General features: G+C 39.4%; 1 protein-coding gene across 1 annotated transcript; it reads left to right on the top strand.

Annotated features, from left to right (window-relative positions):
- Nucleotides 1–19,433: 19,433 nt before the first annotated feature.
- sema3d (sema domain, immunoglobulin domain (Ig), short basic domain, secreted, (semaphorin) 3D) lies at nt 19,434–50,592 on the top strand. The gene is made up of 18 exons (XM_004553291.5): nt 19,434–19,769; nt 25,899–26,155; nt 28,769–28,929; nt 30,963–31,025; nt 31,145–31,264; nt 31,360–31,453; nt 31,808–31,936; nt 33,718–33,854; nt 35,665–35,779; nt 36,024–36,093; nt 36,178–36,322; nt 36,829–37,051; nt 37,264–37,352; nt 37,551–37,592; nt 38,981–39,138; nt 43,844–43,908; nt 44,430–44,569; nt 48,608–50,592. Exons 2-18 carry the CDS (start codon nt 25,933–25,935, stop codon nt 49,070–49,072), a joined length of 2,439 nt encoding a protein of 812 aa, XP_004553348.3. The 5' UTR covers nt 19,434–19,769; nt 25,899–25,932; the 3' UTR covers nt 49,073–50,592.
- Nucleotides 50,593–72,089: the final 21,497 nt, after the last annotated feature.

Here is a 72,089-nt window from a genome sequence, read left to right as displayed (position 1 = left end):
ATACCTATCTAAAAAAAGGTTGGGAAGGGACACATCACCATGACAACACAGGGAGGAGTAGAATGTACGCCATTAAAAAATGCCAAGCTATGCCATGCATCTCGCTAGTCAAAACCATGCAGACGAAAAAAAACCCCCAAAAACATATTTGTGTGTACGGATAAATTAAAGCATGCTCACATGCACATGATTCCAAAGCCACACAAAACATAGTTCACTCAAGCACACACACACACACACACACACACACACACACACACACACACACACACACACACACACACACACACACACACACACACACACACACACACACACACACACACACCCATTTCTTGTAATCCATTTATTCAGTCCTTGCCTAATTTGCCACAGCAATGACAAACTGAAGTAATTTCCTGCACATCTTTTTATTCCAGTTCAGTGAACTCTTAAACAATTCAGTTTGAACTTTGATTACTTGCTCCTCATTTGCATACTCTTAGTTTAAGACACTGTGGCCTCACATCAGTGGAAATGAGGTGACCTTAGAAGGCAAAAGTTGCACATTTATCCCCTTCACGCCTACGCTGCTTTGCTTGTGTTCGATAAAGGTGTGTTTCCTAACATGCCACAATAAACAGTTATGCCGTAATTATCGAATCAGTTTATCATTTTGAGACAAGTCTAGTTACACATTCAGGGAACTGTGTTAAAAAGAGCCGTCTACACAGATTTGGCAAGTGTTATCTTTTGAGAGCCAAACAATGTCAGCAAGCAGCATGTCTGAGTGGAATTTGACACAGAGATAATAGTGACATCTAGTGGTCGCTAAGGAGAATTCCGTGCTGATGACAAACAAAGCACTGCTTATTTGTCAGTGTAGCAATTTTTCTCCCAAAGGAAGAAGAGGACTTTCTCTCTGCTGTGTACCATTTCAGCTTTGATTCTTTGTGTGTTTTTAACTTGCAGGCGAAAGAACCTTTTTCTTGTTTTTCAGAATGTTTCTCTCCTGGGTCTTTTATCCCTGCATGCACAGCACACATATGCACCTACAAACACAGACTCACACACACACGCACACATAAATGCACACACCCAAGTGAGATTCTAGATCTAGGAAGGCTGTTTTTTTTCTGTGTGACACCAAATTTATTTAATCAATCCAGCACAGCCCCAGCTGTCCAACATGAAGTGTTTCCCAATTATCTTAATGTGATTTGCTCCCTGCTGTTGGCTGCTACACTACTGATTACGGTGTAATAAGATGCTGAGTCTACACGCGCAGACACACAGAAATATTTTTTTTGTCCTCTGTGTTCTTGTGTCATCAGATAGCCAGTGTGAGTTATGACAAGACAAGCTGCGACAAATAGGGGAAAAATAGACATAAACCCCAGGAGTGGAGGAGTGGTGGGATGGAGGAACAGGATGGATGTAGGGATAAAAAGCAGACAGACACAGAGTCTGTAGGCCCCAGCAGAGCATACACCAGTGGTTCTACTGTCATCAAATCAAAACAGAGCGCCCTGCAAAACGGCAGTGCAGACATCATCCTAACAATGTGGTGACAGGGCAGACGGGATTTTAAATACACATTAGGAGGCACGCCCCAACTCCTACAGGGAACAGACAGACAGTTGGAATATAACAAGACAGAAAGAGATGACAGAACAGTATATCAGTGTTTGGGGCCTCAGAGGTCTCGTGAATCCCAGCGGGCAACTCTGGCTGTCTCGGTCAGACCCTTTGGTTTAATCCTGAGAGGTAGAATACAGAAGAAGCAACAGTTTTGGTGCCAAAGTGACTTAGTGAAGACAGTCAGATAATTAGATCGAATCTGGGAAATAGTGGTTCGGAGGTGTCGAGATGTGAACCTTCTGGCTAGGGGATCACACAACTGACAGTGTGAGCAGTGCAGTGGGTCTGCTGTCAGCAGAGTGGTTCTCTGACAAACGAGGGGAAGGAAGGTTAAAAGAGGCAAAAATTGTGGTTCTCTTGGGGCCTCTTTGAAGACCAAAGCCAGGGAGATGTTCTAAGCCATCTGAGCTGCAACCATGATTTTGACCTAGCTTTTATAACTTGGACAAGAGAGAGAAATAAAAGGAGAGAAGATGAAATTTGTCTTGGTTTTGTTTTTAGAACCTTGAGAATTCACAGAGGATAACATCTCCAAAGGAAACAGGAAACATTTGGAAAAGGAAATATGTTTTATTATGTTTCTATTAGATATTATACATTAATACTAAGTCACAAACAGATTGTCTGTAAACTCTGGCTTAGTATCTAATTTGTGTTTAGTTGTGTTGTCCACAGGGTGTTGAACATCATGAAATATGATGCCACCCTCTGAGTCTTTTGAAATCAATAAGACACTGTTTCACTCTGTTTATTTTGTCAATCTCTGCCCTCGGTACACATGCTTGCACTTCCTCTCTGATTTTGTCAAATCGCTCTTGAGAAAAAAAACAACTTTAGTCTTTTCTCCTTGACTTTAATTATTTGTCTAATTGATTTCATACCCATTTTCCACAACAAAGTTTCATATTTATGAGTAAAACTGTGGCCAAGCAACAGCTGTGTTGCAATTTTATGAACCACTTGAATGCTGGATGTTCTAAGCTGGAGCATTTTAAGGGTAATTACCTCTTTGTTCAAGTATCACTTATTGTATTGCCTAAATGAGTTTGTGCAGTAAGCTTCATTCCAGTGGTTCTAAACATTTCTGTATTTATTGCATTTTAAAGCTGACGATGATGATGAAGAAGAACAAAAAGATCATACTTTACGTCATATCTATGAGGAACGGCACCACGCTGAGTCATTGCTTTGTAGGTGTCAGAGGTCTTTACTTGGGACTAGTTGCCTGTATGGGGACTCTCTGGTCATGCTCTAATAGTATTTGAAAGTAAGAGTACTAACATTATATTATTATCCATGTTTTTCAATTTCACACTCAGCAGCTTCCATGTGGTCAGGCCTAATTGGGGCATCATCAGGGGAGTCTTTTCAATCTGCATACTATATGTGTGTGTGTGTGTGTGTGTGTGTGTGTGTGTGTGTGTGTGTGTGTGTGTGCGCTCGCTTTTATGACTAGGACAAAAGCAGCATTGTTTTTTTCCTTTACTACTGCTTTATCTTTAGCATGTATATTTAGCATGCTCTTAAAAAGAACATCGGGGAGTATCGCCATCCAAAGATGAAAACCTGAAGTCAACATCTGGATGTGAAAACAACAAAGCAGCAGGACTTCAACTCTGGCTTCTGCATTTTTGAGTCCGAGGCTATAAAGTGTAAATGGTAAACTCGTTCTTATTAAAACAACAAATACAGCACTTTAAAATTTGGTAAGTAATTTGACTGTCCTTTGGAATCAAATACAGAAAATATATGAACGTATATGTATTTGTAGAATCCTTTAATAAAATATCTATTTTACAGTGTTCAAAGTGTATCCTTGGAGTTTGACTGCATGCTCTGAGTTTGACCTGACAGGCTCAGTTCAGCTCACCGACATCAAAACACATCAACCTGAAGCTCTATCACTAACCACACATCAAAGGATTCAGTTCTTCCTGGGTCCATCTGTCCTTTCATTCCTTTCAGTCACTCCCCAGGCCCAGAGAAACAATGCCACCTCTTCGGGATAGGCAGTCAATAGACCATTTCCTTTTAAAGGTAAACATAAAATTCATTGGCCTAAGGACGAGACTGAGTCCATGAAAACAGGTTTACAACACTGACATTCATTGACACAGTCTACAAAACTTGTGCAGCTGAAGTCACCAGGGGTGCTGCATAGATATTTTGTCAACAGCCCAAAGACAGCTCTAACACAACAGAGCTCTATAATCCTTGACATGTCCTGCTGGGAAAGGAGATGGGGAATCATTTGTGGACTCCTCCCCAAAGACCTCTGAAAGTTAGTAATGTACCATACCGTGACGGTATTTTCTTTACATTGTACAACTTGGCTAATAAAAAGAGCTTCACGTCATGCAGCGTATCATAACAAATGCTTTACTTTCATGACTTTAAGAAAGCAGTATAGATGTAATATACAGACACTCATAATATGGATAACCCATGTGGTTTTAGGTTTAAATTGTAGCCAGGGCATAGGGTAAACATTTGTTTTTGATAAACTCAAAATTTTATATAGGAGTAAAAATTCTGGGCCGCAACTGCCAAGCTACAGTTACACAAAATCTATAGTTTAGACTGGCTTACAATGGATGCCATTGTTTAAGTGCATGAGTCACGACCACACTTAAATATACTGATCACATTTTTTGTCAGCTTTTTAAGATTCAACCACAAAAATATTAGTGCCAGAGCTAAATACATGAAAATTTTTTATCTAGGCTTTGAAATTATGCCATGAGAGATTTCCTTTTCTTTCTTTCTTTTTTAACCAGCTGATCAATTTAGCTTGACTTTAGAAATAAGGAACATCTATCGTAGCTCTGTTCAAAAGTACTAACAGTTTCTCTCTGTAAATCTTACTAGTTAGCGTATTTTATATTGTTTCTTTAATTAGCTCAAAAAAGATTTATCCATCCATTTATCATGCAGTCCAAAAAGTTTAAACAAGGCAGCTTGTGTGTCATATTTTTAATTTAAAGCGATAGATACGGTTTTCATACTGCAGCAACACATCTTGCAGTCTGGTTTGTGCTTAATTTGGTTTTCAATGGACAATGACCAGAAAACACACCCTGAGGCTATGTAAGGAGATTAAAGAAGTGCTGCATTAGATCCCCTGACCCCCACAATCACCTTACCTAAATCCAGCTGAGATGGTTTAGATGTAGGAAAAAGCAGGCAGCAAGTGCTCAGCATATGTGGAGATAAACTTCTCCAAAGCTGAAGTGCTGCTGGTAACAATCCCCGGAGCTGCTTGAGAGAATGCCAAGAGTGTGCAGAGCTGTAATCAAAGTAAAATGTGGCTGAAATTTAAGACATATATTTGTTTTGTTTACACTTTCTTTACTACTGTTTGACTACTATTTGTGTTATTTCATAATTTTGATGCCTTGAGAATTGTTCTGCAGTACAAGAGTGAAAAATAAATAAAAAACCCTTGAATAACTGGGTGTTTTCCATAATTCTGAATGATACTTCACTATGTGACTCAGTGCAGAAAAAGGATCTGTGTTTTTATTTATTTTTTAACCTTATTTTGGACAAGTGAATTGATGCGTGCTTTCTCAGAACTGCACAAGACCTGACGGTAATGGAGACATTATCAAAACAATCTGCTCCAAAAGCACATAATGTATATATTTTCTGTATAGTAAAGAAGTAGGATGAAAGGAAGGTATGTCACATGCAGTGACACGGTACATTAACCATATCTACCCATTACAAAAGGCTACTCAAAGACAGCTTAAGGGGAAAGAACGAGAGGCAGACAGAGGGTTAGGGCGCTTCGTACACATAGTTAAAAACAGCAGGAGAATATGCATTTGCAGGCCTTCCTCTTTCATTTAGCCGATGTGTCAGTGGAACAGGTGTGGTGTATCAAGCTGCCTATGACTTAACATGAACACTATAATTACTCCCAGAGCCATTCTCTGTGAAAAACAAGCATATTTCCCTGTATTTTGGACCTGTATAGTGTGTGTGAAGGCAGGAAGCTAATCAACTGAAGTGCATTCCATATTATTATGATATATTACCACTGTATAGGCTAAATATGATCTTTCACACCAGTCAGTACAGGGAATTAATCTATTTCAACTCTAAATAATGACACATGCCACAGGGCCTAGGATGGGTTGTTTTCTTCTTTGCTGACAGCCTGTGTTCTTCTGTTTTGCCCTAAGGGATTGTGGGATTGAAGAAATCTGCTCTACTTTTACTGTGAATTCTAAAGGTGAATACTGTCTCTCATGAGACTACAATATGCTTGGGTAATGATTTTAAAGGATTAGATGACAGTATTTTTGCATCTTCATACAACAGCGACCTCATCCAAATTTTAGTCGTAAAATGCAATTAAAAAATGCAAGAAATTACCCCCCAAAAAATGCACGAATCATTGACATTTAAATTGGAAGCAGCCCTTTTGAAAGTAAATCAAAAGTAAGTGAATAAAAGAGTGTGCTGACAAGGGGAAGAAAATATGAAACATTTTTCCCCTAGATTCCCTGTTCTGTCAGAGGAAGAGAATGGTGTGAAGCTGGGAGAATATCAGCTTCCTATAGTGCATCTAGCTGTCAATCAAAACATTGCCACTAATTGGATGGTGCCATGCTGTAACCTTGGAAACAAAGGGTCATATCACATTCACAAATCACAGGAATGAAGGTCATGGAACAATAATAGTTTGAGCAAGAAGTATTTTTCCTGATACTTTATATCTGTCACTATGAGGTCTACTATCAAAATAGGTCCGAATTTCAGTAAGACCAAACCTAACCAGCAGTTACCTGGCAACACAAATGCTCTATGCTACTCATTTTGCTATTTTACAAGGATTTGACAAGATCTTGTAGACGCAATCCTAAAAATTAAGGGATTTAAACAGACCTAGATTCCAAAATAAGCTCAAGCAATGACTGCTTTAAGCATGCACAGACACACATGCAGGTGACCTCACACTAGACACCCAATGATTGATTACTACCCTTGGGCTATCCCTCTATCTGAACTTCCTGGTTTTTAAGTCTTGCTTCCTACAGGGGTCATTGTTTTTTGTGATGTGATTAGCTAACAAGAGTGAGGTCATGATTCATGCTCTGGTCTTCCAAGGGGTTAGACCACAGAGTAGAGACAGTTTCTGAGGTGGTCTGACTGAAGGGGTGAAGGGGGCAAAAGGTGGGGTAGGGTTGGGATAGGTGGAGGAAATTTACCCATGTTTGCAAGGGTTTATGTTTAGGCTATAGGGTGGATTTTTACACGTTTCCAGTTTTATATTCTATCTGTCTTCTGATCTTATTGGTAAATTAGGAGATATAAAACAGCTCATTTAACTCTTAGCAGAAGGTTATTTGTTATTTAAACTAAATAGGTTTATCCTAATCGATAGACATATGCTTAAAGTTACCGTACTTTAAACATATGTGTATACCATACCATACCAGTCCCCTTGCTTTCTAATTTCTTAATATTTTAGAAACAATTAAAGTCACTTAGCTTCTGTCTCCAAATAAACATATAGAACCCAAAGTCTATTGTCCTTCGGTCTTACTCTTTTCTGTCTGCATATCTCACCCTTGAAACCCAGTGCCTTCATGTGACCCTTTTAGCTTTCTAATCGAGTTTCTTCTTTTAACAGCCATATGGTATTGGTTTCAGTTCCGCTGCTCCAATATAATGAGCTATACCCTGTGGAAAAAAATAAAACCCTTTAGATTTATTTAACAGTCTCCTTACGAATTCTAAGAAATGACCCTGTGATTTGAAAGGTTAAAAATTTATTGCAAGCTAGCACAAACTCAGCTAACGACCATTACTGCAGATGAAAAGCAGATAAGGCGTCTCATTTTCCAAACTTTATCACTGTGTTACCCTTTCTCTACTCTCCTCCTACTTCTCTCCTGTCTGTTTATTGCTGGTTTTAGTCTTTATGGGCGTCAAAGTCAGGGAGTGTACTGTCACTGACTGTCAAAGTGTTAGAAAAATTCACAAAGAGGATCCAGTTAAAACAAAAGACATTACAGAATTTGCTAGTGGAATTCAGGTTGAATTCATCCGTTGAAGTGGTAAGGATTTAGCTGTTCAGGTTTATTCACACAAAGTATGTTTTTCCACACAGTACTCCATCTGTGTTCATGCAATGAACCGTTAGAGATTATTGTTGCATGACACAATTTGCTGTTACCAGTCTGTGACGGTGTGAAAGAGGGAGGTGTGCTGACATAGAGCAATAGGGGACTGGTACCAGTGAGTGAAATTCCATATTTGCAGCACTGGGCTGCCACTGTTATCTGTCCCATACGCAGTTATATGCACAGCAGCTCAACGGCTACAAGCTGCTTCCTGTTTCACCACCAACACCCTGCAGGTTAATGAGCACTGCCACCACTCCTAGCATATATCTCTGGCTTGTCCCATTGCCACTTCCAAATCACAGTGAGTCATTGTGCCGATCGCTCCTCATTTCCTCTCCAGTGACGGCGTGAGCTGTGTGGTAGCAGGCAGAGTGCAGGATCCAGCAGCCTTCAACGCTCATAGGCTTAATGAAGGTGAGGGTGTTTTTATGGCACATTCTGACCTGTTCAGTCAGGTGGCACATTAGGCACTCTCTGAGGGCCTTATTACAAATGTCTTTACACAAATGCTTACAGATGCACGCGCGTGCGCGTGCGCACACACACACACACACACACACACAGAAAACCAGTAATTACTCATACGTCTGGCAACCTTCCACCCAACACTTCATGTGCCTCTATGCTGTGCCCCCACTGAACTGCTTTATAAGTGGCTTGACTTTTATTGATACTCCTAACTGCTGAAAATTGTTTCCAATTAGACAAAATTGGTCAGTTAAAATAGTGGAAGTAACTTAGTTACTGAGTCACCCCAGCATAGATTGTGACTGTATTAGAAATGGACTCCTTGGTAATGATAAAGAGGCACCACCATTATCAGAACGTGGTGGTAATTGCTTAACTGCTCCTAATTGCTTTAAATTGTTTTTAGATACTGTAATAGAGTGATTTATGGATGCCAGCAGGCTAGCCAACACCAGTTATTGACACTCGGGTTCCCCAAAATGAATTAAAATCACACCTGAGATACACTTTTGGGAATTGGGAAGTTCACGCTTCACTGGCATACATATTCTCATCAATGAGTTCCTCTGAGACTTAATGAAAGTCGTGTAAATGCATTCCATTGTTATAATGAATAGGTGTGGAACACAAGCATTATAATGACTGTCTAAACAGAGAAGTCAGCCGTGCAGTAAAGAAGATTAGAAATAACAGCAGAGTTGATGGTGTATCGGTAATATGATCATATGGTTAAAGTTGGTGTGAATTATGTTGGCGTGTCTCTTCAAAGTTCCAGTGAAGGGAAGGGAAGGAATTCTGGTTTCTGGCATTTCTTTAAGAGGAGTCAATAAAAGGCATTGCTGATAAAAAAAAAAGATTTTTTAAAAAGAAAAAAGGAGGGAGGAAAGTTGCGTGTGGTAGTTGTTAAAATCAGTGGAAGGTCTGAGGAATGAGGTGAATCCATCTCTGTTTCTGTTTCGTGCTTTTCCTCCTTTGTCTGCCCCTCTCTCATGCTCATCCTGAAGCCATCTCAAGACAAAAACAGTGATTTAAAATGACTCATTTGGGGAATGCAGAGAGCTAACAGGCTGAAAACTGAAAAGTCGCAATGCAACCTCACTTACCACACACCTTATAATAGTGTTTAGTATCATGTTTACTAAACAGGCTACACAAATACAGTAAACATAAAAAAAATGTATTGAGTATGTAGACAGATGACTCTTCCATGGAACCTCCCTAAATTCAAGAAATATTATTTTATTGCATTCCAAATGTTTTCTCTAGGATTTTTACATCCATTTGTAGGGTATTTGTTCACTAAACCCAGGCCTACATCTGTTTACTCTGGCATGTCAAACATCGACTCTATCTTTATAGGGACCCAGTCTCAGTGTTTATGAATGTGGGCCTCAGGGGACAAGGCCCTCACTGAGTGAACTGTGATGTTTGATAAACTGTGAGAACTCTGAAGTAAATCCAGGGCCACAGGCATTGCTGTTTCTCTATCTGCTGCTCCCTCCACCCTCTCCTTCCCCTTGGGGTTTCTGTATCTTTAATTGCCCGAAAGGAGAGATCGGAAATCACATGTGGCAAGAATGGGGAAAATGAATATTAGAGAGAATGATCTAAGAAAACCGCTTTCTACAATAGCCTAACAGGAAGTAAACTTCACATGCTTCCTATCTCCACTTCCCCTTGTCTGCCTGTGCCTGATCCCATCATCTGACTCTTTTTGATAGCTTCTGTAAACTCAGTAAAACAACAGTATTTAATGAGATTACGTTTATTAAGTGAAAGCCTTGCATATTGTATGTTGCCTCTGGTTCTTATTTGATTGATTAACGTTGAGTTTACTGAATATAACAATAACACAAGGGTTTGTCAGTCTTTTAAGTTTGAAAGCTATCTGTTCATTATTATGTGTGTTAAGGTAAGCAGTACTGGGATCAGTAATTTAAACCACTCGTGTGTTTAAACCATTACTGTATGCTTGGGATTTATTTTACAAAATACGAACAGCTGATTGGGGGAGGAGAGGTCTGCCTGATAAAAAGACACAGAACACAGCTGTGCCATATCTCACAGCTGCATACGTCAAGGCTACACTCAAACTACACAGGGGACAACGTTGTTAAGTATGCTTTGTTCAAAGGCTTGCAGACCATCTGAGGCTGCACGTCAGCCTCCTGCCCTGAAGGTGTAATTTACACTATATCCTTCCAAGTCTCTCTCTCTGTCTTCTCCTCCTCCTTAGTGGAGTGTTGTTGTCTGATCAGACGAGTTCTCCAGATGTTTTTTTTCACTAGAAAGGAATGCAAAGGCCTATCAAGATCTCAGACTTCAGCTCGACTATTTAGTCTGGATGCAATGCCAAATAAAAATGACGTCTTTAGAGTTTGGCTCAATTTCACTGAAACGACATGTTAAGGTGACAAAGAAGCATTGTTAGGGTTTTTAAAAACCCCCAAATGTAGCGACTGTTCTGTAGAATATTAAGTTCAAAGTTATTATGCAGAAATCAAGTTGGGACTTTTGTCAAAGTTGATTCTGCTGATGAATTTCCTTTGAATAACATTCATTTTTACAAGTCATTGCAAGATGACAGCCATTCATTTCCTAGGACAGTCACTCCTTTCCTAATCGGTACTTTGCACCTCTCTCCTCCACAGAAGAGATAAATGTTTGGGAGAAAGTGCTGTTGATATTGGCAGCTCTAGAATTTACACTGAACTACACCATTTTTGAAGTACCTGAGCAAGTTGTGGATTCCTTTTGGTTATTTCATGCAAAAATAACCTCAGTTTACTTCTTGTTCACAGTGTAATATCGTGTAATAAAGAAAGAAAGGAAGGAATAAAGCAAATACATTACAATGGTGTACTTTGTACACATTATACATTACCCAATTTAGAAATTAAAGTAACTCATAACACTATTTTATATATTAAAGTATTTATTTTACAACATATAATGTATTTGTATAGCCATAATGTGGAACAAATTGTGCTTCAGTTCTGTCCTTATTTTGAAATATGCTCTTCTGTACTTTTTCTTTAGTAAAATACCTCTCAGTGTCTCAAATGTTCTCCCCCGTGCTCTTCTCCCAGCCGCCATACAGCCCACCTGTTTCTACTTTCAGGTCACTTCACTCCTACTGCAGAGACTGTCGCGCTGTCAACCACAAAGTTGCATGTTCCTGTTAAAAATAAACAAATAATCCCACGCTTAGACACTTGCCAATCACTAACAAATTCAGAACACAAAATAAACAGAGTGCAGACGGGAAAAAACAAACTAATTTCCTCTGTGTACTCACTTTCTGCCTCTGAAGGTATGTTTTTGCTACAGTTTTCAGTCTAATGGGCCTACTTGTTTGTGCGTTTGGAAAACGGTTTTAAATGGACTGTGGGTTTATTGTTTGTTCTACACGCTGATATTTGAAGCTGTGACTGTTTGACTCTTAGCTAGTCAGAAAAATTCATTCTTGTGGTATTTTACTGGGGTGAGTGTGCATATGTGCGTGTGGTCTATGTATTATCTGTGTTGTGAGGACCTAAATCTGTTTACTAATCAAATCACATTATGGTGATTGGACTTCAAAAAGCGAGTCTCCATAACGATGATGTGTCGTAAGTCTTTGTAATGTCGTCTAAAGTCATGGATACATAACTCTGTGTGTGTTCTTGGATTACTCATGATATAGATCCGTTTACACAGTCACACAGTGGGAACAAAGACAAGTTACAAAAAGGAAAAGAAAAACAGTTCCTTTGAAATCTAATGCAGTGAAAACGTTTCCCTGAACTTTTTAAAAATACTATTGAGTTATTCAAAGGAGCTTGCAAAGAAAAGCGTCTGGACTTCTTTAAGTTGCTTGAAGACGTTTCACCTCTCATCCGAGAAGCTTCTTCAGTTCTAAGGTCAAACATCCAGACGCTTTTCTTTGCAAGCTCCTTTGACTACGATGACCTGGATGACTGAGAACCTTCACAGACTATTGAGTTATGATAAACATCTATTAGAGTGAATGGAATATATTTCAGAGAAAATAGTTTATAGGGCCTAAGTTCATGGTCGTGGTAAAAAGAAAGTGCACCGTCTTTTAATTCTTAAGTTTTACATATTAGGACACAGTAAAGAGAAAATAAATTCTGGACTCTACCAGGTCTTATAATGTAAATACAATTTCAAATGAACAACATGATACATGGTGTTACGTGCCAAGAGATGTGGCTTTGCTTTTGTGTTCTTTTTATCTAACAGGTGTCAAGCCTCCACCTATTGGCCAGTTCAAAGTTGATTGGCATGTATCTATTGGCTGGTCTGGGCACAGTTGGCCAATCACACTCCAAGGATCACTACAAATGAGCAGCTTCCTGACCAGCTGGGGGTGGCGGGCTTCTGCTATGACAAACATTTGTGAACAGGCGTCTTTGTATTATGTGTGGTGGGAGGCTGGACAGGTAAGCTGGGGTACCCTATACACTGGTTGCAGGTTTTAAACTGTTAGACACACTAGGTTATGCGGTTGATGCCACTTATGTATGTTTTCACTGACCTTTTGTCGAGCAGCTAGGTAGGCCTTTTGTTTTGCATTTTTCTTTTAGTTAGGCCCTGGGAGCTCTCGACCTCTTTTTGTTTTATTACTTTCTTTGATTTGGTTCAACCGCCCAGTCCTCCTCCCCCACCTTTTTTCTTTTGTTAAGTTTGACTATCAAGGCAAGCAACCAATAAATCCTACCTGATCCTTAACTGTTCTGTTGTCTTCCTCCTTCATTGATTGTGGTTGTCCAGTGTTGCTGTCTCCTTCCTACCTTTGCCTCCACCATGGTGGGGGGGGATGTAACGCATGTTTTTTTAAAATTTTTTTTTATATATATTATTATTTAGCAAAAACTCAGCAAACATGTAGAATCAGTGTGTTAAAACACCCTTACTGCATCCATAGGCATTAAAAGGGTAAGTAACAGCCTCTTGTGCCTCAAATGCACTTGATTACCTGATGATCAGGAAATTATGGCATCTAGGGTTGTGCGACATGATCAAAGTCTCATATCCCGATATAAGACTATTCTCATCCTGATAACAATATATATCACAAAATAGTGCATCTTCTGTAAATGTCAGGCAACTCAACTTGTATGAAGTGTTTTCAGCTGGGCGTCGGGTACCTGGAGTTGAGTGTTTTGAACGATGCATGAAACTATACATTTTTTAGATATAAGTTGTAACGGCCCCCATTTTCTTTGAGTTATTACATGGCGTGCTGCGTGGAAAAGACTGTTCTAAAGTTTGAGTTTAAGGTTTATTTTGCGCATCTGACGGCTTTTTCTTTTGCTTCTCATCCGTAAACTCTCTCCACACACTTTCACGTGATTCTTGCATAGGTGCTCGAAGAGGTTTGTTGTGTTTGAGTCTGTGGTGGGGACTGGTTTGCGGCATAATTTGCATGTTTTCTGGTCTGTGTCAGACATTTCATAACCAAAGTATGTCCAGGCTACAGAGGTAGCCCCTCGTTTAGGAATTTCTTTTGACTGGTCCTTTTTTGAGCTACCTAGTTCTGCCTCATCTTTACTGGCCGTGATTGTATTCTGTTCAATGCATGGTCGCCATCCAAACGATGAAAAAATATTGCCATAAACAGTGTATTTTGCGACACCACAAAACAAACGATAGCGTATAATATGAAACGATAGATGTTTTATTTTCATGATCCAATATATTTTGTCATATGATGAAAAGTAGAAGTTTTGGCAGTGTGTTCATCAACACCAACAAACCATCTTAAAGAAGTACTTGTTGCTGGTCCTCAATCTGGGAAGAATTATAGGGCCATTTCCAAACATTTTGAAGTGAGAAAGATTATTCACATGGCTGTCCTAGTAAATTCCCCCAGAAGTCAGACCGTGCAATATTCAGAGAAACTGCAAAAAAAAAACTCAAGTTGCATCAGGCGTCCGTTAGATTCAACAAGTATGACTTCTCTTTCCAAGAGAAAACCTCTTCTCTCTAAAAAGAACATTCCAGCACAGCTTAGGTTTGCAAAGATGGATCTGAACAAACCGCAAGACTTTTGGAACAATGTCTTCTGGACAGACAAGGCCAAATAGGAGATGTTTAGAGAAAACCAAACACAGCACAAACACCTCATACCAGCTGTCAAGAAAATGGTGGAGGGGCGATGATTTTGGCTTATTTTGCAGCCACAAGACCTGGGCACCTTGCAGTTATCGAGTCGACCCTGAACTCATCAGTATACCATATCAAGTATTCTAGAGTCAAAAATTTGACCCAAACTGGGTCATACAACTCACAGTAATCCCAAGCATACCAGCAAATCTGCAAAAGAATGGCTGAAAAACAAAATCAAAGTGCTATCAAACATGTGAAAAATATTCCTCACCCGAGAAGTGCTTTTTGAATGCAGCATTAACCTTAACTCCTTCTCTAGCGCTCCAATCCAATTTTGATAATAAGTCGCACCTGCACCTCATTGTTCAGGCTCTCTTGGCTTTTTGGATTTATTCTGATTGCAGTGGTTGTTATGGATGTATTGAAATAGATTCTGTATGTTGAAAATAGATTTGGTGTGTTTAGAAAACCTCTTTCTTATCCTAGTGTTTGTTGACTGTTTGATGGCTGTATTTGGCTGCCCAGTGCCTGATGATGGTGATTAGAAACACAGCATTAAGATCGCAGACCAGACTTTGGATAACAACCATAATGTTTTTTCGCTTTGTATTTTAATTCGGTCTTTCTTTAATTTGTTTCTCCTTATTTTTTTTTTCTTTTAGTTGGTGTAGATTCAAGATTCAAAGTGTTTATTGTCATGTGTACAGAAGAAATAGCATTTCTCTGTGCAATGAAATTCTTCCTTTGCTGTCCATACACAAATGCCAAGTTAGGTAGGGTTGAAGGAAAAAGATAAATAAGGATTAAAAATAAGACAAGATATTAAGATAAATAAGGTAAAAATGAGGATTAAAAATAGTGAAAGATAAATAAGTACAAAAATAAGCAAATGAAGACAAGTGACTTGTCAATGTAGGGACATCTTGTTAGGAGGCTTGTTAGGTGAGGTTCTCTCCCCACACTTACACATGTGAATGGAAGAGGTTGGGACACAAGAAAATGCAGTGAGACACATCTGACAAGGACTTAGTGGCACCGTAGTTTGCCTCCCAGATAGTTGTATAGATTTATTTATTGGAGCTGATATTTTATTTAATCTATTTACTTTTTAAAATAAATGTATTCTAGAATAATATCTAATATCTTTTTTTTGGTTTTAACTTGTTTATTTATTTATTTATTTGCAGCTCCAGGCTTGTTTTTAACTTATTGTCAGATAAAGAATTGAAAGTAACGTGTTACACCTGTTCCCTGCCTGTGAGCTTTTACTACCAACTGATTATGTAACAAAGTCATTAGATTAATAATTCCTGAGGTGCAATTCCTCAAGTGGCATTGTCGGTTCTCTTTCTTTTTTTACTGCCCTGGCCACATACTGAATCCTGGAGTGTACTTAGTTTTTCACACAATGTATCAGAATTTTAACTTAGCTTTTGTTTCATAATGACATGGTGTACTACATCATGTCATGAGATTTTGTTTTAATAACTTCAGAATCTGGTGTGGCCCATATTTCTCATTTTTGACTATGTTCTGATATGTGAAACCCCGAGTTAAGAGGGTGTGCTTTCTTTTTAACTACATTGCAGTGATGCAGCTACATAGAAACACCCATGATGAGTAACACACGTTTGTAATGTGATACAGCAGCCGCGATATCTCGATGGATTCCTAACATTGAAGTATCGTGAGCTATCGGAATGCTTGCCATAGTGTTTGTGTCCACCCATCCACAAATCATTGACACAGAAGTAGTAAGTAAGCCTCTTTGTATATGTAGAAGAGTAATAGACGTGAAAAGGAATGATGCAGATTACCATTCACAAACAACTTTATTTAAAGAAGCCTTAGCCTTATATGACCGTCTCTGGGGAAAAGATTGAGTCTGATGTGTTTCTGTATAGTTCAATTTTCTTAGGCTATTCAAATCCTTAAATGGCTTGTTGACATGTCTAGTTGAGATCTAATTAATGATCCTTATCCCTAATCATCAATAAGTAACAATTGTTGACAATTAACTCTGCTCCAGTTGTTTAAGAGCACCACAAGCCTGGTGGCAGTTCTTGTAATCAAGATTAGTTAATCAGTTCAGGTCTATTGGAAGTAAATCTTGGAGGCCTCCGTGTGTGTCCGAAGTAAAATAGGAGCTGCTTGTGTTGACAGGCCTGAATAACTGCCCTATTGCTGTAGATCTTGACGATTAGTGTTAGAAATTACTCACAGACTGCATTACATTCTGACAAACACTGTGTGTGTGACTGTGCACACGACCCTCTCGCCAACGAATACCACAAGTATGCAAGAAAAAGCCATTTCCTTCTCTAAAAACAAGTAAGGATTGTGAATCTAATAATGGAACTTTAATGTCACAGTTTTTAGCACATTCGCCTCATTTGACTTACCAGAGAACTTAGCCTTCAATCTTACACCAGCAGTTTCTTTTTGTGCTTTAGCAAAACCTTTAAGAAAGAATAAAAATATATAACCCACACTAAAATGTGACATATTGGCCATGTACATATCCCAAACACACACTTTTCCAATGAAAGTGTTTCCACTTTTAAAGACTGGTGATTTTGCATTCTTGTAGACACATTTATGCAAATTGTTCTTCAAATAACCACCTTTCTCCTCCATTGCCCACAATCTTCTGTTTACATTTTGGCATTAGATTCTTTTTCAGGATGATGTTCACTGTTCAATGAAGAGATCGGATGAGATGGCTGCAGCTTTCCACCTCATCCAGATTGAACATCTGATGCCCCATTAAGAAGCATCAATTAGAGGTAAAACCTTTATACACAACTTCTTATCCTGTAGACTTAAGTGGACATTCTATAAGCTAGAATATGCTAGCTCCAGCTTGTATAAAGTGCTCTACTCATAATATTAATTGGAACAATGTATAACGCTCTGGGGTGGTTTTTTTTTTTTTTTTTTTTTTTTCTTTCTTTGTTTCTTTTAAATAACTCAGCCAGTTTTTAGGAAACTTTCCCACAATTTGTTAAACTGTCCACTAAAATCATGTTCTGGTACTGAAATCACCGTCAGCATCCCTCAGATTTTTAAATTGTTTGAACATTGTTTAAAATCCCACAAAGGGTCTCGAGTTACTTAACATATGTGCTTCTGTTGCTAATAGGTTAAGCTGCCAATCGTGCACCACAACGTCTCCAATTTGAATCTGAGCAGGTATTATTGTTGTCTCTCTCCTGCAATTTGAGCAATTTCTATACTATGTTTAAATAACAGGATATAATGGTCCAGTACGTGATAAATAAATAAACAAACATTTGGGTGTTTTTGGAGACAAATATATGTGCTTTGAGTTTGTGAAATGTAGTAATGTAAAGCGCTTTGGGTGCCTTGAAAAGCGCTATATAAATCCAATCCATTATTATTATTATTATTAATGTATTCCAGTATGAGGCTAAACTCTTATGTCACTCAACCCAAATCCCAGGGAAAATCCCAAGGAAATCAATCAATTTGTGCAAGTATTTTACTCGATTCCTCACACACGCAGGCACACACAGTTGTTTCAGTCACTTCACACATGAACTTACATTAATTTCCCAATCATTTACCCCAACCATACCATATCGTCTAACCACATACTATCATCTCATCATATAACATATGTTCCAAACATTATCCTGACCTAAAAAACAAAAACAGGTTTACATTACAAGTATACACACACACACACTTTTGACAAAGCTCTCTGGAGAATGGGCAGGGATCAAATGAACATTGGACAGTGTGCAACCTTATGTCGTCAGTACAAGTCATCACTAACTGCTTTCCGCTTGTGTATGTGTATTTGCGTGAGTGTGCGCAAGAGAACGATATCCTGAGGAAGATCACACCCTGACACTAAACCTCCCAACAGTGCGGGCGGATACTCTTTTCACCTGTTGACCTTTAACCTAATCCTCTTGGGTAACTGGGACCCAGTCGAATTTGTTGAAGATACACACCCACCACTGGAAAAGTGATATGATCATCACAACCAAAAATCAATAACAAGCATTTTCATCTAAGTTTATGGGTGGGATATCCTGCAACTCTTTTTTTCTTGGTCCAACATTACAGCTCTGTTCTTGAATAAATTCATTTTTTGTGCATGTTTGGCTCTAACCCTTCCACAACTCACAAGAAGTGCAGATTTGGATTGACTCACGTCTGTGTGTACATGAATAGAGAGTGCCAAAGAAATCCATGTTTACTTCAAAATCAACTCCTCCATTCGTTGCACAGTCTTTTGTGACACACAGCCAAAATCTGCTGCCTGAACCAACATTCAGCTCTTGGTTCTTTCTGCTTGTTAGTAGATCAGGGAAACCCAGAGTACACACAAGTTTACAAAAATGAGCCGCATAGACTTTGACTGGACACAAATGGCTATGTATATCAAAACACGGACAGTTTAACCATTTCCCCAAGGGATTACAACATATTTTCGTGATTAAATCGATGTGAGTTACTCCAATTTACTTGAAAACAATGTAAAATTAAATAATTAAACACAGGTAATCATCTATAAACTGGAATGTCATTGGTTTGATCCCCACCTCCTACTGTACAGCTTGTAGGTGGAAGTGCACTTAGCAAGATACTGAAATCAGGCTTGCCCCCAATGTATTCACTGGTGTGACAGATAAATTGATGCATGCTTAAAGAAAAAACGGGTGAGGGCATTATTGTAGAGTGAAGCACTGAGTGGTCAATAAGAGGAGAAAAGCACCACAGAAAAATGTGAGGCAGTCCTCAGTGGTTAGGTCAGTCCAATGAGCTGACTGCAATAATATTTTCAGCCATAGTTTTGCCACTAATAATTATAAAATACCACATGATCACTAACATGTTTTGCAGTAACACGAGCTGTGACTGGTGAGTCTATTCATGGTTATGAATGCTTTTCAGATCAGTTTTAAGCTGTTTTGATCATGCTATTAGCCGAAATACATAACCGTTAATAAGGCCCATCGTAACTCTAATAGTCGGAGCACTTTCGGAGGGATGAAACTGAAGCTGTGGAGCGTCCAAAAGAACGGCGGTACAGATGCTGAGGGCCCCTCCCCTCCAGCAGCAGCAGCAGCAGCAGCAGCAGCACAACTGGGAGTTTGCCGTCTGTCTTTCCCGGGGCGTACTGCCACAGACTACCCAGCCATCCAAAATACACACACGCAGTGCACGAAGAGTTCAAGAGCGCTTTTCAGTTTAACTAACGTTACAGGGAGTGGAAATATCTGCAGGAAGACCTCATTTTATCCATCCACTTTCCTTTTGGTCGGGTTGAAGTTGTGCCAAGTGTCATACTTTTGGTCGTTTTTTTGTGTGTGTGTTTGCAACGGACAACTTTCTGAGACACTGCTATTCATGTGGTGCACTTGCACGCGAGAAGAGACGAAGTCAGCGAGCGAGCAGGTGAGGAACACGCCATAATAATAACGAGGGTAATAATCTACACCAAGTTATAACCGTGTGTCAGGTGGACCACAGTAGAGTTTAAATTAATAAATTAATACTGCAGAGTTTTAAAGGGGGTTTAACGCTTTATGTGTATCTGTACATTTTATTAAGCTGGATTTACAAACTTAAACGTATTAATCAATATTTAAGTTTCTTTATTGTTTTCTTTTTCTTGATAGATCGTTTAAAGTACAGAGACTGTATATGGATATATGAGAAGTTGGTAAGAGGGAGAATTTTTGTCTTTGCACAGTGTTTGGGGAGGGGGTGGGAATTCTAAATGCCCCCAAACTGAATGTGACTATATGGACTTAAGCCAAGTACATGTCTACTGTCTGAATTAATCATACATACAGTAAAATGTTGACGTGGACACATTTACCTCATTGAGGTCATTTATTTGTATTTGTGCATGTTAGTGGTTTACAGAGCAGAAAAGAAAACAAGTAGTGATGTAGTTCTTTCTCACTGGTCCACTCTCCCCATATATTTTTTTAAAGGTTTACCTAACTTTGGACTGGGATCTGGTGGTTCTGAGAGAGGTAAACAAGGGAGGGAGGGAGGGGAGTTTGTACTTGTGTGGATGCATTGATTTCTCTGGCAGTGTTTCAGGGGTTTCGATCAGCATGACTGAGGTAAATAAATGACTTCTGCCTTGGGCGACAGAAAGACAAGACAGAAAATCTTGTCTGATTTTCTCCTTTAAACAGCGTCCAAACATTGCGTCATTGAGATGCTGTCAGGCATACCTAATACATACACACTGCAGTATACACACACATCCCCATGTTTACTTGGCCGGGAATGGGGAAGGCTCAAGACTGCTGTGGCTGTGATAGGAACCTTCCATGTGAAAAAATAAGTTACTATGTTGGACTGATTAAAGGGGTGTATTCCATTGTTTGCTATGCCAATCAATGCCCTTCCCATGCCATGCTACAGTTGTGCCTCCTGTGTGCACTAATTCATTCCAGTTCTATGTGGCATGTCTGGACCAATCCAACATTTCCCTAAAACAACCACAGCATCAATATTGAGCTGTGTTTTAAATGGCCTACAGCAACACTTCTGAGCTCTGTCAGAAGTCAGTGCAGTCTCATGCTGAGGCTTTTTCCTGGACAGTGATGAAAACTAAAACCTTAAAGGGGTCTTTTGCAAAACTCAACAGGTTTCGGGTGGAAAGTGTTATTAAAACATACTTGTATGCTGCACACTAGTCTAGCCTAATATGGTTATGTTTGCAAAATCCCTCAGTGCTGACAGACAAAGCAACTGAGAAGACACATTTACTGCAGTGATGTTAGTATGTTTAGAGTGTCTACAACAGCTAGGTGCCAGTGACTTGCAGACAGACTGACTGGCTCGGTTTGGCTGTTTTTCTGTGGCCTCTCTGTGTCCCCACTCTGTAAATGAACTGTGCTTAGGCTCATATGGAGATAAACTGCATAACAGAGTCTTTCCAGCACTTACAAAGAACAATACAGTTGCTTCTCAAGTGTGTAGATGACAGTTTGGTCTTGAGAAGAGTTGTTGCGTAGCCTAGATGGGTGTACCCCTATATCCTCAGGCCATGAGGATACAAGTGGGTGCACTTACAAATGTCAGTCACTGTTTTCATGCCCTATATTGCTCCCATCTGCCTCCCTCAGGATGGTATTAGCTTACACGCACACATTTGTTCATACATGCAGGCACTCATACAGATTCTGAGTGGCTTTCCGGCGTCATGACCTGTTCTGTGTGAGTAGAGTTACTGGTTTTGTTGTCAATTATCGGCAAAACTACCTGCATGTTTATCTTCATCCAACCGTCTCAGTTACATGGTCTGTTCTCTCTTTTACATATTCCCTGGCTTTGTTTTCAGCTCATGTTTTTTAATTGCCATTTTCTCTGTTGACGAGTTAAACCATAGATCAAGTATCACTCCTTGCAGCTTCCTCCCAGCTTTCCATTAACCCTTGTGTGTGACAGGAGACCTGAGCTGGCTCTGTGACAACTGCATGTGGTTGTGAGGAGCTGTGAACCTTGTCTTCTATTGTTGAAGACCAACAGTAAACATAAAGTGAGTCTTTAATAACAGGTGCTGGGGCATATTATTTGGCTTTGGTGTATTTGGTTTCCATACCAGCAGCCTCCAGGAGTGTTCCCTTTCCAGTGTTTTGAGATACAGACAAAATGTAGACAGACAGGACCTCAGGGTTGGAATTTAATCCATCTTCTTTGGTATTCCCCACAGACGTACTCTTCACTTCCAGAACGGAAGGAATTCAACTGGAATGTCCTCTTGTCTAGGCATTTCCATTCACAGATTTCATGCATATTGGTTTAGAGCAAAGTGTAATTGTGGGTTTATATTGTTTAAATTAAGACCTGAGTCATTTACTCTGGGAAATCCTCACTTAAATCCATTGACCAGGGCAGTAGAATCAACTGTCTGGAGTCCATAGAGTCTAATTTTGTATAGTTATGAGAGAGATTTGGTAATCAAACATTTTAGAAGTTATATGATATAATTAAAGGTAACAGATTCAGGAAATCCAGGCTGTCCGACTAGTAAGGGATCAACCCTATTCTGTTGCATGGAGAAATATTTGGCATCTTTACCAAGCATGGTTTGCACTGTGTATTCCTTCATTATTTGGGACTAATTTACTGCAGTGTTTTCAACTTCAAAGCCCATCTCTGTCTCCATCGCCATGTTTTGGATGATTAAATGTTGCGTGTAAGGGGATATTTTGGCAATTTATTTTGCATTCAATTTCTGGAGCGATATCTAATTTCCCAGGAGATGCACATGCTGCGCTGTTAGATATTATGTTTCAGTCAGATAATGTGGGATCACGTTAGTGATTAAAATGCTAAATGAATCACAGTTTGTGGCCTTGATGTCTACTTAATAAAATGAGTAAACAAATTACACAAAAAACTTGCACATTTATACTATGAAAGTTCCCCAAAAGCTTTAATTTATAAGCATGTATTGTAGCTTGTGGGGGGGGGGATTGATCTGTATCCAGAATAATACCTCAGGGATCACATGTTTCATATTTACATTTTTTGAACCAGCAGTTAATTCTTAGCATACTTTAAAGCCGCTGATTATGAGCCTTTATATCAGTCTTATTGACAGCTTATCTTATTGACCGCTTTGCTACTGTTATTTTAATGTGGTCATAAAGTCTAACATAAAAATAAAAGACATGACATGTTTAAAACACAAAAAGTAAGGTTGATTCCTGTCTTTATGGAACAGTGACGTGTTTCCTTAATTACTTCCATCTATACCTGGAGTTATAGTTTGTAAACCCACTTTAAAATGTAATGTTTCTTCCATATTCTTTGTAGTTTGTATTTTTAGCATTTTTCCTGTGAGACATTAGCTCACACACAGAGAGTTGCATGCTTGCTTAAATACAAGGCTAAAGAAAAGATGATTGACTCTTGCCAAGAAAAACAATTAATGTCTTGAGAACTAGAAACAATTACCTATGTTGTTCTGCTAGGTCAGTGCCTGTGGTCAGGGAATAAAGACAAATAGCTGTGCTAATGCACTCCGTCCTGTGGAGATGGAGGAGTTAGATAATAGTGTACTCTACAGGGCACCTGGGTGTTGCTAAATGCCTCATTAGGGGTGGTCTTGGTGCAAGCATGCCCATAGCCAGAGCACTTCTTCACCATCTGCTCTTTTCTCATGACTGCTGGCAACTTCTGTTGTGTATTCACTTGAGCTAGTTTCTCTTTACGATTCTTGTACAGCGTGTCGGCTACTAGATTCACTGATAATACTAACTGAGTAGATGTTTTATGGCATGCAAAGACTGTATTGTTTAAACCGAAACAGAAGAGTCAGTATATTTAAAGGTGCTTTGTGTTGGTGAGAGATCAGAAGCCAGGAGCCCTTGGCTGCTAGCTTTAAATCTGTCACCATCTCTATCAGGATTGTTTCTCCTGACACCCTGCACTGTGTGCCGGCCATGCTGCCAAAGACAACAAGGACTCTAGTCACCAGGAAATAGGGGTGTTAGCTTAACTTACATGGCACAAGAAGTTGGTTTCCCCCATTATTCACATCTCTTGTGCACTTTTTCCCTTATTTCTCTTTTCATTTCCGTTATTGACACATTCAAAGTACTGACTCACTGGTACTCTGGTATTCCTCTTCCAGTGTGTGTCATCTATTACTCAAGAATTTTTTTTTTTTTGTTTTTCTTCCAAGACTTGTACTTTTCTTTTCCTGGGGGTCATTCTTCTAGCGGGGTGTTGCACATGTCTGTGCTGCAGATAGATGTGGGCACTCAAGCTGTGAAAAGAGATGCATTACTGAAGTGCTTATCACTTGAGTGAAATTGTGTCACTGCTCTCCTGAAAATACTGTAGGGAGGATAAGCTTCACCATCAGCACTATCAGTATCGCTCACAAAGTGCAAAGACTACAGGGATTTTAGCCTCCTAACTTTCTCACTCTCTTTGCTGATTGCCCATCCATCACGCAGAGCTCTATATCTGTATTTCTAACCCTGAAGGTGTGAACATGTCTCAATTTGTCATCCTAAATAAACACCAGTCTGTTTATCAGAGTCTAATCCTCTTCGTTTTAAAGCTATGGGGCACTTGGAAGGGTGCCGCTCACCCCTGTTTCTGCACAAAGAGCTACAGTTTTAAACATCAGATGACTGAAGAAAGAAATCAAATAAACTTAAGTGAGTTGTAGTCGAACACCTAATATCTGTTTCACATTTTACCTTGCAGTACAAATCAATGGGCAAAGACCCGGGTCAGTATATTTACTCAGGATATCACCTTTTTTTTTAAGGTGCTGCTTACACATTATCAAATGGCTATTCTCTATATGTGGTGGACTTCTAAGGAGCATACATGCTGTCAATATTAGAGATATAGGAGTGTGAATGTCATATCTAATCTAGCTTTAGCTTGACATTGTTTATGTTGTCACTTGACAGGTTGATGTGTGCTTTCTGAAACTGGGTGGAAGGAAAGTAATGATGGTGGCAAAAGGTCTTAAGGGGAGGCATTCTTTCAATGCATTCATTAATTTCTCCATCAATAGTCTGGTTAATTAGTATCCTAATGGCTGTGGGATTTGCAGGAATGCAGGTTAAAGACAGGGACGGTACTCAGTCTGTACTTAGAAGATGCAATGAATGCATCAACGGTGTAATAAAGGGCACAGATTTCATGAAGCTGCAATGTGTGTAAAAAAACATTTTGCATGATTCTGCACCCTGTTTGAGGTGAAGTTAATCTGAATATTATCTTGTATTGTATGAATTGTGCTGACAAGCAACTTTAATTTTAAGAAGGAAAATTAGTATCAGGGTTCACTGACAAATCTTTATATACTAGTTCCACTGCTTCACTTTTTAGGTGTCCAAGTACCACTGAAAAAAATATAAATTTATTAAAACACAGATTTTCAGAATATAACAAGTAAGTAGTTATTTTTTAGTTCTTGTCTTTTTTCCTTCTTACTTCTTCTTCTTTTTTTTTTTAACTTGTAACAGTCTGTGCTCCTGCTACTTATTCTAAACCACACATTTATTCAAAAGCACAGCTTTTCAATCCTAGTCAGACAGCTAACTTTTCAGAATGTGAACTAATGTCTGGGCATTTTTAATTGATTGTGACGTCCTAAACAGGGCATGGCCCATTTTTTACATGGTATAAAGGAGGAAGTGACAGGGTCATCAACCAATCCTTAAGCTACTGGCAAGTATCCTTAAGGCAAAGAATTAAGTTGAGTTATCCATGTGAAAAGGATATGGGAGGAGAGAGAAAAGCGGAGACGTGCCTGATGAAAAGTGGTAGAATGCAACTGTTTTGTTAGTCTGACCTTTGTTTGGGGCAAACAGATTTAAAGGCGAAACAAAAGGAGAGCCGGTGACAAGCAACAGCTGATGTAGGATGGGCAAAGGAAGGGGACATGCCTGTAGGGCTCCATGGCGAAACAGCCACAGAAGTTTGTGTATATTCCCCCTCTCTGGAGTTAGATGAGACTGCTTGCATCCTCATACACTTATGATTGCTCCTCCCTAGCTTGACTCTTTACACTGGTCTCCCTCCAAGGTTGCAGAAAAGCACAAAGTGAAAACACTACAAGATGACTCCACACAGTATGAAGAAAGAGGACTCTGGCAATCAGACCTGGAATGAGGTTGGGGCTATGTTCTGCTTGTCTGGCAGTAATTATGGAGGCAAAGGGAAGAAGTTTATGGCTCTATTCCATCCGGAGGTCACACTGTTTGGACTGATTTTGTTGGCCATCCTCCCTGTTGGAGCAAGCATCAAACAGAGTGTCCCCAGGGTCAAACTCAGCCATAGAGGTAAGAACTAAATATTGCTGATGTTTGTTTTAATTCAAACAATATTGCTGTTTGACATAGGATTTTATCTTTTCATTTTTTTCTTTCTTGTCATACATCTTTCCATCTTTCAGTGTGCATCTTTTTTTTCTTACTTGAATGTGACTTGTGCAACAGGCAGAGGAAATGGTAAGAGGAGAATTTAGTGAAGTTTATGGAGATGATCTGTAGCACTTAAACATGAAGCAAAGTGAAATGTTTCTCACTTACTGATCCATCAGTCTGCTGTGTGGATATCATCTGACCGTATAAATGTGCTCTGTGTCCATGTATGTGGCTTTGCATAAACCAAGTGTGTTTGCTTTGTGCCAGCAAAAGTTAGGAAGTTATATTTTTGCATTCCTCAAACCTGAGTGCAAACTTTACTTCAAAGTCGTCATCCCTAATGCTGTGTATCAGCTACAAGGAACCACACATATTAACTTAACTTTTGTTCCATAAAATTGAATCCCCACTGTGACCTGAAAGTGAACTCACTCTGACTTCAACCTCCAAAAGCTTTTGGTCTTTTGGTCAAGGCTTCTAAAACCAACTATGCCTGGAAATAGATACATATGCATGTCCTACTGTATGTGTCCAACAAAAACATATGCAAGTAGCTGCAGGAATAAAGATTACTGTGGACACTGTTTTTTCAGCAGTTAGCCTAGTATTTAGCTCTACGGTTTGTCTTATTTTATGTTTCTTCCAAGCCAGTAAAGTAAAGTACTTTATCATGTCATGTAGTCTGATTGCCTTTAATTTGGCTACATGCTACTTTAATCTTCACTAAAGTGAATGGCTATTTGACAGCAATATCCATATTTGGTTCTCTCAGTGAGAATCACTGAGGCAAAGACAAATCTGTCAAAAATAACAAAAGCTTAACCAAGTGCATGCATCCTGCTCCTCTTGTCATCATTTCATTAGTGGACACTGTTCAAAAGCAACACCACCCAGCAGTGAATTCGCTTCCAGCATTGCATCAGCTTTACGTAAGCCCAAATACAGATTCAATGACTAAAGGGTGAAATTATAAAAAGTAAAAATCCCTCATTGAGGGAGTACCTCTAAACAAACTGCTTTAAAATAAAAACCCAAGAACTTTAGTTTTCATCTAGTGAACATGTAGCATTAGCTTCTAATCAATATGTCTGTCTGACCTAAAATATAATAGTGTCTGCCATGCTCCTCTGAATATTCTGAAACCAGAGGCATCCTACATTGCATATTTATTCCTGAGACTGTAATTGTTTCACCATAATCAGGTTTTGGTGGAGCTACAAGTGAAAACAGAAATGACCAGATGGATCATTCAATAAATGAACGTGTTACCCTGGTAGCTACAAAGTCTTTGATTACAAATGGGAATTGAGCAGGATAATTGTCTGGATAAATCATAGCAAGCATATGGGTGTGATGTGACCTGCATCCTGCACACCCCTATCCTTCACCATATGAGGTATTTTTAGCAGTGACAATGTGTCTGATGCAGTTGACCTCCTGCCATGTGCTACATGTGAGAAAGGGCAGATTCAGGCATTGCTTACAGCTCTGAAGAGGTCTCTAAGTCTAAAGCTTGATCAAGTCTTACTCCAATAACTGCGTGCATGAAAGCAACATTGAGTTCCAATAACAAAGCTAATCAAGAGGTTTTCATGTTGTTTAGGGCTCTCCTCTTTGAAGAAATGTGTGGAGACTATGCTAAGCTTCAATAGGCTCATAGTGCTGTGTGTTTACAGAACAGATTACTGCACACCACACCAAGGGCTAGCAGGCCTAATCTCTTTGTGAGTTTTGTCTGTTTGGGGCATGATATGTGTGTAGGAGGGAGATACATCAGCACATGGGGGTTCAGTGTAAAGGGGAGGTATTAAGGGAGATTGTGTGGTGAGGAGGGGTCCCAAAAGTTCAAATATTGAAGGTTGGTAACCTCTCCAATCATTCTCACCAAGAGGGTAATCACAGTGTCAATCCTTTCAGAGTGACTCCCACAGGACTCCTCTGCACCGAGCCAGTGTTTACTCAAGGCATGTGGCAAGTGTGGTGCGCTGAAAAGAGCCTCGTGATAGAAGAGAGTTCCTCTAATGGAGATCAAAGACACGATCCTGAGCTAAAAATGTCGAACATATTCAGCTTTCAGAAACCTATGGACCTTACAAGCTGCGAGTCCAGGTCTAAAGCAAGCAAACTGTATATATAATTTCATATAAAAACAGTACGTGTTCTGCATAAAAATGTACAAGTGAGTAGCAAAATCGTACTATTGTGTAATGGATGAACAACAGGTATTCCTGTCTAAAAGTCTACTTACTGAGATACTATGCTATCTAAATTGAAAAAAAAAATCGTATTTATGAGCATGTGTAGCTAAACAGGATTATGCAACTTTAAGTCGAGACTTTTTTCATCTCAGTGACTGTCTTTGGGATTATACTGGTTTTAAACTGCTGAGAATAAATTGCGCCCCACAGTGTAGTCCTACCAAAATATGTTTTTTCACTTTAGTTTAATTTGACTCACAATACTGCATTTTACATGGCAGTGGGGATATTTGTTAATGTGTTTGTCTGTGTCTTTCTCATACTGGGACAGAACTGCTGAAGGTGGGCAGTGTATCTCTGTTTTTGAGCCCCTCCAATGGCCTTCATTCGCAGTCGCTGTTGTTGGATGAAGAGAGGGGTCGTCTTCTGTTGGGAGCCAGGGACCACATCTACTTGCTTGACCCTGACAATCTGGCTGAATCCCCTACAAAGGTATGCTATATATATGCATGTGTAAAATCAATATAGCATAAAGAATAATCCAGGTTCAGACGTAAAAAGACAAGACACTGTACTAAGTAAAGAGCAGTGCTTATTTTTGCATTTGTTCATGTCATTTGTTATAATGTAGACATTTTTTCAGGTACACGTCAATATATTTACAGGAGTGTAAAGTAGAGCCAGAATGATATATCAGGAGGGTCAATATATTTATAGATATTAGCTGTTTGCTGATATAGCTGTATTAGCATTTATAATGGACAATAAATGAAAATTATAAAAATAAAGAAGAAACCAGGTGCACAACCTTATGAGTGTTGATGTTTTTCCACCAGAAGGCACTCTCCAACTTCCTGTTTGAAATGCCACAAACAAACAACAAAACAAGCTGAGTTGGGTAGAGTATAAATGAGTAAAATATCGAGGACCACTTGTAAAACTAAAACAAGAATACCTCAGTATTGGTTTAAAAACCTTATATTACTTGAAGAAATTTAAGTTTAAAGCTTTCACACACATTAACTGACCTGTTAGTTAATGTGAACAATGCATTATGGAACATTTAGCTGCTACCTGTTTGGCAATTAAGTAGGGCGATAAGAATCGTTTTTTCCATTAGAATTTTCCTGAAATGCACTCAGCTATGTATTGTTTTAGGGAAACACTGATCTTTCAGTCAATAGCAGTCTGAAGTTATCTGTCTAGTAAGGTCAGGGTCATCAACTTAGAGAGTCCTTGCCCCCACCCACACGCATGGAGCACACACACAATTACATACATCAGGTATGTACACGTTTGATGGAGTGTGCATGCTCAGACTTTACACAAACACACAAATGCATTTGGATGGATGCCATATGTTAACATTTGTAGATGTTAGTGTGTTTATGCAGCTGAGGTTGATCCACTGGTGGGAAGACGGTGTGTTTATTTGATCTTTATCTGGTTGTTTTAACTCTTAGTCTTGCTCTTAAAGTGTTGCATTTCTGTTGCCTTTAGGGGTCATTGATATAGATGCCAGAGAGATATGAACAGAAAGTCTGACCCTCTGAGCCCTGTGAGATCAGCCTTGACAGTGAATGTGATCTTCCCCTGCAAACTCAGTGTTTATCAATTACTGAACACGCATACCTGGACTGGGACTAAAAGCCCCTGAAAGTCAAGGCTTTATGATGCTCACAAGCATTCCAGGTGTTTTTACCTTTTATTATAAAGAAGTCCACATAATTTAAGTCTTTAAATAACTATATATGCTAAAGTAAATTACTCATTTTTACTAGGTGAAACAAGGTCAGCGATCACATGAAACTCTATCCAAAACTAATTAAAACACTAACACAGGCACACTGTTCTCGCTCAGCACATCGTATTGTAACGCTGCTTTTCTGTATGATAATTCAGCCATGAATAAGTTTGGGGATAGCACTCCATGGTAGGATTTAGTGGAGGTAACACACTAAGCACATAAGCCTGTTATAACACATGTATGAGTATGGTGGCATACATTAAAGGGAGGCTGGATGTTATACCTCAGCTAATCTCTTACCACAACACCTACAGGTGTTTAAATACTGTAAAAATGCCATTTGTTATTTAGATATGGATAGAGATGAAAGGGAAAACATTGTGTAGTTATTATTCGTTTCATTTTACGTTTAGCATATTTCGGTGTAAAAATAGAATGAAATAAAATACTATTTAAAGCAAAGGAAAAAAAGTTTGAGCGTTCAGGGGCCTGCTCTTGTTTTTAACTTTTTAACTTAAATGATTCATTAAAAAAGAATCAGGTTAAAGGATCTAAAAGAAATCCAGAAAATCTTGTATCCTACTCTATATTCTCAAAAGTAACAGCTATTCATGGAATGTTTGTCACAACTAAAAATTTTAATCTTTAGAACTTAAATATTTTAGCATAGCATGCAAACTATAAAGAACTGCAACAGGTCTTCTGTAAATTGAAGCTGAATGCTCACATTCTGGTTATATTGTAAGAAGTGAAATATTTCTGATTTATCGGTTATTAGATTCACTGGCCTGCTCTGAAGGAAAACGTGGAAATGTGCAAACTGGCTGGCAAAAATGAAAATGTAAGTGTTTCTAAAGAAATCTATAGAGTTTAAGTTTCTGTGATTACTAAATGTATGTGTTCAATCAGTCCTTCCAGTGTACCTCATACATGTTCTTTTTCTGTCCCTGCTTGTTCCAGCTGGAATGTGCAAATTTTATCAGGGTCCTTCACAATTACAACCGAACACATGTCTATGCCTGTGGGACAGGGGCCTTCCACCCCACTTGTGCATTCATTGAAATCACTGGCCACAAAAAGGTAAAGTGGGCATGAGTGGATCTTAACAGGAAACATTTTGACTAGAGTTGATAAATAGGCTTACGTTTGTGAATCCTCTTAATTTTGTCTCTCAGGATGGCGTTTTGAAGCTGCTGTCTAATACAGAGGAGTCTGGCAGGTTGAAATGTCCTTTTGATCCCTTGCAGCCATTTACATCAGTCCTCACAGGTAAGATAACATAGGTGACATTGTACAAAGCAGTCCTCTACCTGCCTTATCTTTTATTGAGCGAGAATTTTATAGCTGCAGAGCGCCACGCTTCACTTCACTCAGTTATTTGCAATGAATTTGTATTCACGTCTTTGTTTGTCAGCCCTCTTCTCCCATTTTTGGGGGCCAAGAAAGACACAAGCTTACGTGTCTCTGCAGCAACAACAAAGTTACTTGGCAGACAAATGCAAAACAATTGTGTCTCTTGCATGTGCTTGTTTCAGTATGTTAATTGAAATCTTACTCACTCTGTATATATTTTAAAAAAAAGCTGTAAGATTTGTTTTCTAAGTCTACTGTGCTTCTATTTAGATCAGTACCTGTATGCGGGCACATCTTCAGACTTCCTGGGCAAAGATACAACGTTCACACGCTCCCTAGGCCCTCCTCCTGACCAACACTACATACGCACAGACATCTCTGAAGACTACTGGATCAATGGTACACACATGCTTGCACACATCCACGTTAACAGGCTAACTGCACTCCAAACTTGTTATTGCTTTTTCGCATAACTTCTGGCCTCTCTACTGATACAAAGAGCCTCTCTGTGCCCTCAGGATGGTTATTGGCATTCCAGAGGGAAGGAAACAGCCCACTTATTCATTTAGCTGGAACTTTTATATGATTGCCATAGCTGAGCCAGGACCACGCCTATGGGGGAATTTACAGTGTGCCACAAAGTTCACAGTCCTAGTCACACCGCATGTTAGCCAGGGGTATGCACAGTCATCACTTAGGACTGAGGAGTGACCTTCTCTGCATCATCTCCTGTTTGCAGTGTTTTATAGCCACTGATGGACTGTCATGTATCAACAGTTGTCACTAGAACCTAAATCCTTACACATGGTCTCCACATTTCACAACTACACAGTCAGAGATTTTTGGAGTAATGCGCGCTCTCTCTCTCCCTCTCCCTCTCTGTCGGTGTGTGTAAACAGTGAGTGTCGACACAGGGCGGCCGTCTCGTTTTCCCATTTCTTGGAGTGTTTCGGTGTTTCAGTGGAACATCTTTTCATGACTAGCAATGACCTTCTGTCCCATGTGTTAGCTATAATGCATTAAGCCGTTCCAGTTGGTGAATCACCCTCTAGTGGTTGGCTTGGCTTCTAGGTGTCGAGCTAATGTTGATGTAATGTCACTGTAACGTTTAAACTTTTGGGCCTGTTCCCTCCTGATGGCAACATGCTGTTGTTTCTCCTCACTGCTATTTTCCTACATCATATGTAGCACTTGTTGTTTTAATACAGTGTCCAGTGCCGTAAATGCAGTTGAAAATTGTGCTTACTAATAATTCTTAGTAGCTTGAACAGTTAAAATCAATCCAAAAATAACCTATTTGCCCTCCAGTAATTTTCAGAGGCAAACATGCTTTGTGCAGTTTAACTGTATTGTAAGTATTAATTATCCATTTGATAATTAGCAAGTGTACAGATTAAATTTTGCACATACACACAGGATCATCACATAAAACATAATATATTCTTATTCATAGGCCCGTGACAGTTTTATTTTTTAATTTTTTCACAATCAAAAACATTTTAGACATAGAATTATCTCTCAACTCTTTTGTTCCATTCAGATGTCTGGACTGTTTGAAGTTTTTTCTGCTGTATCTTCTTTTGCAATTGTTGCATTCACAGCTGTCCTGCTTTACTGTCACCTTTGCATCAGCATTGTGTCTAACCACAGCAGGTACTTCCCTTTGCATTATTCAGTTTTTAAATGTTTGCTAAAACATCCAGAAGTATCGTGTCAGTTTCATGTTGATAGATTGCTTTCACGTCCCAAAGAGGCCAAAAAAACCAGTAACAAAGATTTTAAGTACAGGACATATACACTTGTCATAGATGCTCACATATAAATCAGATGTTTAACCCAGGGTGTGTAAGAGTATCTTTATGCTGCACTGATGCATAATTGATACTGCCTGACATACTGAAAATCATGTAAATTTAAACAAAACTGCTTTTAAAGTCAATTAAATCTTCTTTTACAATTGCTGCATGTACCTAAGTGCAGTTTATGTTCAGCCCATTTCAGCTTTACACTTAGTAAAGAGAGAGTAATACATCAAATCTCTCTGCAGAAATAGAAGACGACTGTAAATAAACACATGCTAAGTGTAGTTTTAATGCTACCTTAAGACTGCAGTTCATGCCAAAACCATTATGACTCATTTTAATGCTATTTCCTCTGTCTTCTCCATTCTGTGTCTTCAGAGGCCAGGTTTATAGCTGCCCATCCCATTGCAGACACCTACAATCCAGATGATGATAAAGTATACTTTTTCTTCCGCGAGGTGTCCTGGGAAGGCAACGACAAAAGCATCCTCTCCCGAGTGGCTCGTGTGTGCAAGGTGAGATATTACAGGAGAGAGGTGTGGAAAGTAGGAGATATATGGTGGAGGGGTGAAGGGGCTGGTACAATATAACTAATGAGCAACAGCAAAGCCAATGAAAGACAGTATGATGCTGTACATGGATGCTGAGGCCCAGGTAGTGATGTGGTAGTAGCAGAGAACTGGTGCTTGAAAAGACAGCCTAAAGTAGATAGGACCTTGTAAAATAAGAGATGGTGTCCTGATCGGGTGTGAATCTTTGGCTGGGAGGAACCGTTCCCAATTTTATCCCAATTCTTTTGTGGTCATCCAACTCTGTCTGGAGCAGTAAATCATGGTTAGAATTCTTATTTTTGCTGTGTTTTTACTACCTAGTCAGTCACTGAGGTCAATATAGGTAATTTCTTTTCTGAAAGACCTTTGATGATAATGTGTCACTGCCACTTAGGTTCTGTTTGACAGCACGTCAAAACAACTATAAGTTTAGCTGCACCGCTGACTGTGGGCATAAGCAGTGCAGTTGCATGATCTGAGGCTCTCTGTGCACCACGCCGTGTGTCGCAAGAGGCAGACTAAACACAACAAAAAGCAAGCCATTTATTATGGCTGATGAAAAGTCCATAAATACAAAGTGCATAAGAAAAATAACAAAATAGAGACTATAGAAGTGGAGACAGCTGGGGCAAACTAGACGGATATAGGCAATCAAGAGAGGGAGACAAGATCAAGTTCAAGGGGGCCAAATACTTTTACAAGCCACTGTAAATCACCTTTTCAAAGATGCTTAAACATAACTGTGAGGATGAAAAATGAAATCAAAACAGGAATCAAGCCCTCAACCTATACTTAAAAAAAACAAACAAGCTATAAGACCAAACAGAAAACAGCCAATAAATGACTAAATCCAGAAATCAAAAGATTCAACTCTATGTAACAGACCAGGCATTATAACACAGTGTCCAATTAGTTCTCAGAGTGGAACTAGGTGACATGGCAGTTTAATATTAGCATGCACGATCCAGGACTGCATTCTTAGAAAAAAGCTTTCAGTGTGGTTATGACTTGAGAATAAGCCGTAAAGCAGACTGGAAGGAGATTCGTCTGAATTACGGCCCTTTCTTCTCTGAGCCATGTGTCTCTCATGTACTTTGTACTTTGGTTCATATTCATTATCTGCATTGTGAATGACAGCTCCTTACATCAATCCTCTTTGAAGATTATCACCATTGTGAAAGATCCCCATTAAGTGCTTACATTTTGGGGGGTCTCTTAAGCACAAGTGTGTTTTTTGTGTGTTAAACCATAACAGCCCTTTCTACACCACTTGGCTAAGCTTAACAAGGGGGGTCTTTTAAGTTTTCAATGCGTGACAAGGAGATACACTTGAACCCTCTTACCATACCTCAGTCAAAGGTCTCAATTTAAAACAGCAATTCATATGCTAAAGTAAAACCTGCATTATTAATCAGCATTTGAATTCTCCCCTTCATCACGCTGCACTTCCCCTTCGTTCGTTTTCCTTTTATGTTTTTCACCCTTCTCAGTGTTTTCCTTTCACTTTTCAGTTACTCCTGACTGAAGGTCTTCTTTGTGCAAGTTAAACAAGCAAATGTATTCCAGAGGCATGTGGTTCACTTGTTTATTTTCATAATTAGTGAAGGAAACCTGAGTCAGTCTATGATGCTCTGTGTTGTCTTTCCAACCGCATTGGCTGGATTACAGTGTTTATGCTCAAATGTATATTATTAATTACAGTTCGTGTTCAGCCGCGTTGGACAGCTGCACTCTCCGACGATGGTTTGTTACAGAGCGTGTGGTTGTGTTTCAGAATGATGTGGGTGGGCTGAGGAGTCTGACCAATAAATGGACAACCTTCCTCAAAGCCAGACTTGTGTGTTCCATCCCTGGGCCAGATGGCGTGGACACACACTTTGATCAGCTCCGTAAGTGACTGTAAGATTAAAAACTGAAAATCTGGTCAATAAAGTCAGTTATATGTTCTAAAAACTGTCTTCGGAGAAAATTTCATACAAGGACGGAAATGCATCAACAGTACCACATGGCTAATGGTGCTACCAACTGCAGTTCTTCAATACTGCAATTTATTGTTGGATGCTCACCTAAATCTTTTCTGTTTGGTTATTGATAACAAAAAAAAAACCTTTTTCATTCTTTTTTATTTTGTAGAGGATGTCTTTCTACTCCCAACCAGAGATGACAAAAACCCCATAGTGTATGCAGTCTTCACAACCTCTAGGTATGATTTTTATCAACACAACCTCAGGTCCTTTCCTGTTTCTCCAAGCATTAACCTGACCTGTTCTTTTTACTTTTCCTCCAGTTCCATTTTCCGTGGCTCAGCAGTGTGTGTTTATAGCATGGCAGACATAAGGGCTGTGTTTAATGGACCTTATGCCCACAAGGAGGGGCCTGACCACCGCTGGGTAGAATATGAGGGGAGGATACCATATCCCCGTCCTGGAACGGTATGTTGTATGCCAAAGAGAAGAGCATAAAGGAAAAAAAAGAAAAGAAATCATCTGTACCTTCTGCACTTATCACTGTTAGCTATTCTGTTTCCATATATTGGATAAGGTGTTTAATTTTCCTCCTAATCGAAAAATTATAAACATGGCTTTAATGTAAAGGTTTGCTGGAGGGCATACTTACATCTGCACATGCAGCCTGGTAATGCATGACCTTCACTTATACTTTGATGAGGTTACTTGAGAAGTTAATCAGATTCATGTTTCATTTTGTTTAAAAAAAAAAGATTAATTAAGCGAAGTAATGTGATGGACAATTTGGTGCTGACATCAAGTGTGAAACAGATGTTTCACATATGCTTTGTCTCCTGCTGTTCTTATTTTAGCCTCTAGAAGGAGACACATACCAATAAATTGTTTGAGTGAATCTGCTCCATAGTTGAACTGGTGGAAGGAAATATAGAAAACACGGTCACTAATCAGCTGTGATTTTTTTGTAATTTTAGTGCCCAAGCAAAACATATGATCCAAAGATCAAGACCACTAAAGACTTCCCGGATGAAGTTGTCAGATTTATTCGATTCCACCCTCTGATGTATCACTCTGTCTACCCTCTCACTGGTCGTCCTGTGTTCACACGTGTCAAAGTTGACTACACCTTGACTCACATTGTGGTGGACAGAGTTTTGGCAGATGATGGCCAGTATGAGGTTATGTTCGTGGGAACAGGTGAGTCACACCTCTCCTCCTAGTTTTTGTGAAAGTCAACATTTGACCAGCAGAGGGCAGTATATTACTTGTTGTTTTCGTTGGCATTGGACAGATTTTGTGTAGGGTGAAATGAACATATGCAGTCTATGTTTTATATGCTTCTCAAGCAACTCTCTGAAGATATTCTGGTGGTAATTTCACCCCTCTTTCTTTCTGTCTCACTCTCCTAGATGTTGGCTCCATTCTTAAGGTAGTGAGCATCACTCAAGAAAACTGGTCAACAGAGGAAGTGGTTCTTGAAGAGCTTCAAGTGTTCCAGGTTTAGTTCAAAACACAGTTATTCAAATAAATACACACATATGTTACACACTGATTTGCTGAGTTTTGTTTCCTCATAGTGTAGCTGTCAGTGACTTATAAGACAGTGAAATATTTATATGTAATGAATACATAACTGACCTCCAATAATTTATATCCATTAGCTTTTAAGTTGATGGAGTTTGTTTTCTTTTTGCAGAATCCCTCGCCTATCCTTAGTTTGGAGATCTCGTCTAAACAGGTTTGTTCTGCACACTTTGTGCAATTGTTCATGCAAATTTGCTCTTCGCTTCGATTAAGCCACATGCATTAAGTTATATGCACATGGCTTGTGTGGCACAAATCATATAGTTTTTATCTTGTTATTCATGTTTTGGTTTTCCTCTCTGTCTGTAGTCTTCCCCATTTTCTTGTAGCTCTCTCACCCTTACGCCTCATTATATAAGGGTCAGGAATGTCAGTAGACACTTCAACCCCAATCACAGCTTCCATTAATCACCAACAGTGTTTGACCTGTGTCTGTGTGCTTGCCCGCTAGAGTTTTGAGGCGAGTCAGACTAGATCCAGTTGCAACTGCGAAATTCAGCCTATTCATTTTGCAAGCCAAATGTCAGCCTTCACAGAAACCTAAGAATATCTTGGAGTATTCTTTAAGTTATAACCTGATTTTCAAAAAGTAGTAATCATTTAAGAAACTTAACCATGTGCTTTTAATAAAATAAAAAATATATCAGACTCATATCTATATGCAGCCATTCTTTCAGCAGTATACGCTATCTTAAATTGGTCCTACACCACAAAGGAAACCATATGAAGACTATGCACTAAAGCATACTAGATCAATAGCAACCTTGCAACCGAACTTTTTAGAGCAGCAAAGATTTCTTTAAGTTTCTTGAAGACGTTTCACTTCTTATCCAAGAAGCTTCTTCTTAAATTCCAAGCTTAGAGCTGACGAAGCTGGTGAAACAACTTCAAGAAACTACCAGATCTGTTTTATATGAACTTGTTTCAGTGCCAACTCTGTAATTACATCCCATACTACACTGAAGCAAAAATGCCTTCAAATCACAAGTATCACCTCACATAGTTCACTCAAGGCCTTCCGTCTGTAGTCTACTGTTCTGTGTAGGTGTTTATGTTTTGTTGTCCTAGCAGCCTTGTTTCTGTTGATTAATGCCATCTTCGTTCTGTATTGTAATGTGATTTTTATCTGCAACAGATCAAGAATTTAGTGGAAGCCGGTTTTTACTCACTCAGAGCAGTTTAAATGTAGTGTATTTAATGTTGCGTAGAATCTTTTTCTTTATAAAAATAGTACATAGTGTACAAAGAAAATGTTATGCTAAGAAGGGGAAATCTTTAAATCTCTGTGTGATTCATTTAAAGCAAACATGTTCTGATAGATGAAGAATGCTAATGCGGAAAGAGGAAAACTTTTTAATAAATATAATTTTAATATAGAACAAATATTTTTTCCATAAAAAATAGTTTTAGGTTTAGCAGACTTAACTAATTAACTATTTACGCAACATAGTGATATGTCCTCTGTTGATGATGTACAATTGTTAAAGTTGAAGGTGCTTTGTATGTTTGTATGTCTTGAAGCAATGTTGTGTTTTACCATAGCAACAGCTCTACGTGGGTTCAAGTGAGGGTCTAGCCCAGGTTTCACTCAGCAGATGCCACCTATATGGCCAGGCTTGTGCTGAATGCTGCCTGGCACGAGATCCCTACTGTGCCTGGGATGGACACACATGCGCACGATATATCCCTGCCTCTAAGAGGTATGCACATGACACTTGTAGTACTTTTGTATTTTTGAAATGTCCTCATGCATTAATTCAAAGCAGTAAGCCTGAAACAAGTATCTGAACAAACCCCAAAATAAAAGGAAATCATTAGAGTGCAAATGTGGACCGGTGAACACTGACTCGTTGGTTCCATAGTTTGCCAGGGGGTGTGTCTGTTTGTGTGTGTTTCCAAGGCTAGTTCTTAATGCTGGAACTCTCAGACGTTCATAGCTCTCCCTAAATTTTTTTTCTGTTTTCATTCTCTTCACCTCACAATATTTTCCAAGCCATTAGGTAATTATTTTTCTCAGGCAATGATTAAAGATGTTTCAGCGTGTTTTCGGCTGACACTGTCATTCCACACTTGCAGAGTGTGGTCCTTGAGGTGAAAATCAAATCCTGTTCTGTGTTTTTGTTTGTGAGCTTGCTTGCATGAATCCAAGCTCTGAACAAACTGTGCCCTACAGTTTGGGTTCATAGTGCCATATTATTGCCCAGTAGGGATTTTGTTATGGTTTGTACAATAGTGGAGGCCTCCAGGGCTCTTTGAAAGCAGACCTTCAGAGTGTCAGGGAATGTAGGCTACAGATGTCCCACCACACAGGACTAGCAGGAAGTGGAGGAAGAAATCAATACAAACTGAAGGAGCCCAAGTGAGCAACACAAGTCAGAGGTCAAAGAAACTTGTTTCTTTCTTCTTTAAAAAAAAACCCAAAACTGGTACACTCTAAATGTTTTTGCAGGAAAACAGATAAAAATGCCAACAAGATGATGCCCTCAACTCTGTGTGTATGTGTCTGTGTATATATATATATATATATATATATATATATATATATAAATAAATAAAAACACCCAGCACGCCCCTGCGGGCGGTTTATCCTTCAAGCTCGGGTCCTCTACCAGAGGCCTGGGAGCTTGAGGGTCCTGCGCAGTATCTTAGCTGTTCCCAGGACTGCGCTCTTCTGGACAGAGATCTCCGATGTTATTCCCGGGATCTGCTGGAGCCACTCGCCTAGCTTGGGAGTCACCGCACCTAGTGCTCCGATTACCACGGGGACCACCGTTACCTTCACCCTCCACATCCTCTCGAGCTCTTCTCTGAGCCCTTGGTATTTCTCCAGCTTCTCGTGTTCCTTCTTCCTGATATTGCTGTCATTCGGAACCGCTACATCGATCACTACGGCCGTCTTCTTCTGTTTGTCTACCACCACTATGTCCGGTTGGTTAGCCACCACCATTTTGTCCGTCTGTATCTGGAAGTCCCACAGGATCTTAGATCGGTCATTCTCCACCACCCTTGGGGGCATCTCCCATTTTGACCTTGGGACTTCCAGGTTGTACTCGGCACAGATGTTCCTGTACACTATGCCGGCCACTTGGTTATGGCGTTCCATGTATGCCTTGCCTGCTAGCATCTTGCACCCTGCTGTTATGTGCTGGATTGTCTCTGGGGCATCTTTACACAGCCTGCACCTGGGGTCTTGCCTGGTGTGATAGACCCCAGCCTCTATGGATCTTGTACTCAGAGCTTGTTCTTGTGCTGCCATGATTAGTGCCTCTGTGCTGTCTTTCAGTCCAGCTTTGTCCAGCCACTGGTAGGATTTCTGGATATCAGCCACCTCCTCTATCTGCCGGTGGTACATACCGTGCAGGGGCCTGTCCTTCCATGATGGTTCCTCGTCTCCCTCCTCTTTCTTGGGTTTCTGCTGCCTGAGGTATTCACTGAGCACTCGGTCAGTTGGGGCCATCTTCCCAATGTATTCTTGGATGTTCGTTGTCTCATCCTGGACTGTGGTGCTGACACTCACCAGTCCCCGGCCCCCTTCCTTCCGCTTAGCGTACAGCCTCAGGGTGCTGGACTTGGGGTGAAACCCTCCATGCATGGTAAGGAGCTTTCTTGTCTTTATGTCAGTGGCTTCTATCTCCTCCTTTGGCCAGCCTATTACCCCAGCAGGGTACCTGATCACGGGCAGGGCGTACGTGTTGATGGCCCGGATCTTGTTCTTACCATTCAGCTGACTCCTTAGGACTTGCCTGACCCTCTGCAGGTACTTGGTGGTTGCAGCTTTTCTAGCCTCTTCATGGTTCCCATTCGCCTGCTGGATCCCCAGGTACTTGTAACTGTCCTCTACGTCTGCAATGTTGCCTTCTGGTAGTTCAATCCCCTCAGTTCTGACTACCTTCCCTCTCTTTGTTACCATCCTACTACACTTCTCCAGTCCGAACGACATTCCAGTGTCATTGCTGTATAGCCTGGTAGTGTGGATCAGTGAATCGATGTCTCGCTCACTCTTGGCATACAGCTTGATGTCATCCATGTACAGGAGGTGGCTGACAACTGCTCCGTTCCGTAGTTGGTATCCGTAGCCAGTCTTGTTAATGATCTCACTGAGGGGGTTCAGGCCTATGCAGAACAGCAGTGGGGACAGAGCATCTCCTTGGTAGATCCCGCACTTGATGGTGACTTGTGCTATGGGCTTGGAGTTGGCCTCTAGTGTTGTACGCCACATCCCCATTGAGTTCCTGATGAAGGCTCTTAGGGTCGCATTGATCTTGTACAATTCTAGGCATTCCAGTATCCAGCTGTGGGGCATTGAGTCATAGGCCTTCTTGTAATCAATCCAGGCCGTGCACAGGTTGGTCAGTCTGGTCTTGCAGTCTCGGCTGACTGTTCTGTCTACCAGTAGCTGGTGTTTTGCGCCTCTGGTATTCTTGCCAATTCCTTTCTGTGTCCCGCTCATGTATTGACCCATGTGCCTGTTCAGCTTAGCCGATATGATGCCTGACAGGAGCTTCCATGTAGTACTGAGGCAGGTTATTGGTCGGTAGTTGGAGGGGACCGGTCCCTTCTTGGGGTCCTTGGGGATCAGGACCGTCCGACCTTCAGTTAGCCATTCCGGGTGTCTCTCGTTAACTAGCAGCTGGTTCATTTGTGCTGCCAGACGCTCGTGGAGTGCAGTCAGCTTCTTTAGCCAGTAGGCGTGAACCATGTCGGGCCCTGGTGCTGTCCAACTCTTCATACTGGAGACCCTTTCTTGGATATCTGCCACTGTGATGGTTACTGGACCCTGTTCAGGGAGGTCGCTATGGTCTGCCCTCAGATCCACTAGCCACTGAGCATTGCCGTTATGGGTTGCGTCCTTCTCCCATATGCTCTTCCAGTATTGCTCCGTCTCCAGCCTTGGTGGTGCTGTTCTCTTATTGTTCCCTTGCCACTGAGAGTACACCTTTGCTGGTTCTGTGGAGAACAGCTGGTTTATTCTCCTGCCTTCTATCTCACTGGTGTACCTCCTCAAGCGGCTGGCCAAGGCTGTGAGTCTTTGCTTGGCAGTTTCCAAGGCCTCAGGTATGGACAGCTTGCTGTATTTCTTATGCACCTTCTTTGTCGCACCTTTCTGCAGCTCCGTTAGTTGGCTAACCTCCCTCCGTGCTACTTTGATCTTGCCCTCTAGCCTCCTTCTCCATGGAGGGTACTGCCCCTTGTGGCTGTTCAACTTGTAGCCAAGCATCTCACTGATCACTGCTGCCGTATTGTAGATCAGTTTGTTAGTGTCGGTAATCGTGGTTGTAGGTATTGTCCGTAGTGCTGCATTAACAACATCTCATTCCAACAACGCCCTGTTTTCGTCTCTTGCCCACCGATGCCTTCTTGTTCCAGTAGCCCACTTTTCATCAGGGTGCCCTGGTTCCTCAACACCTGACGCGGACCTTGTTGATCCGGGCGACGTCCGAGCCGGCATGCTTTCATATTTATCTGTCTCGCTCATGTCTGCGGTAGGCTTGCTTAGCATAGGGGGTCTAGCCTTAGGACCCTTACTGGATACAGACGCCCCAGGCGGGAATCGAACTTGCGATCCTCTGTTCCAAAGGCTGGATAGCGTAGTGGTATATATATATATATATATATATATATTTTTTTTTTTATTTTTTTTTTTTGATATCCTATTGTAGTGATAGACAAGATTATCTTATGGAATAAAATGGAGTGGTTCTTCTTCTTTAGCTATACAACTATAAAGCTAATGCCTCCCTACATTTTAAGTGCTTTTGAAAAAATAGTAATTCTCAGACAATTTCTTCACAGGTTTATCACAAGTAATGGCAAATTTGGCATTCACGTGAAGTGTGTCAGAAACATTAATTTTAATAACTATTTGTTTGACTGATTTACAAAATGCAGTATTGAGAAACACAAATAAAGGTATTAAAACCCCTTTTTCTGATTTTTGTTTTGTTTTGTTTTTCAGTTTTCGCATGTTGCAGTGTTAACATCAATCTGGATTTACTTACTTTAATGACTGAAAAGAATTTCACATAATTTTCATATAACAGTGTTATTACCAACTTTGATTTTGGCTTTTTTGGCTTATTATGGCTGTTTGTTTTATAATGTCTAATTCCTGTCGAACCTTTAACTGTGATAATATGGTGATGCTAAAATTGTAATTCATAGAATAGAATTCAGATAAATGTCTAATAAGGACTTCATGAGTGGATAATCTACTAATATAATGTACACAATGTATATTAAATTAGCTAGATGCTAATTTTGTGAAACTCCCCTCGTGGAGAATACTGGACTGTGAGCGTAAAGCATATAAGTTCTTTATACTTTAAATTCTGCATCTCAATACTGAAGACTAAAGTGGTCATACGCTTCCTTGTTTTTTGCTTTGTTTCTGTGTTTACTTGCAAGGCGAGCTAGAAGACAGGACATCAAGAATGGAGACCCTGCCATGCAGTGCTGGGACACAGAAGACAGTATGTACACTTTATGTCTTAAGGGGTTCGGCCACTGTTTGTTTTTGTAAAGCATTTCTTAAAAAGTCAGGAAAGCATCTGATCACTTCAAATTCTGTCTGCTTGATAATGAACCTAAACCCGCAGACAGATTCAAGAAGAACTATAAACACTGTCAAGAAAGACAAAAAAATCCTGCAACAGATGGTATGGCTCCCACGGAGCTCCGATGTCAAGATTACAGAGTCAGATTGGGATCACATGAAGAGACAGAATCAACGGAGAACGGAAGTTTTTCAAAGAAATATGACAATATGTCCAAGATACTTTCATGTTGGCTGACACAGCTGAAATTTGTGTGCTTGTGTATCCATTGTTGGGGTTTTCATGTCATGCAACAAACATGTTTTTAATGACAGTGATGTCCTTTGCCTGGTACTGCATAATTGTCACAAAAAATAATCTAATTATGAGACATACATCAGATACTGTATCTTTGTTAGAACCTGAGAAAACATAGACACTACTTTTGGTTTTTACAGGTCTTGGTACTGGGAGTGTGGAGGAGAAAATTCTCTTTGGGGTGCAGAGCAACTCCACATTTTTCGAGTGTATCCCCAAATCTCAGCAGGCCCGGATTCGATGGTACATGCAAAAACTGGAATCTGAACGCAGAGAGGAGGTTAGAATATTACTGCATTTTTCATAGATTCAGCTCTCCTTCTGTAGTCTGAAAGTCTTTTGCTTTTCTTGGGTTCATGTTGAAGGGGTTGCATTTATTTTCTTCCTACATCAAAAAGTGGGGAAAGGTTAGAGTGCCTAGGAACAGTGTTTGCTACAGCGGCACTAATTTCTCACAGAAATGCTTCAAAACATCAAAACACACCACAGCGGACTTCATGTGCACTGCTTTTGGAGTGTTGAACTTCTCAGCAATTATTTGTACTAAAAATCTCTGCATACGCATATTTTTAATAATGTCTAAGGCCTTGACAGCAAAGTTTCCAGCCATTGCAAAAACAATAGGGTGGGAACAGAAAGGCATAAAAGCAGAAAGAGGTAATATATTTGTATTTGAGGTGTGGAAAGGAACTAAATAATGATGACAGTTGTCTCCTGATTGAGACAACAGAGATGTGCTTACTCAGCACCTCAGTGCCTTCCCCTCCCCCTATCCAAACATACAATCTATCCTGCACCCACTGCAAGTGGCCCTTTTAGTGCTTAACCTCTCTACTTCCCACTACACTAATTTCCTCCTACCACTGTGCTCTGTCCTCTCTCTCAGGGGTGAATGTAAGCACAGTGACAGGTGCATAGGCCACTAAAGACCCATGTGCTTCTTTATGGGCTCACACTGCACAAAGCTCTGCTTTTTGTCTGTGGGTGGATGAATGCATGTGTCTGTGTTTCTTTATGTACCCCTACAGTGAAAAACTATAACAGAGAACTCCCCAGGGACAGCCACGGGTTTTGGTGCAATAAACACAATGTGGTGTTTTCTGTGTTTGTGTGTGTAGGGATGAATAATATGTGACCTGTTGCACTGTTGACAAAGTGATGGCGGCTTGGATGGAGTCAAATAAAGAAAAGTGATTTAAAATTTCAGGTGTTTTGAATTTTAAGTAAGCACATAGCTCCTTAGGATTCATACCATAAAAGTACTTTGCAGGCAAAAGAGTTAAAATACAAATATAATGGAGATAATTTTGAGTATAGGTTGAAAACAGTGCTAAAAGAAAAACATGATAATAAGATAATCATGACAAGGATTAGACAAATACAGGGAAGCTATATAAGCTAAAAATAATAATAATTACAAAAAAACACGGCCAAAGCTGGAGCATGATTATGAGATTATTATGTGACTATACATAGTTACTATATATTATACTATAGTATTTCCAAATACATTTGCAAACTGAACAGTGGAAGAGCAAAGTAGTTTATGAGCAATATTGCCTTAAAACACTTTTTTTCTCGTTTGTGAACTCAGACAACATAAAGTAATTATATAATAATTTCTGGTACTTAAATTATTGGCCTTTTTACTTCTTTGTCATGTCGGTTTATACGTACAATTATAGTAAACACAAGATTGTGCTGCTTCAAAGCAGCAAACATTGATCATAAAAAGGATGGAGATCAAGTGAAAAACAAGCTGGAGGTCAGAGGAGCGCACACTTTTCAGATGTTGGAATTCATAGTCAGTTGTGTGGGCGATATCTTGAATATGTTCAGATAGCATTCTTGCAACTAATACCATTTGATTTCTTTAACTGTCTTAATTTTTCTCTTTGTTTTAATTACCTAGTGGCAATGGTGTGTTTGCCGATATGTGTGTTATGTATAAAGTTTGGATCTATGTTTTTAGGCCTTTTTTGGATGCGGAATTGAAACTACATCCCTATTACAGTAGTTGGGTGTAATAGTTGTATCTTGGCCTTCTAGCTGTGTAAGGTGGTTTATGTGTTCTCACAGCTGCAAAGCATGTGATCATTTAAGTGTCATGCACATTTCAATCTCTTCTTTTCTGCCCTGTTTTCTTCTGTCATCCTTTTATCTTCCCTGGCCGTTAACTTCCTCCTCAGCCCGACCCTAATCTTTGCTCACGTCCTGCCCCAATACTCCTTGCCTACTTAGCTTCCTCAAAACTTTCATGCTGTGTCCACAATTTCCCACAGTTTTCCCTCCTGTGTTTCTGGGTTTTGATAAAGGCAACCTCAGCCAGCTGTTCATAGCACCTGCAGCCCAGTCTAAAACTTACTCAACTCATAATCTCCTTATCCAGTGCCTCCTCTTATCTCCTAGTAAAACTCAGCTATTAAAGATGTGAGCTAGAAGAAATTTTGCCATCTTTCTCACATCATGTTTGTGCACACGTGTTTACCTCCTGGAGCCTGCAATGCTAGCCCATTGGGTAATCTCTAATAAGAAAAGTATGGAAAAGGTTAAATGTGTTGCTCAATGCTCATTAGCACAAAGCACCTATTTCTCAGCTTAGGTGGGAATTTCTTAATTTGATACTTAAAGCATCAAATTAACTTAGAAGTAGACTGCAAATATTCTCGCCTGTGTTTCATTTAACAGTTTAAACGTCATCATTAAATAACATTTCATTGCTTTACTCCACATTCATGCAAAGTTGTTAAAACAGAAGAGCATAAGTGTGTTTATGAACGCTATACACCACTATACACTATACACTGGATTGCTTTCCCTTGTAGGAGTTGCTGATGTGATTGCATGCCCAGACACACACAGACATATCCACACACAGGCATACAAATAAAGACAGACCATCTGGCTAAGTTTAAAAGCCTGGCATTGCTATTTAGTCACAGATGCCTTGGTTTTGGATGGAAGAGTGCAGGCGACTTAAAAAGCAATCAGATAGGCACATGAATGCTAATTGGATGATTTTAAAAGGCAGAGGACAGAGAGCCACGTAAGTGTGATTTTTATGTTTTTAATACGTATACCATATGTTTTGTCAAGTCAGTCAGGTGTGTCAGGAAATGAGAATGTGGTATGAGACTGGCTAGTAGGTCTAATGTGTGCAAAAGACAACATCCAGAAAGACTCTGAAACCTGTGGGTGTGCCTCTGCCTTGACTACACATCATTAGTGTCAGATCTGGAAACCACCACAGAGCTATCCAAACACACACACACACACACACACACACACACACACACACACACACACACACACACACACACACACACACACACACACACACACACACCTCTGTGTATGTAAGAAAAAAATGGTAAAACAAGACCACAGCAAGCACATGGGCAAAAGACATGGTAATATTCTGCATTTCTTATCAGTTACACCTCTGGGGGTCAAAGTGCAGCTGTGGGAGGTATCCCTTTGAAGCAGCCACACTTTCACACATGCTGGACTCACTCCCTCATGCTCTTTCTGTGTCCTCTTAACACAGCTTTGTTTTTTTAGGCTCTGACAGCAGTCACATCATCCGATGAACCGTGGTGGATGCTAGACGGAAATAGGGCCAAAAACATTAGCATGCCACTTACCTTAACAACAAGCACATACATTCCCAGCAGCGCTCAACGTTTACTCTCATTATGCATCTAAAGATCTCTCATCACATAATGACCTGTGCCCACCCACGCCGTGAACTATACTCGCCACACCTAATTCCATATGCTTCCCGTTTTAGGGGTCATTACCTTGTTCAACACAACTTGGTTACAAATCTTCAGAAATGTATGTGTTTGAGGAGGGTGTAGGGCTGTGCGATATGACCAAAATCTCATATCCCGATATTAAGACATCTATCGTCCGATAACGACATAAATCACAAAAATGTAACATTTTCTGTAAATTCTGCGAATCTCGGGCAGCTCGACTTGCGTGAAGTGTTTCCAGCTGGGCGTCGTACCTGGAGTCGAGTGTTTTAACTGATGCATGAAATAATAAATTTTTAGACATAAGTTATAACGGCCGCTGTTTTCTTTGATGGCCACTACAGTGACCATCAAAATAATGAAAAAATATTGCCGTAAACAGTTTATTTTGCGACACCACGAAAAACGATAGCGTAAAATGTGAAACGATAGACGTTTTTATATCGTCATCCGATATATATCGTTATATCGAACAGCCCTAGGAGGGTGATGTGTTAGCTGGGGTTTGTGGTGGTGGGTTGGCATTATGTAGCTCTTATATGTTTCTTGTTGTCTCTCAGGTCAGATTTGATGATCGAGTAATTCACACGGAAAGAGGTCTCCTAATTCGCTCCCTTCATGCTTCTGATGCCGGTGTGTATATCTGTGTAGCTCAAGAGCACACACACTTCACCCATACTCTCCTCCGTGTCACTCTACAAGTTGTTACAAATGGACAGCTAGACAGAAAAGCCAAGCCGAGTGACGACTCTGCCGGGGGGCTACACCATGGAACAGAGGCACGTCAGCGATATAAAGACTACCTGAGAGCGATGAGCTCTCCCTTCAGCTCTCTAGAAGAGTACTGCGATGCACTGTGGCTGGATAAGAGGCCGTTGAGGGTTCGAGGGCGAGGCTTAGGAAATGGCAAATGGAAACACATCCAGGAAATGAAGAAAAGCCGGAACAGGAGACACCACAGAGAGAATGTGGAAAAGAAAGAACATCAGAAGCAAGGGAGGGTAGTGAGGACAGCAGAACAATAGGCGACAGGATATAGAAACATTAAGGATGTTTATATTAACTGGTTTAAGGATCAAGCTAATGTGACTCAGAACTGTGAAACTGCAGTGTCAGATGAGCAAGTAAACTTTAACTCTTAAAGTGACATGAAAGACGATCAGTGAAATATGCAGTGCAAAAATGCAATATACTTAGCAAGCAACTTGAAGTAGTAGAGGTATGTTACAGGAAAACGCACAGTTAACTTTGTAAATAAATTATCCATTGATATCACTCAAGCCTCCGTAGTTTGACAGACTGCTGTTGCTCGTTTTACTCCAAAGTTTCATAGGGCTAATATTCCATTTGGTCACTTAATGACATTAAAAGTTAGGATTTGTAATATTGGAATTAAGATGACGCCATTACTTTCATTATGTATGACTGTAAATATTGATATGACATGTACAGGAGACATAGCATGCTAAGTTTAGTCTTATTACTGACCTATAACAGTAATCATTTATGATGTTATTCTAAAAAAAATGACATATTTTTGTACAATCCATTTACTCTTGTGTACTGTAGGTGCAATAGAGGGTTTTTTTTTATTATAACTGTTTGTGAACGTTATTTAAATAAATGTGTCTTGGAGCCTCTGTTCCTTAAATTTATTGCTTACTTATATTCTGTGCACAGATAAAATCAGTATGCAAAAACTTTACTGCTGCAGTTACTGGCAGTCTCAAGTATATGACAGGCATACTCGGAATTAGTTAGGGTTAGCTCAGCTGAGCCTCTCCTGATATAGCAACACGGGTCCCTGTACACTGTATGCAGATGTCAGAATGATTCAGGACCAGCTGGTTTGTTTTTTAGTGTGTGTCCCTGTGTGTGTGAGCGTGTAAAGGTAAATGTGTAAAAGACAAGAAGAAGAAGAGAAAGTGGCAACTTCAGTAGAAACCATTTGAAATATAAAAGGCTGTGATCAAAACCAGTTACAGATTTCCCAAAATAAAAATAAAAAGTTGAGATGGCATCAGTGTCAGAGGCATGAGCATGAAAACCAAGCATTATGCAACCCAGTGTGCCTGGCCTGAATTTTATGTACAGACTTACAAAGAAATGGAAGTAATATGATACACGGTGCTTGTATTTCAGGCTGAAAATAAAATGACAAGGCTCTTCTGTGAAAGGCATCATCACAGTCATGGGAGTCCTGTTTTAATTGATTTAGTGGTAACATCTTAAATTTCATTTTGAGTGAGCTGCTGAAATACTGGAAGAAGAGTCACATAGAAAATTAGTCTCAAACTCAAATATATATATAAAAAAATATGACTTTTAGAAATATTATTATCATTGCCTCATAGACCATAACTGGTCTATCATAAATAGCTATAACTGCCTTTATGATGGACACTGTGTTTTTCTTACAGAGACACATTTTATTGTGCTTACTTTCTCCCTATCTAACTGTATAAATAGGTCTCCCATTTTGTGCTTTTCCACAGTGATTTTCAGAGCTTCTTGTAACAAAGACAATAAATATTTCAAATGCTTCCTCTCTGTCTATTGTTTATTTATCAGTCAGCTGTAAAGAATAAACTGCATCTCCCCCGAACGGAAACAGCAAGAGGACTTTATAAAAACTAGAAAATCTTTTCTTCTAAATATTATTACATTAAAATATTATTTTTCACATTTTTTTTACATTAAATTATTTATCAACTTATTTCACATAAACAAATGTACATGCATATTTTAAGACAATGTATTTTCTTAAATCAAAATTAGTTCAGCTTACCAAACATTTATTTATACTTCACATCGTCCTGTACTGTGGCATTTTCATTTCCCCTCTTTAGACCATCACAGCCAACTGCCACAGTACCACCACACTCTCAAAAAAAAAAAAAAAACAATTTGAAAGACCACTAAGGGTGATAACTGTCAAAAATATCAGCTCACTGCTCAGTGTTGCTATTGCTAATGGTTTCATTTCAACAGCATCAACTTATTATCTTATTATTTATTACAACTTAGTGTTCCTTATTTATATATAAGGCTGAATGATAATGTGCTATCCTGCACAGAAGATCTGTTGTCAGATGCCATAAGAGATCGTAATTGTAGACATAAGCATACTATGTATGCTCAGAGTTAACTTGACCCTCACATGTGGCTGGAAAACAACCCATGAGTGAAGTGATTTGCTGTTCTAGACAGGCAGACAGAAACAGTGGGGGTTAAATGAGGAAACAGAACCATGGAAAGGAACCAGAATTTCTAGAAGGAAGTGGTTAATTTGATGTGATTGGTGTAATGAGCAAGCAAGTGTGCTTAGGAGCCCCTGGAGCGAAGCCTTACAGTGTATTCACACACAGACAAAGGCACACGGACACAGTATACTTCTTTTTCTCCATCAGTGTCATGGCTGTGTGCAGGAAGGCAGAGGGGAAGGACCCAAAATGCAGGACTCACGGAGGTAAAAGTAAACTCAGAATAAACTGCTTTATTGCAGGCTGCTGATCAAACAGAAGACTAACTAAACTGGAAAATATAAACTAACAGGCAGGTAAATACAGTTAACAGAACACACAGCTGAAACTGAGGGTGAGTAGACATTGACGACACGACAGAGAACAAAGGAAACACAGGGCTTATATACACACGGCAGTAATCAAGGGATGAGAGACAGGTGGGGAACACACCTGGGAGAAATCACAGCTGACGAGACAGGGGAAATGTAACCTGAACACACTCACATAAGACAGGGACCTTCAGAATAAAACAGGAAACTAACAGACACAGAGGACCAGACAAGACACCATGGACAGACAGAGGGACATACAGGCAGAGAAGACTAAGCACAGGCAAAACCTAAACTAAACCCAGAAATAATAATAATCATCATCATCATAGGATAGCTAAAGAATCAGAACATAATTATAATGAGCACAATCTGGAAACACACCAAAATACAAGAAACCGAAAAAGCAGGGTCAAAATGACCCAGAACCGTGACAATCAGTTACATTTGTAAAAATTGGTTTCTCTATGATCAGTGATCCACATGGGCAACTACAGCAAGAATTGGTTCTATAGATGGGATCTACAGGTTAGATATGATCTACAAAGCTATGTAGGTGTTTTAGTGCTTGTTTTAGTGTCTTTACCTTACAACATAAAGCACCTACAGGTGGCAGTTGTAATTTGGCACTATATGAACTAATATTGACTTGTGCAACAAGAATTAATCATTACCAGTGTTAAAGGATAAAACTGTCAGCAGCAGTGTTTTTCCCTTTTTTATAGCCTGGGTCAACTGAACAACACATTCCAGTGTTTCAATTGATTTAAAGTGAAAATACACATCAAAAACAGTTATCAATAGTGTAAGTGAAACTGCCTGGCATTAGTTGAGACCAAGAAAAAACAAAAAAACAAAAACCACATAGCAATACCTGTTGACCTGAATCTATCAGCTTCCATTAGCCTGACAACACAGAGAAAGTATTAACGTCACTTTATGCACATGTGCCCAGGTGCAAAACTCCTTTGCAAAGGTGTTTTCTAATGAACCCTGTTCCACAACCTCCACAGTGCCATGCCTGAATCAAGATATCAAAAACTTTGACAGGAAGACTAGAGGGAGAACAGAGCGGAATTGAGATGTCAGACCAAGGAGGTGTTTCTGGTTCTATATTACAGGGCATTTACAGCTGTGCAGATGTGTGTTTGTCAGGCGTTGACAGTGAACTTCTGAGCATGGGTGGAGACCGCCAAGTGGTCTATGATAGCTGTCGGGTTGGGCGGTATTGATGGTGGCCTGCGGGTATTGGAAGGGGAGAGGTATGTGAGTAAGAGGTAGAAACAGTTGTTTCCTCTGAGTAATGACTACCTGTACTCCCTCAGCCTCATTTACAGACATAAGTGATCTCTCTTCTCTCCGGGATCTGTGGCAGGACATGCAATATTCTAAACACCCCCTATGATAGATGTTTTCATCTGCTGTACAAAGAGCTCCTTTGAACCTCCTTGCAGAAGAGATGTCTGCCTCTGCCCTGTTGGTCTCCCTTGCTGTGGACAGTTTTTGTAAACAGGGCTCAGTCAGGATGTATGTTTACCTGCACTGGGTGTAGTGTGTTTACTGCTGTTAAATATCATATACCAAACATACTGTCCTTTAGAGAGATTTTAATCAGGTCACAGTTTTTCTCAGAGTCTAAAAGTCCCTGGGTACTGGCAAGTTCTTATTTGGTTGTTCGTACAAGTTTCTTGAGTAAAATCACATAAGAATTGTATTAAAATAAATTATACATTACATGGCTCACATACTGATTACCAATGGTGAATACTTTTTATTTGATCTGTCTCTTATAGCTTAATCTAGTTTATCTGGCAATTGGTTTTCACTACCAGAACATAAAAAAGACACAAATCTTAAAACTATTCCGAATTTTCCACAATTCCTTTAACTTGAATTTCATATATATCACAAAGAAAGCTTAATGTGCAGATCCTTAGTTTACAGTGAAAGGAGCTGGAGCCCTAAAATAATAACTGAAATGGCACAATGGGTGAACAAATGCCAATGTTACCTCATAATATTTTCTATTTAACACTGTGAGAAAATGTTGTTAGATAAATGTTTTTGGCAAGCCCCAAACTCTGTGTTGCAATCCTTGCCCTGCTAAAGATTTTTGTTTCCTAAGCTTAACCACAGATGAGGCGATGATCACAAATTCAAGTCTTCAGTGAGAGAGAGGTTTTTGTCATGTCCACCACATCATGCTGTCTCTGACGCAAGTAAAATGAAAACAAAACAAATGAGCCTGAAACTGTCTCTGAAAAGAATTCATCCTCCGTATTTGTGCCGCTGAATATAATTAAAAACTCTTTAGTTGTATTTTTAAGCGATAGCACTTGTGCCATTAAAGTAAAAACAATATTTATTCAAAATTTTCTGCTTTGTTTTTCCATGTCTGGTTTATGTAAGGTCTACTGGTTACCAGAGTTTTACAAATTAACTTTACTCACCAGCATGTTTTGGCTTTTTGCCCCCTCTCATCTTTCTTCTCCTTTTTTGGTTCATCTGTTTGGTGTAGGTTCATCTGTTAAATGTGAGACTGTCATGTGTACCTTGGTTTGTAGAGGAAGAGAGGAGTCCCAATGAGAGTAAAGAGAAACTGAAATATTACATGAAGGGGAAGAGACACTGGACTAATGTGCATGACTGGAAGCAATCGTCTCCAGTGTCTGCTCTGTACTGTGGAACCCCGAATCAGCAAGAGAGTTGATGAGCTTTAGTAAACATGGAAAACCTCCAGAACATCTGATGGAGGGTTTTCAACAGTTTTCCATGCTGGGGTGTCACGAAAGCACTCAGATTTCAAGCTTGATTTTTGAGATCAATATACAAATGGTCCCTCTTGCTTTCTTTATATTTTCCTTTCAAACAGCCTTCAGGCTCAACTTCCAGACTGGTTGTCAGTGTAATGAACTCAGCTATGTCAAAACATAGACAGTGTGTGTTTAAAGTGTCAGATTCTTGTCAGTTACTCTGGGTAGGCATTGGCACAGTTTAATACTTTGTTGACTTTAATCTATTGCTGACAAGTCTCGCACTGATGTATAAAGGTATTAGTATTCAATATGACTGGGTGGTTATTTCATTCATCAAGGTTAAAAAAAAACAATTGTTTGTGGTTGAAGTTGGAATTTAGATGACTGGGAATGTGAAGAAAAATAATTCTTGAAACTTTTGTTTGTTCTTCATTGTGCTAGAACAAATTTGCTCTAAGATGCTTTGTTGTAGTATTTTGTATGACTAACTTAGATAAGCTTTCTTGTCAATTCTTTAAGTAGTCTTCAGGAATAGCTCTCTGGGCTTCTTCAAGGACTTTTAATTGTCCTGGCTTTTCTTGTATTAGCTGTCAAGATAATTCCACACTGAGGTTCAGCCTCTGGGGAGGCCAGTCAATGATTGATAGTCTTCCACTGTGTGTTTCTTTCCAGATATGCTTTTACTACATTGGGGATGTGTTTGGGATTTTTGTCATGCTGAACAATGAATTCTTGCAGATGGTGTTGCAAAATGGTTTAAAATCCGTTTGTGTTTTTCTGCAATCATAAAGTCATCGATATAGAAAAGCTCTCCAACACCACTGGCTGACATGCATGTCGAAAAACAATGACCGAGCTTCCACCGTGTTTTGCAGATGCCTACAGACACCGGCGGACCTGCCAAAAATTTCAAACTTGGAATTTTCTGTGCATAAGACCACTGACTTTCAGTCCAGTTCTTGTGTCATTTTTGCATACCATAGCTTTTCTCCCTAATTCCCTTCCTTAAGAATGGCTTCTTGACAGCCATCCTTCCACTGAGGCCATTTTATATGGGGCCTGACAAAGAGTAGATGAATCAACTGATGAGCCAGATGCATCTCTCGGGTCCTGTGTAAGTTCTTTGCTGGATTCTTTCCCATTTCTTAAGGATATGACTTTCAGATATGATTCATCTTAGGTTGCAAGTTTTGTTTAGGCCTGTCTTTTCTCCTTTCGTCCTCTGATTCTCCAATTTCTTCAGAAGGACACACTGAACAGCATACTGAGATATGGCATGTTTTTGGCCAATAGCTCTTTGGGAATCACATTGTTGGTGCAAAAATACATATTTTATGCCCGTCAGAGTCTCTTATCTTTGGTATTTTTCATAGGTTCTAGAAATGAGAACAAATTATGTGTTTTTGTGATGCACTCCTAGTAAAAGTGCCAATAGGTACAACTTTACCAAGTTGTTTAGTTGTTGTGTAGACAGCAATAAATGTAACACTGAACATTTTATAGTTTTAGAATAATAACAAAAAAAAATCTGTAATAATTTCCCTTGTTGACTATATTTGCATAGCTGATATTCCCAGTTGTTATAAAGATTTAGTCCATGGGTTCTGTAATTTTGATTGAATGGCTACTGTGAATACATTTTTAGACCATTACTATGTCTGAATCTACTTTACTCACGTTTCATATTTGAAATTCTAGATTCTGTGTAGGTAAAGAGCCGGAGAAAACATTTGTTATACAGTTCATTATATGTGATTAATGGCATGGCAATCTAAACCGAATGTCTATATCAGCATGAGGCTTATTGTATTAGGAATTGCACAGTGTCAGTATACAGTGGGGCAAAAAGGTATTTAGTCAGCCACCGATTGTGCAAGTTCCCCCACTTAAAATGATGACAGAGGTCAGTAATTTTCACCAGAGGTACACTTCAACTGTGAGAGACAGAATGTGAAAAAAAAAATCCATGAATTCACATGGTAGGATTTGTAAAGAATTTATTCATAAATCAGGGTGGAAAATAAGTATTTGGTCACCTCAAACAAGGAAAATCTCTGACTCTCACAGACCTGTAACGTCTTCTGTAAGAAGCTTTTCTGTCCCCCACTCGTTACCTGTATGAATGGCACCTGTTTGAACTCATCATCTGTATAAAAGACACCTGTCCACAGCCTCAAACAGTCAGACTCCAAACTCCGCCATGGCCAAGACCAAAGAGCTTTCGAAGGACACCAGGAAAAGTATTGTAGACCTGCACCAGACTGGGAAGAGTGAATCTACAATAGGCAAGCAGCTTGATGTGAAAAAATCAACTGTGGGAGCAATCATCAGAAAATGGAAGACATACAAGACCACCGATAATCTCCCTCGATCTGGGGCTCCACGCAAGATCTCATCCCGTGGGGTCAAAATGATCATGAGAACGGTGAGCAAAGATCCCAGAACCACACGGGGGGACCTGGTGAATGACCTGCAGAGAGCTGGGACCAAAGTAACAAAGGTCACCATCAGTAACACACTACAACGGCAGGGAATCAAATCCCGCAGTGCCAGACGTGTTCCCCTGCTGAAGCCAGTGCATGTCCAGGCCCGTCTGAAGTTTGCCAGAGAGCACATGGATGATACAGCAGAGGATTGGGAGAATGTCATGTGGTCAGATGAAACCAAAGTAGAACTTTTTGGTATAAACTCAACTCGTCGTGTTTGGAGGATGAAGAATACTGAGTTGCATCCCAAGAACACCATACCTACTGTGAAGCATGGGGGTGGAAACATCATGCTATGGGGCTGTTTTTCTGCCAAGGGGACAGGACGACTGATCCGTGTTAAGGACAGAATGAATGGGGCCATGTATCGTGAGAGTTTGAGCCAAAACCTCCTTCCATCAGTGAGAACTTTGAAGATGAAACGAGGCTGGGTCTTCCAACATGACAATGGTCCAAAACACACCGCCCGGGCAACAAAGGAGTGGCTCTGTAAGAAGCATTTGAAAGTCCTGGAGTGGCCTAGCCAGTCTCCAGACCTCAACCCCATAGAAAATCTGTGGCGGGAGTTGAAAGTCCGTGTTGCTCGGCGACAGCCCCAAAACATCACTGCTCTCGAGAAGATCTGCATGGAGGAATGGGCCAAAATACCAGCTACTGTGTGCGCAAACCTGGTAAAGTTTGACCTCTGTTATTGCCAACAAAGGTTATGTTACAAAGTATTGAGTTGTATTTTTGTTATTGACCAAATACTTATTTTCCACCCTGATTTACGAATAAATTCTTTACAAATCCTACCATGTGGATTCATGGATTTTTTTTTCACATTCTGTCTCTCACAGTTGAAGTGTACCTCTGGTGCAAATTACTGACCTCTGTCATCATTTTAAGTGGGGGAACTTGCACAATCGGTGGCTGACTAAATACTTTTTTGCCCCACTGTAGCTGTTTGTGTACGTAACACCAGAACAGAAAATCTTCCTAACTAGTTGCGCTTATATATTACTATGGGAGTTTGCACCCTCATGTGTGTGCACACTTGCTTGTGTGTGTGTCTCATATTGCTGCTGGCATCCACAGATCCCAGGGGCCACAGTGTACATATCCATGAAATCGATATGACTCAGTGCAGTTTGATGCCACACCTCATTGACCTTTAGCCTTTTAATCTGGTTTTCCAATTGGTCACATATCTTTACTTTATCCTTGTTTTGCTGTCAAGCCACATGACCTGCCCTGAATTCATTTGGAAAATATTTTCCTGATGTAATAGATATTGACTGTAAGAAAAGGATGCGCAGATGTCTACTCTCATTTCTTTTCAGCCAGTTTATATTTCATTTAATCTACAGAAGTATGTTTGATATGTCTCTATTACATTACTGTTAGACAGGGTTAGGAGTCATGGACAAAATGCCAGCCAGCATAGAGCGGTTAAGCGGTTAAGCCATGAGTGTCAGTTTGTCCCCCACACACATACAGACACAGAAGTAAAGGTAATTTTGATGTTTTTGTCTGACAGATGTAAAAATCTTGAAAAATAACGCTGGGACCCCCTAAAAAGAAGGGAAGAAAAGAGTACATAAGAAAACCATGAGAGCTTTTAAACATTTTGATTTTAGAGACTGGGTAGGATACCTGATAAGTGGTCACAGCTATCAGGTGTTAATGTGAGGAAAGGGAGAGGAGACAGCAGAGCAAGGGAGAGGTGAAAGAGAAAAGTGGATACTTTGAGGGAATTACTGTAGCATACCTCTTCTGCCTGGTGGCATGTAATGGCATCTCCTCCTTTATCAGTCAAAGCACATGACATTATGCCACCAAGGATTTGACAGCTGACACCAAACACCTTGCAATGCTCCTCTTTGACTCTGACTTCGATCTACTCTATGGTAAGACATTTGTTGGACTTGTTAAGCAGAATAACTAGTGACAACTGGTTAAAAAAAATCACGTTGAAGCTTGTCTTGCTTACTCAGTGACAGAGCTAAGTGTGTGCAAAACTGCTTCTTAATTGTTTTGTTATTTGTTTTTTAAAAATTAAGTTTTATTTTTGCATTTTCTCTGTGATTGATTTTGAGTCATACACAGTTGATATGTGCTTAAGCTGGTTCAGCTTTTATGTGAAAAATCACCAAACCTGATCACAGACCTGTGCACACCTTAAACATGGTTTGAATTGTTTGAGTATATCAGTGCTTTACAGCTATTTGGACTTAATTTCATATATTACATGTGCTTAATTGTTATTTTTATTGTTTATTCTTTTTTGTTACACTTACACTGATTTATTTAAAATTTATTGTCATTAATTTAAGAAAAAATAAACATCCATCGATATCGTTATAGTTCTAAATGCATTATACTCACTGATCTTGATGTTTGCTGTACTATATGTTATGTTTAATTATTACAATTTCCACCTGCACTGACCTACAAATTACATTGAGCTAAAGAAAAAAAATTGCAGAGCCCAAATTTTAGTGGAAGAGTAGGAAGAGTAAGGACCTTTGCAGTGGAAAAGTATCATTGCCCTTTTTAACACATTAGCAAACAAGGTATGCGTGTATGTGCATGCATGGAATGATCTAAGTATTTTCCAGAGGTGTGAATGGTGTTGAGCTGCCAGTGATGGGAGATCAAAAGCTTAAATAAAATGTTTGTCACCATAACAGCTGTAGGGCTGTGGATTTCCACTTGGTACTGCTAAGCACAATCAAGAGTACTCACGCCTTGATTTTCATGTCTCTATTGAATGAATTTGGAGAGTCTGTTTACTTAAACTCAAAACATTTATGAAAGAACTTCTGCATGCTTACCTTGGTTTCCACTGGCACACTGGCCTTTTCGCAGAATCAGTTGTTCTTTTGCAATAGCACGCACAATGTTCCTTTCTGTCTCACAGTGGATAAGTTCCAAGCAGAACTGTTTTATTGAGACCAAGGGGAATTTGATTTAAGCTGCCAGGTGCCGAGCCAAATTCACAACAAGATTACATAAGACCAAAGCTGGGGAAAGTTCACTTCCAGAAAAAGCAATAAAATGAGAGACCACATGCTTAATAATAACAAAAATCACACAATCTCAGTAGGTATATTGCAGTAACGTTACTGCACGCAGAGTGCAATATTAAATCGACATATATTTGATGTGACACTTTTTTCTTTACAATTGCCAACAACGCTTGGTGCTGGTACGGCACTGTAGTAGAGTGTAAGAAGTGAATATTGGCATTCTCAGTATTAATCAGCTTTACTTGTACAGATAAATGGTGGGCCATGCTGATACTGAGGGAAATTCCTTTTCTCGGTGAACTGCCATTCATTCAGATGGCTCAGAAAATAACAGCAATCAAAGGAGAAATGGTCCAGTTTGCAGGCCTTTTGTGTAGATATGTAAATGAAAAATGACATCCATTGCTCTTCAACCCATGCATTACTTCATCATTCAAAACACTGCTGTCATGGCCTGGTGATCACAGCAGGTTGCCACACAGCTTCCTGGTTTTTTAAACAGATTTGTAAGACGGATGATTCAGTGCTTTCATAAAGGAGAAGCTGCCAGTGTGTCTTTGACTGTGATAAGCCTCAGTCTCCCTGCATTTGTCTTAATGAGCTCATTCTACATTCATTGCAAACTAATTACTTTCCTTAATCATCACCAGGCACATGGTAGTCTATTATGGTTATTATTTATATTAGACTGTAAAATGAATTGTGTTTTTTATATATATATTTATGTGCTTTCTTTCATTTCGGCTTCCTTCCTGCCGTCTTCCTTCCTGTGGTTTTGGTAACCCTACCCATATGGCTCAGTCTTTGATGTCTTTCTGAAATCCATGTGCATGTCGGTTGTCATGTTGCTTCATGGCAGGCACATTCCTGCATTCCAACATGAGGGCCAACCAACACAAAACACACAAATGCCTGATGGATTAATATTTCTGCATGTGCTAAACAAATTTGCAAATATCTATATATATTGAAAAGCATAAAGTTGCCTATTTATTTAGTTAAAGGATTTACATCCAAAATCGTCCGTAGGATCAGCAAATGCCCACCTTAACCCTTATCTGAACACCAAATGCTTACAATCACATCCAGTGTCTGCATAATAAGGAGGTACCAAGGCACCAGTTTTGGCAAGCATGAAGGGCACTGCTATCATCAGAACAGACAATGTTCGGTAGCCTTCTGCAAATGATAGATGACTGCACTCACTGCCTTTTTATGGTTCTTTTGGCCATGCTTAAAGTTGAAATATGTGAAGGAATAAGCAGAGAATGTATTTCACGCAAGAAATGGAGGTCACATTCAACCTGCTATGAATTTTATGGTGGTTCAGATTCCTGCTCCCTACAGTATATAAGTATGTATGCATGTGTGCGTGGCTGAGTGTTATTAAGAGAAAGAGAAGAAATAAAAGTCTCAATAAATTTGATAAATGGCAAAGCATTCTCGGCGAAAAGTGTCGTTTTATACGATTCATTCAGTCTTTCCAGTTTTTAACTGCTGCTCACTGGTTACTGGCTTTGCTGTCACTTGTGCCTGACACCTATCTAGGCAACGATAGAAAGTTTCAAAGACTATGGACTCAAAGTTCATTCACCTGGGCTGCTTGCCTCATTTACATCACCAATGTTGAGATTGCAAATAAAATATTTTCCTATAATACATTTTTTCTGCATCCAACCCAACAACTATACATGCTTTGTCACCTTTAGTTACAAATAATAGAGTAAATTCCCACATGGCCATGATTTTAATAGCCCACGTAATAACCCGTGGTATGTAATGTCAGAGGGATACATTTGTTTAGCTTGATAATATTTTACATGGACAAATTTGCAGAATAAACTTTATAGTGCTTTCGTTTTTGCAAAATGTGTGCTAATGGTCAATTTCTCTTGTGCGTAAATGTGTGAGTGTGTGTACATGAATGGGTGCAAGGGAGAGATAAAGGGAGGGAGATTAATTACAATGAGGTATTACTCCGCTGTGAGTGTTGTAAGGGCAGCACTATTATGCAGATGAGAGGGTTAAATGTAGTTGGCTACCACACAGCGTGTCATTAAATCTGTAATAGCAGCGGGACCATAATGTTAGACTGCTATGGTAATGCATTCTGTCTTTCCCTGTGTCATACACTAAATAACCCCGAGTCCCAATTAAACACCTGGCAAAGCATTTCGGTTGCTTTATTTATTTATTTATGTTATTTAGCTCTTATTCTGCTTATTGTTTTTAGCTCATTCTTTATTTTTTCTCCTTTTCTCTCAAATCCTTTTCTTCTATCTGTCTCAGTGGTCATTCTCTGGTCTGTAAAATGAAAACAGAGGCAGGCACTAATTACCTCTGGCTCATCCTTTTGTATGCCTAGGCAGCTAGTGTAGATGGTATAAATATAACCTTCCATACCTGTTTGAAATGATGAGCTCAGAGTGGACCACAGTGAAGTCCATTACCCCAATTACCCAATTATCTCAAATGACAGGTGATTATCAGACATCACTACCAATACTGCTGTAGCACCATCGCCTGGAGTAGCTGTTTTGCCAGGATGAATATAGCTATTCATGTCTCCATTTTCTTAATGTCAACACAGACACACAAAACTGTACACATATGCATTTATTCCTTGGCGTGCTGCCGTGTACCTATTTTGACAGGTCACTCAGTGCAGCGTTTCCTTTTTTGAACCATTCAGAGATCCTGGAGGAGGTTCTCATATTCAGTGGTAAAGGAAACAGAGCTGTTAGTGCAGGGTCACAACCTCTCACCTGACATCTGAGAAGACTGTGAGTGCATATGTGTCAGTGTGACATGCGAGTAGTACAGATCACACCGTATGGCACCCAGAGATATGTTGTTTTTGTCGTTCCTCTGTGTGTGTCTGTGTGCCCATCCATCTATCCTCAAACCCAGACACTTGTAAAAAATGAAAAAAAAAGAAAGAAAGAAGAATGAGCAAAAAGAGCCTTGTTGGTCTGTTATAGAAGCACATGTTGGAATTACAGCAGTGATCAAGTAGTAATGCAGCTTTCATCTGTCTTTTAAAAAATGCCAATAATACTGGATCCCTACAATTCTAAAACGAAGAACTTATTCCTTAACGTCTGGCCACTATATTCCTTCATGTATCTCCACCTACCTGCTACCCGCCATGCCATCAAACCTAACGGTATTGGGCATCTTAAACACCACTTCCTGTTCCTCAAGCAATAAAATGCTAAAAATTAAAATTTAATTTCCAAAAAACAAAAGTTAAGCATGTCTGACATGTAAGGTGCCCAAAAACCTTCAAAATGTGTGTGTTTGCGTGTGTTTGTGCGCATATGCATGCATTCTTGTCTCTGAGAGGTTGGAAGGGTCACTGGTTAGGTCATGTGTATATACTATCTGTGCCAGGTAAAAGAGCTGTCCTGCAATGGCTCCCGTGTCTACTTGTCATCTCCCATGCGGCACAGTGTCACTTGCCCCCTTGACTCTTTCCTCTCCTTCCAACTCACCCTTATCTCCCCCTTTACAAGAGGTAATGCAGCCAGGGCTATTCTTAGCTTCAGTTTCAAGCCTGTCTCTGGGGAGCAGTTAAGCGGGGCTCTGTTACATTACACACAGACATTCATGCACTGACTCACAAAGGTGTCTTAAGACACTTCTTTAATAATAATAATAATATCTTTACCAATTTGAAGAAAGACATAAAGTACAAACTTATGTTCCTATTGAAAACTTAAATTAACTAAGTGTTATGCTGATCGTGTTAACTAAGCAGGCTGTCTGTACTTGAAATATAACTGGTGACGGCCTCACATCTGATGCAATGAAGAGAAAGCAGTATTCATCTTATTATATTTTTCATCTTGCAGAAAGCTGATACCTCAGTGGGATTTTTATGGTATTGTCAATAGCATCTGCATAAATCAACAGTAGCTCTATTTTACATTAAGTAGTAAGAACAGGACATAACTTCAATTTATTGTAAAGCAATATATTTTGTACCATGTGTTTCCCATTTCAATTAGGAACGCAATCATATATTTACTAGCTACAAGCTAGATCATATTTCTCTGCTGTTTTAGACTAAGCTTAAATATATAATTGCTTGTATTTCTATTCTTTTAACATTGTAAAAAATAAAACAGCTTATAGCTCATTTTAAAGGTAGCTTTTAGGGTAACCTAAAGGCGCAAGGTCAAAGAAATGGAGTCTGGATTCTTTCATAAAGAAAAAAAGGCCTGTACTTGTGCTCGTATACATTTGCTGTTCCTGCAAACTCTCCATTTAAAAAGTGGAGGTAGCAGCTCTGCATGTGCTGCAGGAAACCCAAACGTGATGCTATTACCTCTTATTTTCCACTAATGTTAATCGAGCCTCTCACTGACAGCTTCATAACTAGATGTTTCATATATATATTCTTTAAGCTATTTTATGTGACTGTCTGAAAATGCCTCATGTTTTTCCTTTAAGGTTTAACCTGTGTGTGTCTACAGTATGTGTATGTACACATTTTGAGATCAGCGACAGCTGAGCCTCCCCCAAAATATATTGCCTATTAAGGTTAAAGGTTAATTGGGCATGTACCACTTCATAATGATGGTATTGTCTTACAGACCACATGCAAAATTGGGAGCCAGCTTCAGCCTTATGGAGTGTGTCTGTGTGCGTGACAGTGGAAGAGCAAGGAGGACAAAGATTTTATTTAATTTCATCATTGTTGTCCTAACAAAGACTGTGGCCAAGCAATCCTCTTTTCCTCAAAGTCACTTACACTCATGGAAACTATAATGGAAATACTACAAGGAAGTTAACTGGGGCGCTCTATTTTACACACCTGCAAACATTTGTGACCACAGCTCAGTAAGTATTCAATATGCAGGGCCAGAAGTCATTTGAAGTATGGCTACATTATGTGCTGGTCTACCACATTGGGCTCATGGATGTGTAAAGGAATCTGCAGTCGTTTGCACTGCAGCAGAGCTGTAAGACAGCATTTCTGGTGGTTAATGGCCTCCCATGAGCCTGCATGCTCCTGTTTTACTGTGCAGCCTGTGGGAGGGAGGAGGGGAAGAAGTGATGGTGCTTGAGGGGAAAAAGAAGTACAGAAGCCCAGGGACATAGGAAATGAAGTAAGGACAAGGGGAAAGTTGGCAGGATGAGGGTAGGTAGGAATAAAGAATTTTTATGATGTTGTGTGAAATGGGGAATAAAGAATTTCTCCCACTGTGTGTGGTGTCTGTGCGTTTTTCACTAGTGTCTGCATGTGGCCTCCAGTGTTCAAAGGTGAGCCATCAAGTTCAGGTTCACATTCACACACATTAATCACCAGCAGGAACCCAGATTGAAGTGCTGCCCTAGCTTCTCTTATATTATCTTCCATTCTGGCAAACTGGAAAGAAACATTCATCCATTTTCATCACCTTTTCCAGTGAGGCTGTAGCCCATCCCAGCTGTCACAGTGACAGCTGCACAGGTTAGCTTTCTATTGCAGGCTTGGGAAACAAACAAAAATTTGCTTTACCTTTGCAAAAACATGGACCATTTAATGGGTCCATTACAACAAACACAACATGCTCCAATGTTTAAAAAGTGTTGCTATTTATAAACTAGGATGTGGTTGTGATTATTTCACTACTTCTTAACAAAGTACTGGAACAAGCTGTCTCTAAACTCTTTAGTGAAGTGAATAAAAATCATTTGCTTTTAAAATTACTTGTGGGAAACCTGTTTATTTGAGATCAAGTATGAATTTATGAATGGTTTTGTAAAGCCAGCACAGCTTTCAGTCTCTGTATAACTTTGACTCTAATAAAAGGTAAGAGGAAGTTGTGGTTGTACTATAGTACCTCTTTAGTTTATAGAGCTGGAGTCAGTTATAGGGTGAAGAGATGAGCAGCCACACCAAAGTACCCTCACTGTAGTTATATATAGTTTTTGTTCACCCCACCCTGCTTCGTTGGTCCTACACAAACGCAACAGCTTATATGACCTGTTTTCACACCCATGTCTTTGGCTCTGCTTTTCTTTTTCCTCTTTCTAGTTTCACATCTCTGATGTCCATTGTTTCTGGTTAGTGGTTTGGCAAAGCAGTGCATTATGTAGTTTAAGAAAGGAAAAAACACATCATTTAACTCACTGCCATTATTGCTGATATTCAAATTTATATAATTATTTATATCCTATTTAGCTGATAGTTTTTTTTCCCTGATTAACTGTTAAATTGATCATTTTCATTCAATGAAATTGAGCAATTAAGGTTAGAAAGGTTTTCAGTGATTTGACTTTTAAATATTAGTAGCTGAAATGAGTCTAAATTCACGGAAAGAGTGAGAGAAAGCACGAAACAGAGAGAGTGAGAGATGAAAGAGCACTGACAGCAACAGGATGCATGGACAGTGTCACAGGGGCCAGTATTGTGTGCATTTGGTTGAGGCCTCCCGCAGTGCTGTGAATGTTTTCTCCATGCTGCCCTGGAGTGTGTGAGGGGTCAGAGCCAAATGGACACTGTGGCCATTGTCCTGAAATGGCTAACTACTCATTTGCTCTTAGGCTAGACAGATGACCAGCTGTCCTGCATGACTTATAATCAGTCTGTGTGTTTGTGTGCAAGCATTTTTTTATAAACATGTTGCAACATTTTATCAGTTACAGTCCTGGTGTTAATACCAAAGAAATCTGTTTACTTTTATTATTGAAGATGTGATGCTTTTACTATAAAATTTGTAAAACTTGTGTAGTAAAACTAAAGAGAAATTAATTCCAGCATGCTTTGATTGTAGTGGGAAGACCTATGGTTCTCATTTTGTTAAAAGGTCCTGTCAGGTAGTAAATGCTTAAGCTGCAATAAAACATTACATAAACATGTCTTTAATATTAAGTGGATAAAAAGGCAGTAAGTGCTAATATGTAAATTTATGTGCCCTCTCACTCCAACTTAAGCTCCAACTGCCCCCAAGCCCCCCAAAATGTTTATAATATTTCACTCTTAATTTTCAATTTTATTAATAACCCTCACTTTTTTATCCTCTCGCTTTTACTGTGTGGCTCACAAGGTTGTTTTGGGGGTTTCTTTGGTCCTACCATGGCTACCATGTGGCACTCCTGCTTTGAGTATAAATCACCCCCTTGTCAGATACAAACGGTAACCACCTGTGACAAAATGCCCTGAGGGAGTGGCGAAACTAGAGTGGACGAATAGATGACATGGCTTCTTTTCTGCTCTTCCACTGTTCTTTTTTTGTTGAACAAAGCATTCATTAAGGAAAAAATTATTTTATACCACTGTGAAAATATTTTGTTTCGTGAGGATCCAAATACAGTATACGCAGTAGTGAGGAAAAAAGTAACAGTAGTGAAAGTTACTCACACATAAATAAAAAAGAACCCATCTATTATCTTCCAGTTATCCTTATCAGGGTCACAACAGGGATGGAGCCTATCCCAGCTATCAATGGACAGGTCACCAGTCTATCACGGGGCTAACACACAGAGACAGACAAGCATTCACACGCACACCTGTGGGCAATTTAGAATCATCAGTTCACCTAAACTCATTAATTGTATGACTTTGGGAGGAAGCCTGAGTACCCAGAGAGAACCCACACAAACACAGGGGAGAACATGGAAAAGCCAAACAGTAAGGCCCCAGCTAGATGGTGGAGCTGAACTCTTTTGTGCTGTGAAGCAACAGTGCTAACTACTGCACTAACATGGTACCAAACTAACGCACAGGGATTTATGTGTATGAATAGATAAAGATTTGTGTTCATTCTGGGAAAATCGAGTGATAAAAAAGCCAAAAAAACCATTATTATTCATGCCGAACAAGTTTTGTCATCTGAGTTCAGGAAGTTCCTCTCAGGTTGCCGTTACCTTATACCTCATTGTAGAACAAATAGACAGAGCTCACTTAGATTAATATTTCTGTGTTTGTTAATTTTTAGACATTTCTTCTTGTTATTCTAATGTATTTATTTATTCTAATGTTGTTGACATGCAGCAGTGCTTGTGATTAGGTATTGTGTGACTTTGACTTTGATTTGTTGGATCTGTTGGATCCAACCAATATTACTGCTTCTTCTATGGTGGACTGGCTGAAGCCCAAGAGAACCAAGTAGCTGTCTGGAATCAGAACATGGATGAATTTTTATTTAATTTAAATTTAGGAACAGAGGAGATGACAGTTTATTCTGACTGTGAACCATTTGAGCTCACAGCCAACTTGGAATTAAGAGAGGTGTTAGTCTGTAACAAAGCTGACAAGATGTTGACACTTTGTACCAGCCCGGCGACTAGTGGTCTCAGGCATTGGAACAAGTAGGCTAGATTAGGAGGAAAGACTGAAGGAAGCTTTAACTAAAATTCACTGAGCGATTAATAATAATAGTTTGATAATTATGCACACATAATTATAGAGGACAAAGGACAGAAGCAGTAATATTTTTCAACTGAAACAGAAAACAACACAATAACCCATATTAAATAAACTTAACAAAACAGCAAACATCATTACAAATCAAAAAGCTGAGCGCACGCTGACCCCAGCCCAGCAGAACTTCGACAGGTAACAATTCTCTGATGAGCAGACAATTCTCTGTTTCCACCTTTTCAGACAATGTTGTGATCACCTCAAAGTGTTTTGGGGCTGTTTTGTTGTTTTTTCTTTTTCTTTTTTTGTGTTGTCAGCTTTATGTTCCTACTAAAAACTAAAAGAAAGATTATATGTGTGTCCTTATTGCCTAGCCTAAGGTTTATATTGTTAACTGGTAATTATGTGACAGTGTGTTTCGGGTCATTTTATGGAGTAACGAGAACGTAATTACTTTCTCTGGCAATTAATTAAGTAATGCACTGCATTTTTTATACAACAACCACGACACTGATTACAATTAGGACTTAGTATGTAAATCTAAGAGTTACAGTAATTAAACCAAGACCATTTTAAAACTCTAAGTCTACAGTCAGCTCAATGACATCTCAATTGCTCAGCTTCACATACACTGTTGGTGTACACAGTTAGAAAAAACGTGTCACTTAGAGTTTCTCAGATTATTCAAAAACTCCATGCAATGTATAAGATTAACATTTATGAATGCCACTTAGACTGGATTTAAAAAAATCCACGACTTACTGGTAATTGAACCAAACAAGCTTCTTGTGCTTTTAAAGCACCTTATTGTCCAAAACACCTGCTCAAGGCCAAAATGGCTTTTTTAAAGGAAACTGCAATTGCTATCAGTATTGGACACACCTAAGCTCCTCAGTTTCTAGTCACCTACAGTCTAAAAAGTCCACAAGTCCACTGCAGATTTAGTTACCAAACATTTCCGTCTCAGGTTAAAAAAATAAACAGTTAGGCTGAGCAGGCCAGATTAGAGAGAACAGTGTGTATTTATATACAGCTGAGGACAAGAAGTGCATACTGAAGCTCTAATGCCCTACAGATGGTTCCACTCTAATGAACTACATAAGGTACCCTGTCTCTATCCCAGCAATTTGATATGCTGAAGCTTGACCAGAGCTCTGATATGTCTGCGTAAACACAATGGGAGGATGCACTCTAAAAACCTGAAAGGGATTTACAATGTCAAATAACATATTTTACATCTCACAGACAGCATTTAAACTGAAATAAACAACAACTTTTCTTTTTCTTCTATTGTTTTGTTTAAAATTTTAGGGTCTGTATCCTGCATTATAAAGTGCTTTGAAGCGACAGTTGTGAAGTGGTACTATATAAATAAGACTGAATAGAATTAAATTGAATTTAATTGAAACTATTCTTAATAAGTAAAACTGATGAGAAAATTCCCAGTAAAGCAAATACCATAAAAACATATGGTCTAACCCATATGGAAAAGATATATATAAATCTTATAAAGTTTGTATCTGTCTTATGTGAAACTTTTATGAAAAGCATACAAGAGTGAAAACAGATATAAGATCCCTAGAAAAATTATATAAATGAAACTTGTATGTTTTGAATACTTACTAAAACAATATATGAAAGTGTCCACTTCATATAAGCCTTATTTGATTCACTATATGAAGTAGGCCACATTTTATGCAAGTCTTTTATAAGTTTTGTCTATTTATTTTCCATATGGGAATAAATGAATGCCTCAAGGAAAATCCAGACTAATTGTTGACAAGATGAAAATCTGTATGGAAACACCAGCTCTTTGCATGACTGCACACACAAGGTACCATGTCAGAGATGGCTTTCAACATGCAGCTACATCTGACAGAGTTCAGTGGGTGTCCTTAGACATGATGCCCAATAACTGTGGTAATTAAGGAATTTCACAGAAGACTCTTGCAGAGGGAAGTTTGAATTTTAACTTATACTTCACATTGTAAAAGGTGTATTTTATCCCAATCATAGATTTTTGGGCTTGGGACAGGTAAGCTGTCCCAAGCCTTTATTAAAAGTTTTCCCTGGCATACTTGGAGAGTTTTTTCTATTTTATTTAGTTTTTAACGGTTTGACTTGAGATTATAAACACTATCTTGACTATTTGATATACTGAAGCTTGACCAGGCTTTTGCTAATGTCTGTGTAAACGTTCTTGGAGGAAATACTTTATGCAGCAATTCGTCAGAGATTAACTGTAAGATAATAATCAGTTTGTCATGGTCTCAAATTTCCAAGTAGAGGAAAGGAATTTTGTCTCAATTCATCCAGGATTATTATATTTGTGTGCTGTGCAGTTTCAGTGCTGCAAGCAATTAGTCCTTAGTATTTTGTTGATGCTGAACATAAAGATGGGATGTAAAAGACATTTTCAAACGTTGTCACTTCTCCAAAAACTATTCCATAAGATACAATTTGACACTGTAGGGAAAAGGATAAAAGTAGATAACATCCCCCAAAAACGTACAAAGTCAAACCTTTAAAGCAGCTTTTTGGGTTACATACAAAATAATAGTTTATCATTTATCTCATGCATCCTCCTGTGGATCCCCAAATGGAGCTTATATCCTATTGAAGCTGCAGTTTCAAACTACGGAGTACTTGGAGAAAACCTACACGGGCACAGGAAGAACATGCCAACTCCACACAGAAAGGTTAGAAGTTATGTCATCACAATTTTATCCCCCTTTTTAATGTCCAGTCGCATTCATTTCTCTCTTCACTTTTCCATTACCAAGGTAGTTAAAGGCCATCTGCAGAATCTTGATTGTGCGGTGCTCTTTTACAATGGAGGTCGGAGAAATGTCACATATCCGAAATGGCTGAACACAAATATGCTTTATTACTAGTCAAAGGTCTGCTATGGTCCGTGCATGTGGAGTATTTAAAAGTTCACATTAACATCCTCACACCAAAACTCTATTCATTCAATCAAAACTGCTGATTTCACAGAAGTTCTACTTATAACTTTAATTACTCAACAGTGTCCAATTTAGGCGATTAAGTTTAATTTTAAGCTTGTAAACATTCTAACGGGGTCTACTGCTCTTCTGTTGTTAAGCCACAAATCACACTGGAGCCTTGAGTAGCTGTTGTTTACCAAGTGCACCAACACTATGCTAATCTGTGCAGACATACAATTATCTCTAAAGACTTTGTACTGTCTCTTGGCTATTTGTTCCTTGATTTTCATTAGACTCGTGACTTTTTGGTGAGCTTAAATTATCCTGCCATTTGGAGTAATTTGATTTAAATTAGACATTGCTGAAAAAAAATGGGTCACAGGCAATAAAGGATTCATCTGTGGTTTTTATGTAGTGCTAGATTGGATCATTCTTTCTCGCTCTGCTACATTATGAAGAAAGGCAGGAAAGACAGTAAAACAGTTAGTACAGAGGGGCTTTGTACAGGTAATCAAGAACACACACATTCATCCATGTATAGACACACACACACATCTCCCAGCACCATGGCGGCAAGCAGTCCCACTCCATTAGGGGTAAAAACACCAGAATTAAATGCTGCGTGCTTGTGGTTTTTAATTTAGCGCGCTGACAGCCATCCAATAGTCCTGTGGTGACACTGGATAACTTCATGACCCTGGTGAGCGCAGCCTGGGACAGGGACCAGGACAGACACCCATTTCAGCTTCTACCCACTCTACATAGACACACATTTAACTGAAAATGATTTTGTAAGAATTGAGTCACTTTTGCAGCCATTTGATCAATAATTCCATCCATTTATTTTAGGGGCATAATTGAGTTGTTTATCATGTTGTGAAATCATTCATGTGGTAAAAACATAATAACAATGG

This window comes from Maylandia zebra, linkage group LG7 (genome assembly GCF_041146795.1).
Source record: "Maylandia zebra isolate NMK-2024a linkage group LG7, Mzebra_GT3a, whole genome shotgun sequence".
In the NCBI taxonomy this organism is placed as follows: Eukaryota; Metazoa; Chordata; class Actinopteri; order Cichliformes; family Cichlidae; genus Maylandia; species Maylandia zebra.
This window is presented reverse-complemented; position numbering and strand designations above follow the sequence as displayed.

Coding starts and splice junctions, on each gene's coding strand:
- sema3d (XM_004553291.5), top strand. CDS start 25,933: ATGACTCCACACAGTATGAAGAAAGAGGACTCTGGCAATCAGACCTGG. Junction 28,930..30,962: donor TGGCTGAATCCCCTACAAAG/GTATGCTATATA, acceptor ATCGGTTATTAG/ATTCACTGGCCTGCTCTGAA. Junction 31,937..33,717: donor TGAAGACTACTGGATCAATG/GTACACACATGC, acceptor CTGTGTCTTCAG/AGGCCAGGTTTATAGCTGCC.